Source organism: Anguilla rostrata, chromosome 18 (genome assembly GCF_018555375.3).
Source record: "Anguilla rostrata isolate EN2019 chromosome 18, ASM1855537v3, whole genome shotgun sequence".
In the NCBI taxonomy this organism is placed as follows: domain Eukaryota; kingdom Metazoa; phylum Chordata; class Actinopteri; order Anguilliformes; family Anguillidae; genus Anguilla; species Anguilla rostrata.
Window position 1 is genome coordinate 25,348,217 of NC_057950.1, and position 61,688 is coordinate 25,409,904.

General features: G+C 42.9%; 3 protein-coding genes across 3 annotated transcripts in view; 1 reads left to right on the forward strand and 2 right to left on the reverse strand.

Annotated features, from left to right (window-relative positions):
* si:dkey-192p21.6 (uncharacterized protein LOC565246 homolog) overlaps positions 1-27,376 on the reverse strand; it is a 46,672-nt gene extending 19,296 nt beyond the window's left edge. The window contains exons 1-12 of the mRNA XM_064318176.1: positions 27,226-27,376; positions 25,444-25,565; positions 23,836-23,954; positions 20,128-20,197; positions 19,644-19,713; positions 17,129-17,205; positions 7,812-7,888; positions 5,955-5,985; positions 4,692-4,723; positions 4,444-4,590; positions 1,103-1,215; positions 274-395 (exon numbers count right to left, since the gene is read on the reverse strand). Coding sequence (XP_064174246.1) covers positions 274-395; positions 1,103-1,215; positions 4,444-4,590; positions 4,692-4,723; positions 5,955-5,985; positions 7,812-7,888; positions 17,129-17,205; positions 19,644-19,713; positions 20,128-20,197; positions 23,836-23,954; positions 25,444-25,565; positions 27,226-27,306 — 1,061 coding nt within the window. The 5' untranslated portion in view covers positions 27,307-27,376. The remainder of the gene's footprint in view (positions 1-273; positions 396-1,102; positions 1,216-4,443; positions 4,591-4,691; positions 4,724-5,954; positions 5,986-7,811; positions 7,889-17,128; positions 17,206-19,643; positions 19,714-20,127; positions 20,198-23,835; positions 23,955-25,443; positions 25,566-27,225) is intronic.
* A 3,264-nt stretch (positions 27,377-30,640) lies between these two features.
* pcbd1 (pterin-4 alpha-carbinolamine dehydratase/dimerization cofactor of hepatocyte nuclear factor 1 alpha) lies at positions 30,641-33,925 on the forward strand. Its single transcript, XM_064316685.1, has 4 exons — positions 30,641-30,789; positions 32,497-32,628; positions 32,792-32,872; positions 33,103-33,925. The coding sequence occupies exons 1-4, from the start codon at positions 30,787-30,789 to the stop codon at positions 33,193-33,195; spliced, it is 309 nt and encodes a 102-aa protein (XP_064172755.1). The 5' UTR covers positions 30,641-30,786; the 3' UTR covers positions 33,196-33,925.
* A 1,104-nt stretch (positions 33,926-35,029) lies between these two features.
* sgpl1 (sphingosine-1-phosphate lyase 1) lies at positions 35,030-58,292 on the reverse strand. The gene is made up of 14 exons (XM_064316683.1): positions 58,107-58,292; positions 50,045-50,210; positions 48,825-48,892; positions 47,736-47,883; positions 47,147-47,226; positions 46,319-46,447; positions 45,891-45,979; positions 44,790-44,898; positions 42,719-42,817; positions 42,032-42,178; positions 41,168-41,406; positions 40,522-40,668; positions 39,938-40,058; positions 35,030-38,646 (listed from the first exon to the last, which is right to left on the reverse strand). The coding sequence occupies exons 1-14, from the start codon at positions 58,116-58,118 to the stop codon at positions 38,503-38,505; spliced, it is 1,698 nt and encodes a 565-aa protein (XP_064172753.1). The 5' UTR covers positions 58,119-58,292; the 3' UTR covers positions 35,030-38,502.
* Positions 58,293-61,688: the final 3,396 nt, after the last annotated feature.

Here is a 61,688-nt window from a genome sequence, read left to right on the forward strand (position 1 = left end):
GAGAGACTTCCTGGAAAACTAATTTGCTGCAAGTTGGAGTCTCTCTCCCCTCTGGACCAAATAAAGATCCTATGGCCCAGCAAAGTTATGAGACACTGGCTCGTGCAACCCTTCCATTGTCTATAGACTCTAATTCCCATTATCACTGTCATCATAACTGAGGCCTTAGTTTGCCTACATGGTTATAAAAGCTTTATTAATTACAGAACAAACTGTCAGTAATTACTTGTAACAGATTGTCAGTGTCGTGCGGAACAGGACAGCAGTACTTACGTGGGACAGCCGGGTACGGGCAGCAGGAAGGTGACACAGAGCCACACAGCTTCCAGGAGAAGGACGAAGACCCACTGCGGCCAGTACAGAACCACGTCCTGCAGGGGGTCCCACCAGCGAGGCTGTTCACACCGAGCACAACGGTCAAAACACACAGCTAGACCCACTGCAGCCAGTACAGAACAGCTTTAATGGACAACACACACAGCTAGACCCACTGCAGCCAGTACAGAACAGCTTTAATGGACAACACACACAGCTAGACCCACTGCAGCCAGTACAGAACAGCTTTAATGGACAACACACACAGCTATACCCACTGCAGCCAGTACAGAACAGCTTTAATGGACAACACACACAGCTAGACCCACTGCAGCCAGTACAGAACAGCTTTAATGGACAACGCACACAGCTAGACACACTGCAGCCAGTACAGAACAGCTTTAATGGACAACACACACAGCTAGACCCACTGCAGCCAGTACAGAACAGCTTTAATGGACAACACACACAGCTAGACACACTGCGGCCAGTACAGAACAGCTTTAATGGACAACACACACAGCTAGACACACTGCGGCCAGTACAGAACAGCTTTAATGGACAACACACACAGCTAGACACACTGCGGCCAGTACAGAACAGCTTTAATGGACAACACACACAGCTTTAGCGGTTTAGTGCTCCGTACAGGACGCACTGTGAGGTCACAGCGCTAGGATACGTTAATCACAGTCGGGGTGCGCTGTGCATTACGTGGCCATTGCAGGATGCATTGTGGGATACATATGTGCCCAGTGTTAGGGGTGTAGTGGAGGACCAAACACACCTCCTGCTGAGGGACATTTCTCCCAGGAGAGACTATCTGCATCAGGCCCAGGATGAGGTAGGTGAACCCCAGCCGCTGCAGAACTCCAGGGACTCGAGCCCAAGACCAGGAAACTGCAATAAACATATAAATACATAAATACATACATAAAAGTGACATGAATGGGCAGATATTATCCATAAGGACATGGGGGGGGGGTTTGTATTTCCCCATAAAAATTCACTGGTTTAAATTCACAGTCACGTGATTCTGTATATGGAGGGCCATAAATGTAATGTCATCAACCAGCTATTTTGATTTTATCGCCGTGTAATTTAATAAAGCAATCCTTATGATTGTTATATTGATCTAGAAAGCGCCGTGATGACCAAAAGATAAAAAAGGAAATTAAAAATAAGCTCTCTGGTTGCAAAGAAATAATAATAACTTTGGGAGGGAGGAGCAAGAAAGAAGTCGTGTCAGTCTGGATCAGGAATGCGTCTGTCAGTGGAGGATTCATTACCGGGTCCACGTTATCTCCAAGAAATAAGGAAGCGGGGGCAATTCAGGGAAACAGGAAGTGCCTTCCTGGGAGATTGATGGTAATCTGCACATTAGTTAATTGAAAACCTCTTCAAGGAACAGATTCCTGTGAATCGACACATACCCCGTCATTGATCCCAGCAAATCAAATAGAAAGGGGGAAATGCCCTTTTCCTCTTAAGTACTGGACGGTGGGGTGAGAACGTCTAACGAAGAAGAGCGTCGAGCGGACGATCACTCCTCGGACAGGAAGCTGGCTCTCCCCCCCGCCTGACACTCGTGGCAGTTTCCCCCCACACCTTTGCCTTATGGGCCATTAATCAGGAAGTGATCGATATACAATGTGAATAAGCTGATGAAAACATCATTTTATTCACTATTAGATCTTTACAAATAAAGACAGGCAATATAAAAGGTTATATAAAATATAGTGTTATTAATAATTTATTAAAAGGTGTTAATTATTATTATTATTATTAGTAGTAGTAGTAGTAGTAGTAGTAGTAGTGGCAGTAGCAGTAGTAGAGTCAGCAGCAGTAGTAGTAGTAGAGTCAGTAGTGAGAGCAGTAGTAGCAGTCAGTAGAGTAGCTAGTATACAGTGAGTAGAGTAGTAGTAAAGTAGTAGTAGTAGTAGTAGCAGTAGCAGTACCAGTAGTAGTAGTAGTGATGATGATGAATAAAGTAGTTGAGCTTTACAAATTAATTTTATATATTACATGGCATCCACATTACATTGATGGAATGCAACACGAAATATTGAACAATCCTTGATTTCAAACAAAATGTTCCCGTCTGCCTCAGACATAAGAGAAAGGCCGGTGTCTATTTTATTACACCGTTAGCACTGCAGACGCGCCGCGCATTATGGTAAAACAGCATCCTCCTCGCATTATCGCAGCGTCCATTATACCCCGGGCCATGTGCTGCGTAACACTATCCGCTGTTATTGCCCATTAACCGAGATTGTTTCTGATGAATCCAGCCGCCTTTAAAAGTCCCCTGATATGATGTTTGGTCCTGAAAGTATCATAATATTTTTGTTAACCCGATTACGACGGCATCATCCCGGTTCCATTATGAAAAAGCAAGCTGATGGGCGCGGGGTGCTTCTGTGCCCCCCTTAGGTCGGACACTGATAGCTGTACCTTCCCCCCACCCCGGTATGCCTTATCTGTGTCTGGGACGGCCTCACCCCTGTCTGTGTTCCTGAAGACATCGGCCTCCTCAGAGGGTAGCAGACTTAATTAACGGACCCGGCCGTCGTTCCAAACTCCGCTGAATGAATCATTCAAATTATGTTTGACCCAGCGCTCTTTCAGAGGAAGCATGACAGAGAGCCAGCGCAAAAATCATTTCACAGAGAAAAAGAAATGCAATATAAGTATAATGCGAATGTTGTGATGTCGCTGATATAAGGACACTGAGAAATTTTTTGCCTGGATCGGCACTAATATATCACTTTCACAGCAAATGCTCAAATAGTGAATTATTGAAATTACCTGGATACTTCATAGTATTATATAATCTAGTTATCTGAACTCAGCAGTAACGAGCAGTAGCGTGTACATTGCCCATGTATTGTGGAGCATCACGATTGCGTGGCAATACCTTGCATTTCAAAATGTTTTCAGTACTTTTCACTTCTGTGAGAGTTGATCTGGGGTAGCACCATACAGTTACAGTAAATAAAACAAGCTGTCCTAATATGCACTTTGCATGAGAGAGCAACAACAAAAAAAGCCTCACTTATTAATGAAGAACAATTTCCTCTCTGTCCACCTCCCCTAATAGGAAGCAGAGATAAACGAACAGCAGTGCGAGTCGATCGGAGAACCCAAGATAAAGCGCAGTCACCAGATTCAGATTATTCAGATCTGATAATGCCGCAGCGTAAATATTCAGAATCATCAGAATTCTGCACGAGCAGCCGAACTTGGGCTCTTTCATCCTGGCTGGAGCCACTTTCACATTATTTTGATGAGTCGGATTGATGTCATTCAGCTTAATGTACTCTCTTCTGTCTGTACGTGTTTTACATTTTTTATGTAAGATGACCATAATGAGCAACCTGTATTTAATAGCTACCGTATTTAGGGGAAACAGAATAAGAAAATTCCACTCGTTTAATGATGCTGTTATTGTAGGAACAGGAAATGTTTATATAACATACTATTAAAAATAATAAAGAGATGTAAATTAAAAATTTGCTGTACATGCTGCATATACAGTATTATTATTATAACTAAGCTGTGTACTTATATATAATGTATAATATTATTGTAGATAATTATAATGCCGTCATCAAAATCGAAAAGCTGACAATGCACATCAAATGTAGATGTATATATAGCTAATAAAGGTAAATAAAAGTTTAAAAAGCTAACCACATTTCACTAGTTTAAAATAGGATCTGCTTTGCTTGTAGCTTGTAACGTTCAGTGTCTGAAAGTGTCGAAGTGTGTAAAAGCACATTGCCAAATGGGCCAGGTAATTGTGAAACTAAAATATCAGTCTGTTTGTCTCCACCAAAATGAGCACTTGTCTCCCTCTTACTCTTCGGATTACGGGAAACAGGTCTATCAGACCCAGAGTAGCTGCCTGTGCCCTAAGGTAACAATTATTATTAACAAGGGAATCGCTCTACCATTTCACCTTGGTGGTACATTAGTGTTGTTTTTGAAAAGAATTTAGTGTGCATTTGTAACAATGCGTAGTCATTATAAAGTATTAAGTAAAATCCATATTAAATATTTTTAGCCCGACAGCATTGTATCCGTCCTACATGTGAGGGGGCGTAGTTACGGGAAGAGAGGACGCACGTAAGCCATCTCTGGGGCTGTAGTTGATGAAGCAGAATCCGATGAGGATGAGGACGGCGCTCCTCCAGGTCAGCTTCCGCAGCAGCTGCAGGGAAGTGGCTCCCTTCCTCCTGAGCGGCAAGGCACACACGAGTCCAATGAAGACAACTGGGACCACAGTGCATCAGATACCCTCTGAGGTCCCCAATAAACCAACCTGACACACCAATACCTTTGCCTTATGACACAACTGGAGCACACAACATAACAGCCTTCTGGGGTCCCCATTATGAACACAAACCTGGGGATGCACAGCACAACATATTAGATTACTGGAGTCCCCACAAGAATAAATTCTGAAGTGTACAGAATCATCTGCTCAAGTTGAAGCGAATCCCTCCAAACTCATTGGATGGCGCTCAATCCTACTGCAAGACATTGATCCCAGTCATACTTACAGTATAAGGCAACAAGTTTTTCAAAGCTAAAAACTGGAAAGTTCTTGACTGGGCAAGTCATTCACCTGATCTGCATATAATGAACATGCATGAACATGCATTTTGCATGCTGAAGAGAAAACTTAACACAACTAGCCCCTGAAACAAGCAGGTGCTGAAGATGGCTGCGGTACTGGCCTGGCTGAGCATCACCAGAGAAGATACTCATCACCTGGTGATGTCTATGGGTTACAGACTTTAAGCAGTCATTCCATGCAAAGGATATGTGACAAGGTACTAAACACAACTACTTTCATTTACATAACAGTACTATGTCCCAAACATTATGGTGCCCAGAAATTGAAATGCTATGTAAAAAGTGCTGTCATTTCTACATGATGAACAAAATAAAAGTGTTCAAAAATCCCCTTAAATAAAAGATGAGAGTACAGTGCCAAATCAAGAGTACAGTGCCAAATCAAGAAAAGCATATCTTTCTCTCAAACAAAATATGGAGCTCACTATATAGTCATATTCCTGCTTCGGAAATGCAGAGGTCCTGATATGACACTGTGTTCTGGGAAGATAGTTAATTAAGATCAAAGGTCTTAAATCACAGGAACAGCACATCCTATGGGTCCAGTGAGTCTGGAATATAATCACCGGCTGGCCCATTCAGGAACACCACTTTAATCTGTACTTTATTGTCTGCAAGGTCCACTCTGCAACCTTAATGAGCTGAGCTTCCTCCAAGATGAAACAATCTTCTGTGTGATCTGCAGTGAGTTCAAAGTTCACTGCAACAGCAGAGTCACTGACATTATGGAAAGAACAGATTAACCAATCACAGTAAAGGTGCCTACCAGGCCCTAACTGCCCCCACCAGCCCCTAACTGCCCCTACAGCCCCTAACCGACCCCACCAGCCTCTATCTGCCCGTACTAGCTCCTACCTGCCCTCACCAACCCTTAACTGCCACTACCAACCAATAACTGATGCATCACTGGCCACCCCTCTCAACATATCAGGGGAACATCTGCAGTGATGTATAGTATATAATATATGAATATTTAGCAGAAAATATTATTAACTCACCATGGCATGACAAAATCAGCAACCGTTAGACCTGAAAGACCAAAAATACAGCAATGAAGCTGATAAAAAGTCACATATTTATTGAACTGGATTAAAATGGAAATTAAGCACTATTACGATATTCGAGCAAAAGCACCTTCCCCTGGTTCAGTGGCTTTGCGCTTGACTGAGGCAGTGAAACCCTTGTCATTCCGCGTAAGTGGGCAGACCAGCCCCCCAGGAGGAAGGGCTGCAGTCTGCAGGATCTCCCCAGCCTTGCAACACATTGGAAAATCTTTACTTCACTTTCTGTCTTAACTTTCTTCAAATGTTAATTTTTGAAATGTGAGTATAATGAGAGTAGGCTATATATTTATTGTTGTTTACTGTTGGGCTATGGAACACAGATGTGAGATATCTCATTTTACTTGGAATTGAACAGCAAGTAAGCTATCTTTATAGGGTATTGTTGAATGTATATTCAAGTTTTAGTGGTTTTTAGCTGCCAATGTTTTTCTGTAATTCTGGGCATCTTTGCCCTATAGTTGTGCACATATTCCATTTAAACATTGATGACTGTGCCCATATCATATCCCTATAGATCAAAGCTCACTAGCAGAAAACTGGGTCATTACAAAGCGATAATGTAAAATAATGAATGTTGAATGGTATGTTTCTTCTTTCATTGTGTGTTTTATTATGAAAGCATGTTCATATGAGATTTCGATCTTTTTTTTTTTTTTTTGGACGGTGAATGATTTATAAAGCGCCGTGTAAGAGACAGCGTAGGCCATGCGGTAATATCAATATCCATCAGCTTTCCTCCCTGATCAATACAGCTGTGCTGATATGATGAAGAGGCTATTATAAAGCTTAAATTGAGTTCATCTTTAAATACTCTTGGAGATGCACTTTGTAATAGTCTCTATTAAAATTTAAAATGGCACCCTTCCTCATTTCTCCTTTTCTGGCAATCATTAATAAATATTGATCCTCTGCAGAGATCCCCGATAAGACTGGGAAATAGAGTGCCATTGGTCCTCCTTATTTAAAGCGGATGCATCCTGCACAGACAGGAAGTGGGACAACATGAGCAAGAAGTTGTTTTTCTTTCTTTTTAATCTAAAGCTTGATGACACTGAATAGGGCTGGAATGGTGTGAAGTGGCAGTCTGTGTGTTGACATGTGCAGTCGTTAATTTATAAGTTAACCGAAATCCCTTTCATATTTCAAATTCAAGGCTGCTCCTGTTATTGCTAGCCTCACGAGCAGCACATCCAGATTCTATGACACTGTATGAAAAACGCTACTGAGTGTGTAGCTAAATATTTTGAGTTCTGCAGATTACGGATAATAGCCTAGCCTTGTTGCAGGTCAGCGAGTGCAGTCAGTCTCTTCTGTAACAGCGATGTGAACTCCGTATTATCAGTGACATCGATATCAATGTGCGTTAATGGGCTGGATTTTGATGGGCAGCTAAATGCGTAGTAAATTCCTACAGCAAAATGTGCTTTTCCCCAGCGCAATAAAGCTACAAAACTTTTTATCCGTAGGGAAAGGTCTTCAATATTTATTTCAGTCCTCTAAAATGCAATGTAAAAAATTGCCTTAAACAGGAGTCAAACTGCTAGTTAGCCTAAGTGTGTTGCCCTGAGACCAGAGAACATGTGGAAATTTCTCACAACAAAACGACAATGATGCTTCCTAAGCAAAGTATTTACGGATTACAGCACCTACAGCACTGCAATTAAAACGTATTTACAGTTTACAGATCTACGGCATTGTATTTACAGATTGCAGATCTACAGAATTGTGATTCACATTCAGCCGTGATTCGCTGCACATGTACTGCGGGCCAGTTAATGGCCCAGGCCTCACCGTTCCATGGAGCGTGCTGAATGAACCAGTACTGTCCTCCTCCATAGTTGACAAACACCATGACAATCAGCGAAAGCCTGTGGAATAAGAACACAGACTGCATGAATGTGATCTGTTTGCACTGTACAGGGCATCTCACGTGGCATGGCATGCTTTACACATTATTCCTTTATTCAGCTGAATGCTTATTGCAGCACTTTGGCTTAAGCACACCGCTCAAGGACACAACTTCACTGTTCCCCCTCGCAGGATTCAAACCCGCAACTCCTACGGTCAGTAGTCCGGCTCCAGCGCCACCACAGCAAAGCGCTGCGCGTTAATATTTCATGCTGCACTATAGCTTCGTTCACCGCCGCCCACTTACGCAGAAATCTCCAGAAATGAGAGCGGACCGCATTGAATCCATCGCATCACACAGAACCCGTTCAGTACAGAGCTGTGGACTCTGTGTTCCGTGCTGCTGATTGCAGTATTGCGTTCTCCCAGGTGCATCAGGCCTGGCTTCGACATCATACATTGTTAAAGTTGATGTATCAGTGAGTAATCTGTAATGTAATTTTGATGTAATTTTATTTCAAAATTGCTGTTCTATTGAAGATTTAACGTGTCAATGTTTTCCCCGTTGTGTACCATCATCATAGCATGACTCTATGTGAAGTTAATGTACATTTAAAACTTAAAACATAAATACATTGCATGCATACTTACAGTGCAGTACGTAAGTATTTGAAGAGTGACACTATTTTTTTGTTGTTTTTGCTGTGTACTCCGGCACATTGGATTTGAAATGACATGAATGAATATGACGGCTTTTAAGTGACGCAGAGAAGATCACCAGCTTTAATTTGTGGGTATTTACATTCATATAGGGTGAGCCGTGTAGAAATTGCAGCAGAGCACTCCTTATGGGTATTGCATAAAAATGCAATTCCGGTCAGTATCGGGGAAAACCAATCTGAAACGAAATTGTTCCTTGACTTCTTAGCTGATGAGGCTAATCGCCTGGTAAGTAGCCATAAAAATAAAAGGAATAGCTAAAGGACGTTGTGAGCGGCAGTGTAGACTGACGCAATGGGGCTGCGGTGGCTGCCCTGTTTAATGCGGTGCTTTGGCTGCGCTGTCTGTCAGCCGTGGCACAGCTGGACACTGTGGTCATTTGCACTCGAGTTCCAATCCCATTTTCTCATTCATTCCTGAAATGCAATTAAATCCATATTACAGCCCATTACTACGGCCCCCCAGTCCACCGTTCTCCTGTTTATTCTTGTTGATATACTGCTAGCTTTGTGCTCTGAACCTCCACTCCCACCCCATAATCGCCATTACCCGGCCACTTTATTTCAGTTTGATTCTGTGTGTGTGCGTCTGTGTGTGTGTGTGTGTGTGTGTAGTATGTAGAGTGTGTGTGTGTGTGTGTGTGTGTGTGTGTAGTGTGTAGAGTGTCTGTGTGTGTGTATGCATGTATGAGTGTGTGTGTTAGTGTGTATGTGTGTGTGGGAGGGGGGTTCAGGTCCAGTCAGAGTTCAAAACCATGTCACCACTTCCTGACTCTCTAGTTGTGAAAGGTAATTCTGAAAGAGTTGTAGAATGTGACTCAACTACATGGAATGTGAGCTATAGTAACATGATTTTGAGGTATTTTTAAACAACCCAGCCCCCCCCATTTTACTTTTTCACCAATTGTGCCTCTGAAGGTACTGCCACACCACCCACACCTGTACACCAGAGCACTCCAGTTTAAGAGTGTGCACTCGTTACTCTCCACAGTCCACACAGTACTACAGGAGAGCTAGCACTGTTCACATGCAGGGCTTGTCTCTCATTGGTCACAAGCGATTGGCTGTGGGGACTTCCGTACTGCCAGGAGAAACTAACGCAGCAGTTACCCACAGAACCCTGAACCGAGGCGACTGTAATTTTGTTAAAGAATCGTACACGCTTATGCCTGTTAATGACCCGCCAAAGAACCACCATCAATGTTCAGGGATTGTTTATACTGTCTGATCTGTATAGAAGCAGAGAAGAAGTCACTTAATGCTGCTCTTCAGCTGATATTGGGGCAGATGAAGAAATGCTTGTCCAGCACCGAGCCTGTACAAAAAAAAGCCTATATATGGGTGCGTGGAGGCATGTGTGCACAGACAGAGACACGCTTTGAAGGTGACGGCTGCCCTCTGTGCATGTCGGCCATATTCAAATGGACTGCGTAATCCTTTAATGTCCGCGAGGCTCAGACGTTAGAAAAAGATCTGGGAATGATTATGCAACACTTCCAAAGTGCTCCATTACTCCACAGGATCAATACAAAGGCTTCAGAGAGTGAGTGAGGGTAAGCCTTACTGCTTACAGGGATATGTAACCTAGGAGACTGTCACAGGAAAAAAGAAAAAAGAAAAGAGAATAAAGTAAACAGAGCCATGCAATAATGTTCTCCCGCTGTTGGCGAATGTTATTCGCTTTATCAGGTATTCTAAAACAGTAGGTATAAGGCACAGCACATTTTATTCATTTACACATATTCCCTCAAATAGTTTGGGTTAGCGGCTATGCCCTGTGTTGGACATACACCCTTCTGATTCCAACTTAAATACCCATAGCACTATTGCTGGAGTAAACCTTCGTTTGAAATGTTTATAATAACATTGGCTTTGCACACGCAGCACAAAGTACAATTCTCACAGATGTTATGACAGTGTGAAAACCAGGATACAGCATTACCCGAGTAGAAAGCGTTGGTGATCTGCGGTTAGGATCTTACTCTAATACAGCAACACCAAAAAGAGGGTTCAAGTGTTTAAAACGGCAAAAAAAATCTTAACATTGGCCCTTAATAACCCAATGAATCCGCAACAAAACAGGTCAGTTTTCAGTCTTTAGCTATTAACACAAACACGTTACATTTATAAATCTAGTGGGGGGCTGGGGTGGGGGTGTGGGTGGGGGGGGTCATATATTTTGTCACATAGGAAATGATAACGCAGCTCTGGCCAATGCAATAACAGCCCTTTGAATCACTCAGGAAATGAGAGGCTGTCCTTTGAACGCGCTTATGCCGAACTGCTGAGTAAGGGAGCTGGGGCATAATTTATCACGCGAGCGCAAGTTAGTGCTAGCACGGGGGGGAGGTGATGGACTTCCGCATGGAACAAACAACCGTTGCGGGGGAAAACCTGAAATCCTGTGGAAGATGGCTTCCAACACGTCTGCGTTACGCTGAACACATCCACCGCGGGAATGTCAAAGACAACTGCATCCACCGCGGGAATGTCTGCATGGATGTCTGCTGGCTAACGGTGGCGTCCGTCGCTGGTCTGAAAAAAACCGTTATCTCCGCCGTGTTACGGCTGGAATTTCTAGAACGCGGAATACAATAATAGGACAGGGGATTTATGAACCAAAATAAAAAATGAAAGGTCTCCAGAAGTGTTTCTGGGATAAAGGCCGTATCTGTTCCCAGTTTTCCTGTTTTCTCCACCAAATTCAATTAAGCCAGACCATTACAGCTCCTCTTAGCCCTAACCTGCTGATACAAGATTTTAATCGCGCGCTATCATTTCAAAAGAGCTATTACACGAAAAACCACGTACACACACGCATGCATACACACACACACACGCACACACACACACATCCAGACCTCTCCAAATGCACCCATTAGTCTCCATAGCAACAAAGACAAAGGTTAAGTCATTTTCCAGATGAGGCCCTTTGCAAATTATTGCAATATACCAACTTATTGCCAATCTTTTTAATTAAAACCTTTCAGTGTCTGTCTCAGTTCATCTCTGGGAGCACTATCCTGTGCAGACTAAATTACAGATATTTAAACCCTTCCTTGGCCTTGTGAAAGGTCTGGATTAACCTATCTTTCCTAAGAGACAGAAATAGAGGTATTGCAGAACAATTAGGACAACATTAAAATTTGAATGAATATTCCATGATCGCCCTTTGAAAGGTGCATCAATGATGCGTCCATTTTGAGGTTGAGAAATTAAATCTACTGTGCTGTCAAAAACATGAACTCTGTAAAAAAATTTAAAAAAAAAACCCTTGTGGGGAATGCTGTGAAAACATGTTGAGATCCAACCCCTTGGCTTAAACATAAACCCACAGCAAAAACTATTTCCAGGTGATTTAGGACATATTGCATATTCCGTGGGATAATTCAACACAACTGAACTGTCTTTCATACAGGAAGTTATATTGTACAACAAAAGGAAGTATTTGCGTAATACAACACAGCAAGCCTGGAGGCTGACTTGAGAGATTCATTATTAAAAGGAAAAGAATAAAAAAATGTAATATTATGAAAGACACACCATTTTTTCACACGATCAAAACAGCATTTTGGCCATATTGTTGCAATCTGGTTTGGATAACTATGTACAATTATTCAATAAAAGTTTTTATTTTATTTTTTGAAGTTACGGAGAAGATACATTATTTTAATTGTGTTTACTGCTTGGTTTAGTGCCGTGAGTTATTGTGAATGCCAGGCTGAAAGTCGAAAAGCGTAAAAAAATTAATTCATAAGGAATAAGTCATACTTAAGATGATTTATTAAATGGAAGCGGTTGATTAAATAATGCTCTAATTAATATAGCAGGTTATGTGGAAGTTTATGAGCAAAGATGACATATGGTTATTTATAATACATTTTTCACATTGATTTTTATATCAAATGACTGGAAGGGGAAGCTTGGCTCTTGTTGCTTATTTCTCCAGAACAGACTCTGCTGAGCAGGCCATTCCTACCCATCTAATGTTTCATTTGTTTGATCAGTTTTTTTTTTTCACGTTTTAATTTTACTATATTAAACTGCTTAAAATAAACTCAATTCAGAATGACTTGCATAACCTCCATTTTTACATACATTTGTTTTTTTTTTTTTTGTTTTTTTACATAAATTAACATTTTACTTTAAAATTGCTGCGGTTAAAAAAACCAAAGACCCCATTTTTGAAACCAGCGGACTTACACCAGTCCTGGCAGGTGAAATTATAGATATACGAGAGAGCTGGACGCAGACATCCAGATGCTCCGTGATTAAAAACAAAATCCTTTTTAAAAAATTAAAATGCAAACAAACTCTTGCGTGATATATGCGGTGTCAGAAAGAAGCTTTCAGTTTCACTGGGAGGAAAATTACTGCTGTCGTCTCAAACTCACTCACACGGAAGCCAGACAACTTATGGGCCGGTTTTCAGATGAACTTTTGCTTGTTTATGATATTTTAATAAATAAAAGCGACAGGCTGGGATAGCGTTAGACTTGCGATGTCGTACCTGTGATACGAGCACTGCCAGGTGCAACATTGCTCATGGACACTAATTGAGGCGGGTGGAGTCATATTACCTGTTTATGTTTCTGTTTATGTCCTACCTCAGAAAGGTCATAACGCCCCCCAATCCAATCCAGAGTGATATCACCAAGACGTCACACCAAGGCCTATTTGTAATCAAACAGTGTAATGTTAAACTAGCAAACTACAGTTTGAGTGGTAATAACACCACTACTGCTAAACATATGTCTTTACACTGCTTTATCGATCCCGCAAAGAAAGAAAGAGAGAAAGAAAGAAAGAAAGAGAGAAAGAAAGAATATCTAAAGGGAGTCAGGGAAGCCATCTGAAGACGTGTTGGAAGATGGGCAGGGTTTCTGCTGTCCTTACTGTTGTGGGAAGCTCATTCCACCGTTTGAGGGTCTTGACCTGGAAGTGCAGACACACAGGGGGAGAGGCCAGGCACCCAGAGGCAGCAGAATGAAGACAGAGCAGAGCTGTCTCTTTAGCTACCTGATAGGCTAGCATCAGGGTTTTCAATTTGACGTGAGCTGACACATTTATGGTTTAATGGCCACTGGAAAGTCAATGGGAAATTAGCATGATGGCTGAGACTGGGCAAAGTTCATTGTTTAACCAAACTGTAAATCGGTGAACTGGTGCCAGACAATGACACATATTTTAGTTGCATTATTCAGGGGTAAAGAAAAACCGTGCGAAGTTAAGCTTCAGTTTGACTTTGAGATTTGGGACACAACATAAAGTTATGTTTGCTTTCTCATAGTGATCCACTGGTTTATATAGTTCACCTTTCGGTACAGTGCATTTAAAATGTATCACTCCTTTCACTGTCCGACTCTCAGTACACTGAAGGGCACGGTACCAGCCGCAGCTGCATTTAAAAGGAATTGGTTTTAATTCATGATCTTAAAAACCTTTGGGGGGCCCCTTCTCCCAAATTCTCTTCTGGGGGGTGTTTTAATGGCCTCCCTACTGCCCCTCAGGGACTTAATGGCGTTTCACTGAGGGGGGGGGGGGGTGCTTTATAACCACCCGCACCTGCTCCAGTGGTGCTACTTAGTCAATGACTCTGAGATAATAATTCATTTGAGACAAACAGTTTAATTAATTAATAATGGACGTTCAGGTCATCTATCATCGTTTACTACAATTAGGGAAAGACGTGAAAGGTCCCCTCAGAATATTCAATGCGTAAAATCAAACTGAATGTTTTTAGGACTGAGTGCACACATTGGTCTGCATGTGAACAGTCAAAGATGGAGGCTGAGGTGCTGGGCGTAGCTTGTATACTGAGCATATAAAAGGAACAGCTGTTTGACATTTCAGTATATTTGGGGACTGACCAAACCGAAGAGACCGAGAGCAAATAGCCTTGGCCTTTGTGTTGTAATTTTAAACTTCATTTTTGTCTACTTTGGAAAGCATTTTGTGCTCTATGCTTGTAAGGTCTTATATAAATAAAATGTGCTATTATTATTGTTAGCATTATTATTATTATTATTATTATTATTATTATTATTAAATGAACATTACCAATCAATATCAGCTGTGCATTTCTGTGAGGATCAGTCTCAGCTGTGCATGCATTCAGGAGAGGATGCTGCTGTCCGTGGTGCTGAAGACCTGCCATGCTTCAGGAGATAGCAAGAAGCTCCATTTCTGGCTAAAGAGGAGCAACAGAGGCACACCATCGCCCAGCCCCCCTGATACTAACAAATGGTCAAAGAGCAAAGGGGACTGGAGCCTCCTTACTCAGCACCCCGAGGCCTGTACTACAATGCTGGCAAGGGAAGAACGTTTTATTTTCCCTTGTTTTTTGCCCGTCAGTCCATACGGTTTGGTCTCATACAAGGATTACCGAACCCTACTGGTGGCCTGGTGCCAGTACCTCGTGGCTTGGGCACCACACTCCGGGTGCATCTGTCTACAAGGCAGCTAAAGCCTGTTACTCAGACAAGCGGCAGAGAGATCTGACTCAGCTGAAGTGGCAACCAAGACTTGTTGTCTTTCATTGGCTGATGGCGATGCTGAACACAGCCTGCAGCAGGTAGACATTTTCGCAAAGGAGCCTGAAACCAGTTACCGTGACTACGTGCAGAGCGAGATTTACAGAGGAGAGAGAGGAGCAGGTGTACCTCGCATTCAAGTACTGCGTCAGGAAAAATAATTTGGGGAAAATAGAGTGATGAAAAATTGAGACAAAATGCTACATTTATCAAATTTCCAAAGTATTTTCATGGGGAATTTTGATTTTTCTAATTCATAGTTGGCTGCAATAGCCAAAACCTAGTTTGAACATTAAAGTGTATTAATTAGCTGTTATTAGCTGTAATTCGAGCATAATTCCAGCTCACATTCACAGAAATGACAAGTGCAGGACTGAACTTCCTTCTTACATATCTTTAAAGACAAAAATATCAGAGTTAGAAGACATGGACATAAAGCATGAAAATATATGACATAATCAGGTTTGCAAAGATGGGATACTATTGTATACATAATCTGGTGTTGGACGCAGATTGCAACCCGATGTTGAAACAGACTCAGTGTCTCTCAACTGCATAGTCTGCAAACAATTATTAAAGCAGCGAGGACATGCATGTCATATGAAACCCCGAGCAGAAAGCAAGCCCGCGGTGTCACTCATTATATATTTTCCATGCTGACGTCCAAACGGACAGAGACCTGCGCAATACCCCATGCTTTCTTGTCTTATCTCCCGCTCCATATTTTGCCTCAAAGACCAGATTTATTGCCCTCCAAATGCATTCTGATAAATAGTTGGTTTTATTGCATCAATTACCAGAGCGAACGGGAGGTCAAGCGCGCGCTTGCTTCCTGTGCTGGAGAGAAGGAGCCCAGCCTCCCCAGCCCCCTCCCCCCCTCCCCACCCCACCCCCCCGAAGCCACAATTAAGTGTCGCCAGGGACGCGAGATTAAATCACAACTCTCCTGTTCAACAGGAATCCATTGTTCCAAATCAGAGAGGGAGGGAGATATTCGAAGCGCTGCCCCGAGCGATCGGCGGATAACGGCGGGCTCTAACGAGCGCGTAACCAGACAGTGACCCCCCCATCAGCATTCATCATCCGCGCTGTCAGCAGCGTGTCGCCCCCATCTCGCGCACGCCGATAATTTAATGCGAAAAATCAATTAGCCCGCATATGCGGCCACCGCGGAGGCAATTTACAAATCCGGTCCGAAAAAATTTCTGCGTCGAAAGTAGCGATTCAGCACAAAGGAAGTGATCTAAGTGATCACTTAAAACGCATCAGCCCTCTGCGTCTCCGTTCATGTTGCCGGAACTGACTTTTTTTATTCCATTGCAGGTCTGTGCGTACATTCTCCACAAACTGCAGTGAAACAGTAAAGCTGTATCACAATTCTGAACAAGACTTACATTATACATTTACATGGTATAGATCACGTCTCACACCATGCTGACCCCGAGGGTTACTTGATGTGAGTGGCTGCTGGCTCTGTCCAATGGTCTATTTTGATCCATTACAGCAAAATGTTTTGAGGATCGTTCATTACAAATTGACTTAATTTACATCATGTGCACCAATTTTTGAAGGTAAACTTTTAAAAGAAGAGAAATTTAACAGTAGGAAGCCACCTGTGTTTTAACAGCACACTGAGTTCTGAGGCACCTGCTTGTCTCACAGAGATGCGAGCCGCTCACACTAAGCTAACAAATATAAGCCACTCATACAATGCTACTGACTGGGAAACAGTGGCGCTATGCTAACAACAGTGAGCCACTGGCATCATACTGAGGGTTCACGAAGTAACAAGGTGTCTGTTTATGCTATGCTAACAATTGAGAGCCTCTCATAGCTGAGACAGCCCCTCCTGATACACTAATGAGTTTCTACTGGAGCACCTTGCAGACGTGTCTTCTGTGGGTGGGTCCTGATTGTCAGAGAGGAACAGTCTTAATGTTTCGATGCCTCAGCACTTGTAACTTGCAATTTGACAAACTTGTATTTGACGGTGCAGTGCAGCACTTACCCTCTGAATGTGTCCAAAGACCTCAGCCGTGAAGATGCAGGTTTCATCTGTTCAACGTCCCTGCTGCAGCTTGCATCCTAAGTTCAAACCGAAAGGAAGAAAATTTCATTTTGAAAAGAAAACAGCATTAAAATCCTTCATTGGCAATTGAATTACATTTTATACTCACACTTCATTTTACTTGCTCTTGCATGTTTGTCACATATACAAGCTTAAGTGAAATAAAATAAACATTTGTCAACAGGCAGCAGAAATCCTTAATATTGAGAATGTGAATTTATATAAGTGTAACCACACGTTATTGATATCATCTTAAAAACCTCTCTCAGTTTCAGTTAGTGTTCATTTTAGATGCCAACAAAAAGAATTTGGCAAGTTAGCTATGGATATGACCATCGAAATCGTGACTAGTGGCATATAAACAGTCAGATGTTTTGGGTTTGAATAATGAATACCTGTCAGGCTTCTCAGTAATAGATCACAGTGTAATTTTTCAAGGTTGAAAACCATGATGTGAGGTCGTGACTGAAATGATGGAAAGAATGTGCTTTGGACATACAGTAACACAAAGGGTTGAGAACTGAGAGAGAGAGAGGGCGAGAGAGAGATCAAGAGGGAGAGAGGGAGAGAGGGAGAGAGAGAGATGGAGAGGGAGAGAGAGAGATGGAGAGGGAGAGCGCTCCACTAACCCAAATGACATTACGGTTTTAAACAAAGCCACAATTATTGGCTGCTGCCTCAAGGCTCTGTTTACACATTTCAGAGCTTTTTTCCCCCCCCCGGTTATGAATACATTCTTTCTTCTAGAAGACATAAGGGGTCACGTCAAAATTGTCTCATTTTTTTAAAAAGAAAAAAATGTATGTCTTTGTTTAATGTATACAGTTCAAGGATTTAGATTTTCCTGTGGACACAATTCCTCCTTGAGAAAATAAAACACGTTGTTATGTATGTTTCCTATAAAGCATATACCATGCATTCTTTTGGGTAAATTTGAAATGAGAAAATAAGAAGGTTGATTCTCTGCCAGTTTTGGTCTGGACAAGGATGCACAGTCCCTGCTTGTGAGACCTTATGAGGAAGACCTGTGGGCCTTCGCAGATTGAATTTCCTCTCCAGAACAGGAAGAGGACAGTCCTAATTTCGCGTGATGGATCTGCCTGCCACGATGGGACCATATGGGAGACAGACGCCTTCTCCTTCGCCACAGAACAGAGGGAACAGCTATTCATATTTATCACAAATCGCCGCTTTAATGGAAATGACAGGGAGATGGCTGCTCGTGGCCCAATCACTCTTAAGTTAACAACAACAACACCGATAGCAACAAAAACATCCATACGACTTTACCTGTGAATAATACGCCACTAGATTAGTTTTAGACAAATACATTTAGTATTCAAACCTTACCTGAATAAAAACTAGTATTCAACATAAACAGATCTACAGGGTATACTATATGGCATTATATGAATACATTATGTTGCAAATGTTTCAACAAATGCAGAATTGCATTATTGCAAAAAAATTGCATTATTTTGCTTTTCACGATAATACATATGTATGTCAGACCATGTGTTTGTGTGCATGTTTGCATATCACAGTAGCACTCCATTGTATTTTAAAGTACTTTATTTTGAAAATCAAAAAATATTAGAAATATAATCACTCCACATGATATTGCCATGAGTTATAGGTAATAGTTTCCTATCTGGTTGCATGTCATATTAAGTATTAAGATTACAAATATAATCATACTCTAGTAAGTATTGATCGACATAAAAGGGCAACTTGTGCCTGCTATGACAAATTGTTAAAGCACACAGTTTGTGTAATGGTATGGAAATGAGTTGGCATGGACATTTAAAGTGGGAGGGCACAATGATTCAAACATAAATCTTAAATTTGTTAAGTTGCAAAATCCTGCTCCACATTTCAACGGTATTTCAAAGTGACTAGATGTCATATGATACACAGACAGTTTTTGTAACCTAAATGAATGTTTACATTATGCACAATTTATACAGTTGTACATTGTACACCATTCATGACGAATACACAGGGAGAATGTATACGTGTTCATGAAGGGAGATGTGACATGAACAAAAAATGTGCCTTAATGAGTTCATTGGAGGTCAGAGGTCATTCACATAACATGAAGCATATTACTGCAGCATGTACTGTAGAACTGAAGGGAATGGAGGGTCAGGTGGTCAAACACTAACACGGTGGCCACCTCTGAAATTCGTGGCCAACCAGGTTTCACAAACCAGTCAGCTGACTTAACAGGAATGTGCAGTAAGAGAAGCAGAAAGGCCATCAACAAAAGAACGTCCGCATTCGGAGGGATTCACTTTCACAGGAAAACAGTCCTCGCTATAAGCTTAGACCTTCTGCATTTTAATTTGCAATAATGCACCATAATGGCTAAATGCATCCTCTCCAGCCATGGCTACATTTGTTCAGTTAATTTATTGGTGTTGCTCATTTTCAGCTGTATAAAATGAGTACTTACACAGTCCAGTGAAGACTCTCCTGCTCTTCTGCAACACAGGAGGCTGATGCATTTCGATTTCTTCAGCCATCTGCATGGAAATATACGATTAATAGTTATTAATCGGATAAGTCTGGCTAGAGCTCATGCAGCATCGTAATAACTTGTTTTCAGTCCTATGATGAATCACTTGGAAACCAATCCAGTTTAATAATTATGTTTCATTACCTTTCCTAGGCACAGAGCTGTATTTTCATGATTTATGCAGATGATGCATCCACATTTTGAAAAATGTACTGTATTCCATGTTGACACACACACACACACATACACACATGCATGCGCATGCTTGCACACACACACATACACACACACATTTTTTACCCCCACTTTTTCCCCATCCCTAGTTATATTATGCCCTTGTGGCTGAAGTTGTGTGTCTCGCACCCAAACCAGCTCTTTACCCGGTATGTGTCGGTGATGTAGAGCAGAATGCCAAACTTGCCTGTAGAGATAGGGCGTAGAGACATAGAGGACAGCCAATAGGAACAGGACAACCGCTGCGGCCAGAAGGGCTGCCATTGGGACAGGAAGAGGAAACGTTTCATTAAAAATTAAACGCCCTTTTCAGCCAAAGTAAACACAGCTGTACAAATGAAAGAGGTACCCCCCTCCCAAAACGCGTTCGTCGCGTATTGAGTACAGCGAATCGATTAAGAGAACTTCTCGTTTTCAAAGTCTGCTTCCCACTACACAGATATGCTCAGCAGCTAAATTAATCTGAGGTTAGAGGAACTGTGTTTTTGTTGGCCGACCACTTGCAGACCAAGGTCGACCGCGTTCGAGGACAGACAGTGAATGTGACAGGGACCCAAAATTGAGTTTGCGTGATGTGTCCCCTCTTCTTTTCCTCTTCACTCTGGAGCTTGTGTATCACACAACGGGCAGTGCATGCTGGGAAACAGTGAGCTATCTCAGTACTGCATGACCTCTGTCCGTCTGAGTTTCTCAGCATGCTGACACTTGTGGGGATCTTTGACTGGGGAATTCACCACTTGCAGGGCGCAGGTCATACAACAAAATGTATGAAGGTTGTTGCATCAACAGGACAGTTACAACTGGTCATTCCAACTTTGGGGAGCTTTAAAAATGTGAATAAAAATCTGTTTTTATACCATGTGTGTCATAAAATCAGAAGTGATACCCAGACTGGAATACCCAAACTAGAAGGCCATGCACAATTATCCTGAATATCTTTGCAATGTTTCATCAAGCAGTTTATGTTTCAGAACTTAAATATCAGTGCTAAAATAATTAGTCATGAAGCACTGATCAACCATGTCCAGAGTGAGCGAGGACTGGAGTCAGGGAAGCACAGCAAAGATCACAAACGGAGCAAATGGGTTTTAAAGCAATAATGGCTGTTCATACGAGCGTGCGCCGGTGTGATAGATTATGAGGGAAAACACAGTGAGGGTGAGCGCAAAGGCTTCACCATGGAGACAGCATGCACCTGCGCACCTGTACCATTAAACCATTTTATTTACGGCATCTGGGCCATTTTCAGAAGACTGGGCTGTTACCCAGAGAAATGGGGTCGGTGCTTTATTATTCAAAAACATACAAAAAAAAATACAAAGGTGTTCTGTTTGGATTATTATGAGTTCTTACATTATTTCAGCCAACAGCAGTTGGTCAATCTTTCATCAAGTAGTAAGCTTTTCACACATCCAGGTGTTTCAATACTTTTATTTCCCATAGCTAGTTTGCTTCAATAACCAACCATAGCTGCATATGATTCCCAGAATTCACTGGGAAAAGTGCCCAAGTTGGCAGCTGAGTTTATGGAATATATTGCTTGTTTTACATGGGTAAAATGTTTATGTATGCAACGTACCAGAGCATACCTCAAAGAAGGGAATTCCTCCAGTAATGGCCATCAACCAATAGCCTCAACCAATCCTGTTTCAGATCCACCCGTCGCCCTATCAACATTGCGGACCATCTCCAAATAACACTACAAACTGCGCCCTCGCCCCAATCACATAACAGACCCCTGTTCCTCACAGCCAATCACAGTGGAGCGCGTGAGCACTCCTCACACTCCGGCGGGCTCAGCCCCGCAGAACGGACACGTCTGGAGTAATGGCCAGCCCCGGTCCTAAAAGGCTGACCCGTGGCATAATCTGTGCAGCTTTAAGTACAGCCACATTATGGGAAATCTGCTCTCAGCGAGCCGGCCATTACCTCCGATTCCCCACGGCCCCTTAATGTATCTCCCGCAGTCCCCGCCCCAGCAGCAAAACAAACAGAAAGCTTTTATTTTAGCTGTTTTCGGGACAAAAACCCGCTAATCTGGTCGATATTCGGGCCTCCTCCGGGACGCCCGTCAGCCAGGCTTTGGCACGGCTGTGGGGCGGCGGAGACGCCGCCTGCGTCTGATTCGATTAGGAGCAGGACAGGATCAAAGCTCGCTTAAGCAGGATGCACCTCCACAAAGAGAGGAGCACTGTCTGTTCTGTATGTGTATTATTATTATTATTATTATTATTATTATTATTATTATTATTATTAGTAGTAGTAGTAGTAGTAGTAGTAGTAGTAGTAGTCATAGTAGTAGTAATAGTAGTAGTAGTAGTAGTAGAAGTACCTGACTGCATAATAGTTGAAGCAGCAGCAGTTGTAGCAGTAATAGTAGAAGTAATAGTACAAGTAGCAGTAGTAATAGTATAGTACTGTAGTAGTAGCAGTACCAGAAGCTGTAGTAATAATTGTTCAAGTAGTGGTAGAAGTAATAGAAGCAGCAGCAGCAGTAGCTATAGTAGTAGTAGTAGTACCTGACTGCATAATAGTTTAAAGACAGTCAAATGAAATTCATTGAGGACAGATCTGCTCAATCAAAACAGTTAAATAGTTTAAATTAAATAAAAATATGTGCTATTTGAGTGTGAGTGTCAGTTAGTATGTTGTTTTTGTATTTTCATTTGTTTGCGTAAAAAGCCCTACTACAGTGCTAACAGCTGCCAGGTTAGCAACAATAATTAATTATTTGCTTATAATCTGACAACGGCAGAGGAACTCATTTTCAACCCTCTGAAACTCACAAAACCTTATTAGTTTGTATGCATTCGTAGATGAATCAAAGTTCTATGGAAATTTTAAATTATTATCCACTCAAAAATAAATACACCAACTGAACCTGCAGTGACTTACATCTTAAGTGCTTTGGCTGTGTCCCAAATGGGATTGGACAGGAGTGTAATGGTTCCTCTCAATGAATGAGTCAAGGTTCGGGTATTGTCAGGCCCTAGATCTTCCCATTTCCCCCCTAAAGTGGAACCGTTTCCTGTTCCTGTCAGCTCCACTGCTCTGCTGCACACCCTCAATGCATCATGGGACACCATGATTAATCAGTTCCTGTAGTTTACTAAGCTTACAGGTATAATTCCTCACTTTTACGGATTACATTTACTGGAACAGACACAAGCATAGGCACGCATACACACACACACACATATATATATATATATATATATACAACAATATATGATTAAGCTGTATGTGTCAGTGCGTGTGCTGTTATCTGTTTCACCAGCACTGACACCAAGGCTGTTTATCACACATTGAACATTACAGCAGGATGCACATCTCTGATGCAAATGGTCCTGTGTTTTTGTTTAGGGAAAATAATAATAATTGTCCAGTCAGCAGAGGAGGGAAAACGCTGATATCCGAGCCTGAGGATGAATCTGTAAAGCTGATATCCAGCAGCCCTGTAGGCTGGTCGGATTGGCTACTTTAGCCGTTGGTAATTTCATATCTCAGTGTGTGGAGCCACATTTCTGGAGTAACAAGAATTCGACGCAACTTCCCTGTGTACTGTGAAAGGGCCCATTTCAGAATCTTCCTGCATTAAGTATTTATTACGTCTGAAAATTACACCTCTAATGAGTTGAGTATGAGTTTTATTTGTCAGCATTTTTCTAAATGGAGACGTGTCTTTCTTGTGCTTGTGTGAACAGCAAAGTGTTTAGTATAGTGACTTATTCACTGTTTTAATGTCTTTCAGTTTGACCTGGTTTACTTTATGAGAAGCGTAACACAGCATTTCACAGATGCTCAGTCTCAACCTCTGTGTGACACCAAGGTAAAACCAGTTGGGGATTTATGGCTTTTATATAATTAAAACTAAACTAAACAAAACTGAACTTACGTAAGTAGCTGTTGATCGGTTCCTTGTCCAGAGTCCGAACACAGGTGATGTTGTCAGGGTAACCAGAAGGCTGGACCCACACAGAATAATGTCCGGATTCGCCATACAGTTGACTCCACCTGCGGTAGTACAGCACATACAGCAAACAATAAAATGACAAGCAGAGATCTGCTCATAACTTTGTGAAGTGATTCGCCTCACGGCTATGCTTCACGCTCACCTTCATGTGAACCCTCAGAATCATCCCCGGGGGCCTGACACCAGCTATAGTCCTGTTCATTAATCTACGGGAAGCCTGGGGGTGGGGTTGGGGGGGGGGGACGATGTGCAGCTGTGTGATGCTTAAAAGTGACTTCCTGTTTTCGGAACACAACATCCCTCTTCAAGGGCTTTTAGCATCTAACACATCACCGCTGTCTCCTATGCTCGGGTTGTGGCCTTAGCACCCTTCAAAGCACAGCAGCGACATCTAGAGGCAGAGAGCCGCATGTGCACCTCACGGCACTCAAGTTTCATCTCCCCAAAAGGTGCATTAGGAGACCTTATTGATCGCCCAGTGAAAAGACATATAACGCTATCACTTAGAGGGTCTTTTTAAGGTGGGGAGAGGAGAGTGAGGGAGGGGGGCGAGGGTTAGATCAATGGGGGGGCTCAGACCGGAGAGGGACCTCCACATTGATCTAGCGAGGCCATCCCCCTCGATCCCGTGGACGAGGAGAACAATCTTGTCTCGTGAAATCCGATGCCTTCCAGTTCGTTTAAAGATGACCCCAAATGAAATCCGCGTGCCCTAATGCCTCGCTCGCTCCGATTGTTTATAAATACTGAAACGGATTCTTCCTCCAGAGATTGAGCGCACAGAGGGCTTGCAGGCCTGTTGCTGTGAGCTTTTAACGGGCCTTTTTATCATTATTGGAGTGTCAGCTCTTATTAACCCCGCAAGAAAACGAAATCGATATCCCGGCTCGGTCGAGTATCTTTCTGGAACAAAGCAGGTCACGATAACCCCCCAACCCCTCCCTCCCACCCTCACCCCATATCCAACCCCCCCACCCCCCCCCGCCCCCCACCCACGCCCAACATGCAATAAATAGTCGGGGAAATTCAAAATGCCATCACTCTCTGTCTGTACCATAACTCCCCACATCTCAAATCTTCTGCACATTGCCTCAGAAATGGAGCAAATGACTCACAAACTTTCACTCACTCACAGTGCCTACTCACAGTTTAATCAGATAAAATACTAATTCAATTAATTACATCCTTTATTTCATTTTCTATTATGTCTGATGATTTCCCATTTGTAATGAAAACTTAGTGATGAAAAACAACTCACCAAGTTATACTATTTTTTTCTTGTCTTGTATTAAAGAAATGGTGTCCAATGCAATATTCTAATTGGTCAGCCTTGAAGCCCAGCATTTTCCACAAGAGAAATTGCATAATGGCATAATGTCAAGATGCAGATTCTGTGCAGAAGTACACATTTAAAAAATGGGTTCTTGTGCTCACTTATTTGATTTCATTTCATTTTAGAACTGTTTATGTTCCTCTTTGACCTTGGACACTAAGTGTTAAAAACAGTAATAGCTGCAGTCTATACGTCACCTGCAGGGGGTGCTGTTCCCAGGGTCAGCCTCCACAATCAGAGTCAAGGTGAAACGGGTGCTCACAGAAAGGGACGCGTTGCTGGGGCCGTCTGGAAGGATGAGCAGGGGCTGATACAGGCACTGGGAGAGAAACGCAACAGCTTCTGGAAAGTTCTGTGATCTTCTCCTACCCCTCCCTCACATTCTCCCCATTCAGCAACCCACTGAACCTGCATGCAGGTCTGCATAGTTACAATAACCCACACGCATATTCCCACTATTAAAATAACCCAAGAGCACTGGCCATTCATCACCACATAAATATGTCAATTAATCACATGACCCCACAAGCTTTTCATTTACAAATACTGCAAAAGAGGGAACTCGTTCATTTATAGTCATTTTTATTGTAGCTTTGAGAGAAAGTCATTAGAATTCACAGCATTCAATAACGTTGATTTGTACTGTATTTTTTTCTTGCGGGCTTCAAGAAAGCCGGCATTTCAGGCATCCGATTGGCCGGATGCACAAAAGGCTGCCCGGAGCGAACGAAGAGGTGAGATGGAGTGACCGTATATGGGCTTTCCTTCATAATGGCACGCTGCGGATTGGGGTTACTTAAGAGCGAGTGTCAGGAGAATCCAGCAAAGTGGTTAAAAGGGCCGCTTTGTTACAAATGATATCAGCAGTAAGTCAATATGTCAGTGTAAAGGGGGAGGCGTGTGTGCATTAAGCTGGACTGGTGGCTCGGTGGCTGGCTCGGCTTTACCACAAACACACCAGCCCCGAGGGACCGCGTGTCGCACTCATACAGAATCTGGCGCATTCAGTATTTTATATAAATGCAGGCCTTCAGTAGCTATACTGCAGGTATACCTCTAAATCTCAGAGATTAGATGTCTCTGGTAGATGTGAGCTCTCCTAAAATAGAGATTTATAAGTTAAGATTTCTCTATTGTTTTAGTTTTGTTTTACTTATATTGACTTGATTGAGAATATTTGTGTTAAGTTCAGGCACAGTTTAATTATCTGCTATTACTACATTACATTACAGACATTTAGCAGACGCTCTTATCTTGAGTGACTTACACAACTTTTGCATAGCATTTACATTGCATTCATTCACACAGCTGGATATATACTGAAGCAATGCAGGTTAAGTACCTTGCTCAAAGGTACAATGGCAGTGTCCTACCCAGGAACTGAACTTGTGACCTTTTAGGTTACAAGACCAGTCCTTACCAATTATTCTACTCCGCCACCCAAGAATAGCAAACACATTCAGGGTAAACATGCATGTTTACATACAGCATGCATCATTTAAACATAATTGCCCTCTCTGTGTAAATGAGCAGCAAAGAGATGGGTTCCTGTGATTTACATTACAGCGAAGTATAGGGTTTTAGTGTAGGATAAGAGAGTAGGTCGGACACATTGACAGAAATTGTTCAATGAATATTCTCTCCCCTATATTCCTCTGATTTGAATCCTTTCCCATTGATGGCGGGATTCGGTCGATTGGATGGCGGTGTACATATCAGGAGCGGCTTTTCCTGTCCTTTGAGTGGAAATAGATAGGGGCATGCCCGACAGGAGACAGGAAACGTATTTATTTTCCTACTCAACCCGGCACGAACGGCACACACAGGACCCATTCTCAAGCAGACGAAATAATCGTTAGAACGGATGACTGGACGCCGCGAGACTCGCGAAAGACTCGCCAGAGATTCGGTGTTCTTCGTCTCACAATCCGCCGCAGCGCTGGCTTCGGAAACGTAATTAAAAAACGGACGTTTAATACCTTATAGCAGTGATCGGAGATGTAGGAAACTCTGATGCCAGACTGCAGGTCGTTGTGCACTGTGAGCAATGCCTCATCCATTTTTAAAGCCCGCACTATGAATAAAAAATCATAAGTGCATTATTAGAGATGAATTCTGATATTCAAATATAATTACATTAGACAAGTAATCTGGTAAACTGCCAATAACAGTTCTGAATGTTTTTAACTGGAACTGTCTGCAAGTTACAGTAAATGTGAAATACTGACAAGCCAACATCGCATAACCCACACAATGATTATATAACCAAGAAACCAAAAGTAAACAAATTTCAACTCACACAGTGGACACAATTCATGAATGAGCACAAATTGCTTGGTTAATGTTAAAACAAAGGTAGATTGCGTACCTATAAATCTTCACCTTTAAAACTTCAGCAGTTTCTTAAACAAATCTTACTGCTGATATTATAGCATCATTATGACCAACAAAAATCTTAATTAAAACGAATATCATCCTAGACAAAAGACTAGAGACTAAACAAAGATTTCTCTGTTTTGCACAAATCCCATTGAAAAATGAAATCTTGATATAAGTGATCTGCATCCATGTACTGAGGTTATTGGATTTACAGTAAAACAATAGTAAAATGGTGGCCTTGAGTTACAGATTTTAAAGAGAATATACTCTGGATTATTGTCCGGGTGAGCCACCAAACTACTTCTGTCTCCAGTAGACTTTACACTATAATTTCAGCGTAAATCATAATAACTTCTGTCATATTAATAGTTCATGTTCCTTTTAATGTAAATGCAAAAGACTGTACACAACTATGATTTCTATCTGTAGTGCAATCTGTCATAATGTTTCTTGCCAGTGTGACAACTTTCCTTTCTTTCCAAAAGTGGTAAATCACTTACTGAAGTAAACAGAACAGCTATGCTGTTTGTATATATGGTTCTTGTCCGGGTTTGTAGCCATAAAGAATACATATAAACATTGGAGAAAAAAACAGTTGTAAAGTTGTAAAATACTTGCCAGTCTGTGGATTTCCTTCAAGCCTCCTTGCAAAAAGAAGTAGGAGCAAGACATGTTTGATGACTACGGACTCCATTCTCAATGTGAAAACAATTACCATGCAATCAGTCTTTATGATGCATATTTCAGTGATCAAAGGTCAAAGGTGAGAAGGAAGCCAGGAATTTCCTTGTGTTTATTGTGTCTGTGTGACATTCTGCATTGAGCTAATATGAGTATACAGTATGTGTGAAAATGACTACACACGTAGTACTGTACATGTATTATATCATGAGAACAGACTGCATTCTTAGAAACAAAATAATATTATATGAACCTTAAACAAGTTTGCTCCATTTAATTAGATCGTTTTCCTCTCTAAAGCCATAATGTATATCGTATCTGACATTTTGATGGTACAAGGTTAGTCAAATAAAATAATGCATATTTTTACATAGATAAAAATATAGAAAGGTTTAGAATAACTCAATATTATACAAATATAATAAAAAATATATACAGTGACCTCAAAGAAATTTAAAATTGTGGAGCACATAGCCAAATCAAGAAAAAAAAAAGTCTTTGCTTCTAACATTATAGACCGCACTGTATATGATATTCAATATGAGTTATGAAAGGTATAAGCAAATAAATCATCAAAATCTGTACTTTTTAAATTACATTAAATTTAGATTTATTCTAAGAGTCTTGCTGGTCAGTCTTCAACACAGCATCACAATTCACAATATTAACGCTACAAAGTTATTCCAAGTAATTACATTCTTGTTGTAAGTGTAGCATATGTCTCTTAGCTGATCATGTTAGTACAGCAAACGACTAAAAAATCAAGTGCAGACACCAGCATTTTTAACTGCCAGCTGACCTCCGCCACCAAACCCCCTCAAAGTTTTTTTTTACCTCCTAAAAACTGGCAATTCATTTTATTTCATTTTTGTCCCCTGTAGGGGACATTCTTAAGCTCAAGAACCATTTTTTGTACTTGACTGAAACTTACACCACAAGGGACATTCAATAAAATATTTTAAAAATATTTTCACTGCAACATGTTTTTTGTTATTCAAGAAACATCTTACTGTCAGGTACCAGGAGGATATGACATTGTTCTGTTCTTTCACCATTGAATTTCTCTCCAATTAACAATTATAAGGTACATATGATATGACAATTGTAATGCAGCACTATTCAGGTTAGTTTTGGCCTGTCCATGAAACTTGGACAGAGTGCGTGGTCATGCTCTTCTCTCCCTACCCCTCTCCCTCCCCCAAACTACCCCAGTGGCTTTACAGTAACCATGTGTTAGGGCTTAGCTAAACCATGGAATGGTACATACTTGCTCCTGATCTATTTGCTTGGAGATATGTCTGTTATGGTCCCTATTTCTTGGGCATTACAATTGTACAATGAAAGTGCAACTAATGATATACTTTTGTGAAATTTCAAAAATATATTACCACAGGGAGACTCCTGTGTCTCCAAACAGATTTTCACTTCACATTTTTCTATACTGTAATTTGTGGATATATTTCAAGCAGTTGGGTGCATAAAGATAACTCACAGAAGTTCCTTTCATGTCTATTAAACATGATTGAAGAAACAGAATGTGGATGCAATGCCACAGATTACAGATTTCACTGGTGAAACATCTGTCATACTGGTGCCAAAACACACAAACAGCGAGAGAGACCGAGAGAGAGAGTGAGTGAGAGAGAGAGACCGAGAGAGATTGAGAGAGATAGACAGAGTGAGAGAGAGAGAGAGAGAGAGAGAAACTCATTGCCCTGTGCAGAATGCTGACCTCTGGACTGTGGGGGTCATGGCTCAGGGGTCAGGGCTGATCCATTGGAATGCTTCTGCTGTGCCTGCTCTTAATGTAGCCCTGATGATTTCATTGGCCGGTTTCATCCATTACCTGAGGGCCTGAGGGCTGTATGAACTGATTAATTTCCTGGTACACTAAACATAACATGGCTGAGCAGTCACAGTTAATCATGACATAGAAACAAGTTACGCCTCTAAATGTAATGAACTAAAGAGGGGCAGAGCCTGTCAAGCATGCTGCAATCATGGTGGTGGGGGGGTTGTAAAAACAAAATACAGGGTTTAATTCTGATTGTTGATCTTGCTTTTTGTTGCACGCTCTTTCATTCCTTTGGAAAAACAAACTCTGCGTGGTATCAGCAAAATTTTGTATTAAGACATAATAAAAGAATCACAAAGAGGCAACTTTCACGTTTGCAACAACCTTCGTCGGACACAGTAGTTGTCTGCAGACTTCACTTCTGACCGAGTGAAACCTGGTTGCTACAGGTTACAGAAGGCAGAGGCATCCACGCATAACCTGCAGGACACCACACCGCCAGGGCTGCCGGCCGGATTGCCTGCAACGTTCTCCTCTGTCAGACAGCATTTTTAATAAGGCTTCTGCCCGGCCAGCTATCGGGGCCTCATAATCAAAGCAAACAGCCAGCCAGCCAGAGCTAATTCATTCTGGCTGCAGCAGAGACGGACTTGCGGAGAGAACGGTCGGTGAATAACCTCGCAGCATGGTAAGAGCACCTCTCCCCCGCTCCTGTCACACGTTTCTCAGCTTAGCGGCAGCACACGCAGGGAGCGCTCCTGTTTCTCTCTTACATGTAGGTAGAGGCGTAACTGCCACCACACCTGCGTTATGTAAGACGTACCTGTTGCCTCTGGCAGTCTTAAGCATTGAGAACTGCCATAGACTGTTTGTAACTGGACACAGAGTCTCTTTGTGCTGTAACTTGGCCCGATACACCTTCAATAATAATTTTATTTATTTACTAAAAATTTTTGCGCAACAGGGCCTATTGTGATGTGGTTCATTCATTTAAAATGTATAGTTCAGACCATGGGTTAACTTAGACTGCATTTCCACACGTCTTTCTGACATATATCCTTCTACTGTCTGCTTTAAAATCTGCTCTAAAATGTCTTAACTGTCTTAAATAAGCTGTCTTTCTATGCCCAAGCCAGGAAATAAATGAATCAATTAAATTAAATATTTCACAGCCTATAACCCAGGAGACAAATGTCCATATATATATAAGCAACAAGAGAGAATTATTGATTTGGTTAAAGATAATTACGCGCTGTGTAAGATTCAAACATTTCCTTCATTGTCGATATTTTACTTGTCAGTACAGCGTTTGTATTTTGTTTGTTACTGTGAGTCGTGTGCAAGCTGTCTGCTTCAGGGCCCAAATCAAATTGTCTCTCAGCATTATTCTCAAATCACTCATGCGTGACCTGGGATTGAGGAGGCCAGTCTGTTGCTATGATACGTGCGTGATGTCATACCCCTTTATCAGCAGTGCTTATTGGAAAGAGATTGCCCCTCTCTTTGACAACTGTTAGCTTTTTGTCAATGTTTAAGTCCTGTATTGGTGGGTGTAAAGACCAAGGTGCAGATTGACATTTTCTCTCTCTTTTCAACTTTACTGATCTATCTTTTTTCCATTTAATGAAAGGTAAAGGCATTTTTATGATGGACTTAATTTTCAGCCTGAAAATATCTTTATTCCATTGTTATTTACTGTATTATATTGTTAATATACTATTACATTAACATTAGCTTTTAGAATAAAAATCAAAACCATTGTTTTAGGAGAGAGCTATGCCACTCATGCCATGTAATGGTCAGAATTTGGAAGTTGAGGGGGGTGGAGAATTTTTTTTCTGGAATTACATTGAAGTAATCATGTCACTGGTTCCACTCTTCAGTAAAATCAGGAATGCAGCACATAACTGGCTCCAGATTTGTCTTCTTCCAGCCAATCACAATGCTCGTTTTTGATACTACCCCTTTCAGATGTGCAAGATGTCAGCCAGCAGAAACAAGCTGAGCTGAATGATGTTGCTGGGCAGACATTTACAAATAAACCAATCATCATTTCAAAAGCAACTCCTTGTCCACTACTGTAGTACTTGTACTTAACCATTCATTTCATTACAGAGTTGCAAAATCCAAGAATGTACAATTCTTTAGCTTTTCTCAAAATAAAAAGGGAATAATTTTAACCAGTTGCTTCATATGCAAACAATAATTGTAATATAATAAGACAAAGTACAGCCTTTGTTGTTGTTGTTGTTGTTGTTGTTATTAGCAGCAGCATTATTCTTAGCATTAGCATTATTTTCACTTGGCTGAGAGCACCCGTGTCCAGCTGAGAGAGACTGAGAGATGGCTGATCGTTCTGACCATTTTTCTCCCTGTGTGTGCTTCTTCTTCCCAGGCTGGCAAAATCCAGGGTTTGAGCGAGGAGGAGAGGGAGCACTTCCTCCCCCTTCTACGCAACGCCCAGTGGGTGGAGGTGGTGGGAAGGGACGCCATCTACAAGGAGTTCATCTTCAAAGACTTCAACCAGGTGGGGGCGGGGCCAGATTATATTTATTTACACTAGGTGCTGGCTGCCTGGTTACTGAAGATTCAGTCATTCTGGTAGCCATCCAGAGAGGACACCTGATTTTACTGACCTCGCCTAAGACGGGATGTGAAAGTGGCATTTGATTGGCTGTGGTTTCTCCCAGGCGTTCGGCTTCATGTCCAGGGTGGCTCTGCAAGCGGAGAAGATGGACCATCACCCCGAGTGGTTTAACGTCTATAACAAGGTAACACAATTCCCCAACAAAGTATCCCTAACACAAAGTTCCGAGCACTGTTTGCCCTACACAGCATATTAAACGAACCCATCGCCCCAAGCAGTAACACAGCTACAGCAGGTACTTTGCGTTCAATTCGCAGGTTAATGCTTTAAGCGCGTTACCTAAATGATTTCATTAAGGGAATTTGATACCTGGTTTTCTGTTCTCACCTGTGTGGTCCTGCGGGTCTCCCCCAGGTGCAGATCACCCTGAGCACACATGACTGCGGGGGCCTGTCTCAGCGGGACATCACCCTGGCGACCTTCATCGACCAGGCCTCGGTGCTCTGAGACGGGCCGCGCTGACCCCGCCCCCCTCGGATGTTGATGATGTCGTCGTTTCGGTGTGACAGTTTGTGCAAGTGAGCCTTTAACCTTAAACCATTCGGAAGCTCTCAGATAAGGAAAAATGTCCCAGCCACCAAACCTAAACAAGGCAGACATGGCAACCTAGAGCTCTTTTTGTTTACAACACAAAAAAGGAGAGGAATTTATCAAGAGCCCCCCCATTTTGCTGTGGCCTGTGTTTTCACCAATAGCAAGAGCACCCCCCCCCCTCCCCTACATGTATTAATTAGACATGACCGGAAGCCGGTTAAAGCAAGGCTCTCCTACTCTGGGAACTGCAGCCGTGCGGTCTCCCTTTCAAACTTTTCAAATGAACCGTGTGATTATCCCTAGGGCACAGCGGCAGTTAATCTGGCTTTGGAGGGTCCACACAGGGGGCCAAAGGTCTTATACATTCCACAGGTGCTGCCGTGCTCACTGTACACCTACGATGCCTGTCTGTTCACGGTCCGTCTTAATTCACCCGACTTGACCGAACACGGTCCTGTTCGGGTCCAGACAGGTCAGGACCGCGTACTGCATTTCTTTTTCCTGAGGCAGAGGGCCTTGTCTTTTTTTTATCACGCTAAAAAAAACAAGGACTCGATTTCCTCTGGACATACTGTGCCTTTCCTTATCCTCTGTGACTGTTGACTTGTACTTTTGATTCAAAATAAAATAAGTACAGCACGTGTTCTGTGTCTATACTTAAAATCTGCACAATTGCTTAAAAGTACTTCCTGTTTTGGCCCCATGAGCAAATACAGGGCTAGTCAATAGCTATGCCAGACTTGTCTGGTCCTCTACATGCCCTTTACCCTTTTCACCAAGAGAAAAAAGGCAATTCACCTCTGCTCACACAGTAAGCACAGAGGACGGAGTGTAGCACAGTGGGTAAGGAACTGGGCTTGTAACCGAAAGGTCGCAGGTTCGATTCCTGGGTAGGACACCCATTGTACCCTTGAGCAAGGTACTTAACCTGCATTGCTTCAGTACATATCCAGCTGTATAAATGGATACTATGTAAAAGTTGTGTAAGTCGCTCTGGATAAGAGCGTCTGCTAAATGCCTGTAATGTAATGTAATGTAATGTTGCTGTACGTTTTATTTTAATTAATCGTAATCTTAAAATATGGAATGCGTTCGAATATTAAATCTCCTGCTGCTCCGCTCGAAATCCACAAATGAATACAGGTTCTCTTACCACAAAAACCTCAGTCTGTCCTGTAACTATGGAAACAGTTTTAGCAGAAGGAAGTAGGAAAGGAACTGGCACGAGGATTTTTCCAGTACAGTCAATGCACAATGCGTAGTCTAAAAATATAAAAACATTATGAAAACACAGCTCCATCCCATTTCTTTCACCCGGTGGTGCCCAGCATTGTTTGGTGGCTTGTTTACATGTTCATTTAGCCGGTCACTGGTGTTTCCTTCAGGGTTACCCACAATGCTGACCTTCTCTAATATCTCCCAGAAGTCCCAGCGCTGTGGGGGGCTCAGCACGGCTCCCTTAAACCGTGACCATCATTCATACAGAAACAATGGCCACATGAGCGCACGCACCGTTCTGCCAGCACCGCGCTGCTCTGCTTCCTGCACCGACATTATTTTGGGACGTATCGCTCACGACTTAAATCAGATGACCAGCGAAGCTATTTTTATGAACTGTAACAATGCCGCCCACCGCCGCCCCTAACCCCCCTCTCCCCCGCCATTCAAGCAGCTTCGGGCCAGAGCAAGAACACTTGACACAATAATAAACTAAACCTGGCTTACAGCACATGAACAGAAACGCTGCTTTTTCATTTAAAATGATTTATTTTATTTCCAGGAACGACAACTGATACAAAACAGGGCGGTCATGTAAACTCCACCCACCTCATTGGATAGGATATTTCATACTGTGTTGCTAGGTTGAGTCACCTGAGAAAAGGCTACATTACGTGTGTGCGTGTGAGGGCCTCACCCAGAAGGCATAGAGGTGAATGCTGCCGGACTCAACGTTAAATGACTGTGCCATTAAAAAAAAAAAAGAAAAAAGAAAAAAACAATCAATGACAAACCAAATCACAGATCTCCAAAAAAAAAAAAACTCATTTCCTGCAGTGGTAAAATAACACATGTATAAGTGGACAAGCGGGGGGAGGGGCGTTCAGAAATGGTTATGAACTGGGATCGTTTTGAATGAGTAGAGGGCCAGTTTACAAATTGAATATTAAAGCAGAAAGTAAATCATAACGTCGATGAATACATTAATAATAAAGCATTAACGTGATATTGTGGGATATATCACTTTTACGCTGCTTCTATTTAACACTGAACCCTCAAAATTGGAAAGTTAAGTCACATTCCGCACACAGTATCAAGGGAATGAAATGGTCCAACAACAATAAAGAAAAGTATTCTTATTCACACTGACCCCGACATGTTCAAATTGCTAGAATTAAAATTAAACAATAAAACACACACAAACTGAAAAGCAAGGTAACTCATTGAAATATCCGACACAATTAGTGATTAACTTAAAAAAGTATAGCTCAAACAGGTGAAAAACTGCATTAGCATGTTTGGGGCTACACAGCTGTGCATATTTAGTTGCACTTGGAGGGGTCTCACCGGCTGTCCTTTCCAGCCAATCATCAGCCAGATCGGACTCGCCACGTGACACACAACAACAGAACTGAGCGAGGGCGCTCATTCCGCAACAGCGATTAACTTGAAAAATATGCTTTATGAAATTGTTATGGAAATGGATTAAAAAGCAAGAATTATTGTGGTGACTCAGGAATACGAGGGCGTTACTCTGCAAACCGTTTGCATCGTTTCCGTCCAAACCTCACTTAATCCACCGTTCCATGAAACACCATTGCATTGTAATATGGACATACAGTGAGGTAGATAGGAGTAGCAAAAAAAAAAAAAACAAATAAAAATTAAAAACACTCAGATTTAGCAAAAAATATTCACAACATATAACCGTAGGGGCAAGTGAATAAAACAGAAAGTGTCTGGGGCAACAGAAAGTGGCAACTTCATTTTACGCACTGACTTGCAGCTGAACCGTTATACTGTGGGTTTTGTTTAACATTTGGGGACAGACGCACTTCTTCTATGACAACGTAACTGTGGATAAATTCAGCTCAGCTGTCCGTAAACAGGAAAAGTGAACAGGGGGGTTAATGTGGGTTTCAGGGGCAATGGACTATGTTCTCTTACGGAGACAGCAGGCCACACAGTTGGGCTGTCTGAAATAGACTCTGGATATTCCACAAAGCATATCAAGCCTTCTCAGAACATTTAACCCGTTTCAAAATGATCCCCTGGAATACAGACTTCCACCCCAAAAATGAACCTTTGTGTTCCTGTACAGTCAAATATCTTAGCACATTCATAATGTTCGCACGACAAATCAATTTTCCTTTTCAATCACAACCTGACTATCCTATCCCATTAAGAACAGAGAGAGACTGAATTTTAATTTGCTGATAAATTACACCAGTGTCCACATGCATTATGCGAGAACCTGCCATTCTGCTGAACAAGAGAACTCATTCCACACTCAGAGAGTCATCTCATCACCTCCACTATATGCTTAAGCAATTAAACATATATATATTATTATACTAATTTATATGTATATACCTTCAATTTTTTTTTTTTTAAACGCTTAGAGTGCACTTAGTGTATTAAACAAGATTATTGTTTATGGTTATTATCATTATTTTTTAAATCAAAATGGCTTCCGAGGGCCAAAAAAATTACAGTCCAACGTCACGCCTCTCCAGCCAACTGTCTCAATCATACATCTCATTTTGTGCAAAGTGGCTTCGTGCGTCACGTTTTCCGTTAAACAGAATTCAAAAGGCACTTCTTTAGAAACGGTCCGCATCATAGCGTGTGGCGTGGAAAGCGAAGGAAGTCAAACTTAACACACGACTGCGTTTCCACAGCCCGCGAATGAAGAGTGAGAAGACTAACGATAATCTGCTCAATAATCCGCTAATTCCCTGATTTTATCAGTCCCGTGCTGACTTGTTACCATGATTTAACATCGAGGACCCTGTTTCAGACTCGCGATCCGGATTGCTTAAGGGTTTAAGGGCCAGTGGTATGGCAGCACAGCTCTATATTTACAATCAACTAACTTTCTTATTCTTCATTTTTTATTTTTATAAAAGTTCAACAAGCTTTCTTTGCCTTTTTTTAACGCTATTTTTACCCAATACATTATTTGGATCGTCTATGCAAAAAATGCTCCATTTAGAACTCTTTTTATACTCATTGGATCACGCCATGTCTTTGATACTCATTTGTATCACGTCATGTCAGTTTATCTGTTTATGGCATCATTGCCAACTCGCCCAATCAGATTCTGAGGAAGAAACCATTGCAGTTGCTCAGCTCCCGGTTTAAAGTGCGTTAACTCTGCAGTGGAGCGTGGAAGTTTTGGTTAGTTTGTTCTTGTGGTCAGGTGACTCGGAGGCCTTTCGCCTGCACTCGTTCAACATTAGCACGCGGCAGACAAAATGGTTTCAGAACCAGAACCTCTCATCATTTCCCTTGTGTTACTAATGTGACAGGTTAGAACAGGCTAGGCTGCTGGGACTGATCTGGGCTTCGGGTTTATACTAAAGTGAAATGGAAACGGCAATATGGACTGACGCTGAACGCGGAACACTCCGACTGGTCAGCACTGAGATCTCCATTGAGCAGCGCGTGGATCTCAAGAGCAGGATTTTTGGCTCTGTACTGAAAAAGCTAGTGGTCATTTCCCAGAGCATTCTAATTCATTATTATCATCACCCAATAGGACTGTGATTTGCAAGTCACAGGGTAGTACCTTTAATCTCAAACGCCTAACACTTTCTGGGTAGGCTGGCTGAGGACAACAGTCAATGCTTACGGGAGCCAATCGCATCCGGAGCTGAACGTAAACCACGGAAAGAGGCGGGCCTTGAGCCAAGCTCAGCCAATCCCAATTTTTCTCCCAAAGTTAAAACCCCGAGTGCATGAAATAAACTGAACCAAAACCCTCCCTCCCCCCCCCACGTTTGAGGAAGGATGGTTCCACCCTCGTTAGGTCGTTTACAATCCTTACGTCCGTCTCTCCAGAGAAGCCGGACAGTCGTCTCTAACCAAACAAAGAACAGTGATTTGTGCTTTTCGACAGGAAATTAGAAAACAAGAATTTCAAAAAAAGGGACAAGATAAGGCAACGAAGGGGAAATGAACACTGGAGGTACTGGAGGAGGGGGGGGGCCTGTCACACGCTCAGTGGTGCTTGGACGTCCCATTCATGTGGTTCTTCTCCGGGACAGGGGCGTCGGTGTTGTACAGGCAGTCCAGGAACCCCCGCGAGATCTCCGTCACCATGGAGCGGTCGGGGATGGACTGGGCCATGCCGTAGATGGCGCCCTGAGGGAGGGGAGAGAGATGCATTGTGGGATTTCTTCGACTGCTCGGGAGATAATGGAGAGAGGAGGTGAACGGTGTCATTTCAGAGCAAAGTCTATACCAGGGCTGCCCAACCCTGTTCCTGGAGATCAACCATCCTGAGGGTTTTCATTCCAACCTCCTATCCTAAAGAAGCACTCCTCATTCAACAGCTAGAGATCTCCTTGAGCTGCCGATCGGTAGAATCAGGTGTGTCAAATCAGGGTTGAAATGAAAACTTACAGGATGCTAGATCTCCAGGAACAGGGTTGGGTAGCCCTGATCTACACTGATGATGTAGGAGTCACTACAGGGATAGGAACATCTTGAAGTCTGCAGATGATTCGGTCATCATAGGCTTGTTACAAGATGAGGAAATGAGCATGGGACTGTGGTCGAGGACTTTGTACAGTGATGTGATGCTGCATTTTACATATTTAATGCCTGTAAAACTACAGATATGCCAACTGGCTTCAGGAGAAATTCAAATCCACTCTCAGACATATACTAAGGGTTATGGAATTGATTTTGCGGACAGTTATATGTACCTGGGGAATGTCATTGACTATAAACTCAATTTGGATGTGAACTTGGATTGCATTTCTATTACAGGGCAGCAAAGACTCTACTTTCTGAGGACGCTCAATACCTTTACTGTAAACCAAACTTTGATGACATAGTTTCATAGAACATTTGAATCTATCTAGTTTTCCATGGTAGCCTGGTTTGGTGATTTAGGGATAAATAGAAAAAAATACCTACTTACCAGTGGCCAGTAAGATCACTGGTATACAACAGAAAGCCTTCCATAAAGCCAAGTCCATTCTAGACAGCCCTGATCACCCTCTAGTTATTGAATATGAGGCTTTATCCTCTGGGTGTAGGGTCAGTCAGCTACGGGCTAAGTGCAATAGGCTCAAGAACTCCTTTCTTCCTCAAGCAATAAAAATGCTCAACAGGCACAGAAGGATTTCCTTATTTGCACGTATGCACATTTTTAGCATTATTTATTGTTTGTACTATAAGTTTATAGGTTTGTTTTTGCGTTCGTATTTTGTAGTGTTTTTGTGATATGGCTGCAACGAGAATTTCCCATCAGTGACAATAAAGATCGAACTTGGAAGTTGAATCGGGACGTGAGAGATCAAATGTGAGTAAACGAGGGCGAACACAAAAAGATGGTTGAGTATTGGGGGCTGGAAGTCTGGGTAGGTGAACGAGGTAAGGGTGAGAGGACGGAGGTGTGCGAGAAACAGGATGTGATGTCACTCACCATGCCAGTGGTTTTCTCCTTTGGGTTCTTCATGATGACGGCCACCAGGTCCGTGACGTCGCCGACGAACTGCTCGGCCACGCCCGGCTGCGTGTGCAGCAGGGTCACGCAGATGTGGATGCTGCGTGGAGACAGACAGCTGAGCCAAACAGCGCCCCCCTGTGGCCACCGGAGCTAACCACGGCCGGGAGCTCCGAGCCACCTTCTGCTAGCCTGCGCTAATCCAAAGCCTTCATACCAAGCCAAGAAAGTAAGACTATCCGAACCAAAACATCATGGCCTGAAATCTATCCCGACACTAAATATAATTTTATGCTTCAGAACTTACTTTAACCACAAAAAACTAACATAATTATCTAACATTATTAATGTGACATGAATAAAATTTGTAGTGAATTCTACAATTCAAGGACAAGCAAATATTTCATCAAAAAATGTTCTGGGTAACAAAATGTTTATGAAACAAATAGGCAAGATTACTTCAGGTCACATTATAAAGGAGCACAGTCAAAACAAAGAGGAACGTTTGGGCAATGTGTCTGTGCTATTCTCCACAAATCTTTATAAAGCTGCAGAAAGCTCACCTGGAAGGGAACTGTAACGAGTTCAGGTTCCAGCCTTTGGCGGTGAGCGCGTTGGACAACCTGAAGATGTCGAAGACGCTGGACCCCAGGGCCACCACGGAGACCTCAGGCTGCCCAAACACCAACAGCCCGTCCACTTTACGGCACCTGAGGGCGAACGAGAAACGCTCGACTTCACCACACTGACCAGCACAGGGTGTGAGCTCACCATTCAGAAATGATATACCAAATCAACTCAGGTTCATTCTAAATGAACTGTAAAGCACCGGTCATAGATGCAGGCACAAAAGGAGCTACCTTGTACAGAACCCAATGGTCTTTATAAGACACAAGCTACTCCTGTCACAGTGGGAGAACATCTTTGTCCTGTACCATAACTAAGGCTGAGGTGATCTAGCCTTTCTAAAAACTACAGAACTTTACAAGATAACATACTGGACAAATAATTTATTCCACTTGAGACTGTCTCCTTCGGAACGGTTACATTTCAGTCCCTGTAGTATGCCAAGGGGGAAACCAAACTACAGATCCCATGAGACACCTCAGTCTAGCCACAGGCACTGTTGTGGAGGGGGGTTGGTGTAAAAACCCCGCCCAGTTCTCTCCAGAGGTCAGGGGGCTGGGCAGGGCGACTTTGGGCGCGTACCCGGCCTCGATTAAGCGTGCGGTCTGGATGATCTTCCGGGTGGCCTCCACGTAGCCGTTCTCGCCCATGTGCATCATGGTGGCCCAGCAGGCGGCGATGATGCCCCCGGGGCGGGACCCCGCTACCGAGGGGGAGGCGTAGATGCCCCCCTGCCAGTCCGGCGCCACAAAGTACTGGTAGTGCCGGTACTTCTGGTCCGAGTACAGGATCACCGAGGAGCCCTTCGGGGCAAAGCCATACTGACAGGGGAGAGAGAGCCACAGTGAGTACGAGTCAGTGTGGGTCATATGCAGGGCAAACGGTCAGTCAGTGTGGAACAACAGTTAGTCAGTGTGGAACAACAGTCAGTCAGTGTGGAACAACAGTCAGTCAGTGTGGAACAACAGTCAGTCAATGAGAAGGAGCAGTCAGAAAATGCTAATTGTAGTCAGTAATTGAAAGCAAGGACGTGCAGCAGTGAGCCAACTGCATTCAGTAGACTGTCGTAAGCAGCAGTCAACATGAACAGCAATCAATCAATGTGAACAGCAGTCAGTCAATGTGAACAGCAATCAATCAATGTGAACAGTAGTTTAGATTTAGACAAACTCTGACTGCACCGGTCAGGGAATCGATCACCCTTCAGGGTAAAAGAACTGCGCAACTCAAATATTTTAGAAAGACCTCAAACATTTTATCCACTGTAATATACAATGGCTAACACTTCACCTATTACACACATGCATATAGCTGAATATTTAACATAGCAATTCAGAAGAACACCTTTCCTCAAGCAAATACCAGCAATGCCCCACCTGGGAATTACTCTTGTGGTTTTTTTAGCAAACAGCCAAGCTCCTTCCACCGGCCTCCAGAGGGACCCACCTTGTGCGTGTCTGCGGAGATGCTGGTCACGCCCTCGACCCGGAAGTCAAAGGGGGCGAGCGGGAAGCCGGCCTTGTCCATGAAGACGATGAGGAACCCCCCCAAACAGGCGTCCACGTGCATGGGAATGTTGTACCTCACAGCCAACTGTGAGCATCAGGAGACACAGGGGTCAGAGGTCAAGCGTTCTGAGAACTCCAATGCCCCAAACATAATCCTAAATCATTTGTTTCTGTGAAACTGAAGAGCAGTCACACAGTAAAATGTTCAGGGTTAAATTAACTCTTATACACATGGTCCCTTATTGGACACATATAAACTCTGTTACTGTTGAATTAACACTGGACATCTTACTGTGCAGTTTGGAGAATGGTATATATTTTCAAGGAATTGGCAGTTAATTTGTTTTGCTACTAGCAAATTACACAGTTAAGCACACTTGGTGTTGGTAATATGTATGTGAGATAGTATTTAAGCTGTACTTTGCTCTACATGCACATTGTGTCTTTTAACATCATGTAAGACCGGACAGAAAAGTGTTTCTGCCAATCAAATAAAATATTAAAAACTGCAATGCATATTATAGGCTATCTACGTGTGGGAAACGCACATCGTTAAAGTTCTTCTGCTTTATGAAATATGTCTGTCGTGAAGCTGAGCTGGATCGGCGGGGCCCACGCTCGTTACCTGAGCCACTTCCTGTATGGGATCGATGACTCCATGAGGGAACTGCGGGGCGGAGCACACCAACATGGCCGTGTTCCTGGAGATCGCCCTCCTCATGGCCTGCGCGCAAACGAGAGCATCTTAAAACCCGCAACCGCTCCTTCTGTGGTTGAACTCCTCCCCCAAATCAGGGAAAGGACACGCCCTTAACGCTTCCATTACCCCCCCGCCCCCCCCCCCCTTTAGCCCCATGTGCTGGTGCAGCTCTGGGACAGCGAGTTATTGGCTTCTCTCTAAGACTCACAGCTGATTGGAGGAGACAAGATCTCTCGCAAGGCAACTAAATCACGTTAGAACATCAAAACTCTGTCAAGAACAGATGTAATGGAACTTAATGGACCAAAATGGAACACAGCACCAGAGGATGGAACTGGACGCGACGGAACGTAACTCAATCACCGTGAACGTATTTAAGAGAATGTACCCGATCGGAGCAATGCGATCTAATCTGCATGCGTCTGAACGTATCTAAATTTAACAGCGTAACCGAATCAGAAATACGTATGTGACTGTAATAGAAACACAATGGGACAGGAGTCATTGAGAAAGGAGCCATTTCTCTTCCTTAGCGGTGTCAGGGATGAGGTCATTCGTTATGACCCGTTTTAAAGCATCTGACTTAATCCCAGGAGGCAAGTTAACCTCCAGGCGTCTTACGGGCAGTGTAGCCTAGACCGACCTATTTTTTTATTTTTTATTTTTTTTTCGCCGTTCGATAGGCTAGCGGCCCCCTCTAGTGTGCAGTTAATCAAGGGCCCTGCGTTGATCTTTTTAAAAATATGCGCTCAAATCGACCCAGGGCCTTCACGCTAACCGCCATCATTTACACTCTGGCTGCCAAAAACCGACCAGGGACGACCCAACTAGGCAGCCACTTCTGTAAGGGTCCCATTTTAACTCAGGGGAAGAAAGGGAGAAAGAAAGAACGTCTCTACCGTCCAATCAAACAGGTCTTGTATGGATTGTATTTAGTGTGTACCACACATGCAAACAAATTACATATCCATTCTGTCAAGTGTAAAATGACATAATTGGAAGGATCATAACTGAAATCTGATTGGATGGAGGATGTCCTCCTTGTGTCAATCACAAGAGTATCCTCCCAGTGTCCTTCTTGCCTATCAATACAAAGCATTTACACAGACTTTACATGTAATATTAAGATTGCATTGGGTGTCAATGCAGCTGTAGAGGTGCTTACGTGTGTAATATTTGACATTTGGATGATGGTGTTCTGATATTTACTTTTACACGCCTAGGTATGGCACAAATATGCATACCATGCAGGGAGTTCACATTGCATCATTTTATGTCACTCATTTCAGCAATACTATTAGTAGGTGGGCTCCGAAAATATCGAAGACTAATATAGGTTCCAATAAATGTAAATTTCACATTTGCAGTTTAATATTTCTAATCCTTACAAGGGCAATGATTCAGAGTCTTTCAAAAAAAAAAAAAAAAAAAACTTTCTATGATAAATTTGTTGGCCCTTTTGGGATTTGTTGTGGCTTTCATGAGCTGTGGTCAGCACATCGAGAGCTAGCCACAGGATCGCTTCTGACGGGTAAGCAGTCCTATGACCAGCGGATGATTTGCAGTCTTCCTTTAATGGGCCTATATGTCTAAGTGAGCCATGACAACATACTCAGCAAAATATGCGACTCGACACATTTCCTGTCTCCAGGTCAGGTATAGATCATCTGTGTCTCTCAACTGTCTCCGCCCTGCCCCCCCCCCCCGCCCTGCCCTGCCCTGCCCCGCTGTCACCCCTCACCCCTCACCCCAGGGCCCTAACCGCCTACACAGTCATTTCCCAAGGGACACCATGAAACTGCCTCTAAACACAATTCAAAACCAACAGAATCCGCAAACAGAGAGGAGACGCGAAGGAGCCAAACAAAGACAGGTACAACGTCAGAGCGACCGAAGTGCCCCTGACGCCAGGAGGATAAGCTAATTTAGCGCAGAGGGAAGGTGGGCGGAGCGCTGGGGACTCGCTGGGAGGCGACCGACGCGCTCGGATACAGACCTTGACGTCGACCTTCATGGTTTCCTTCACCAGGGGTATGTGGACGAGCTTCATGCCGAAGTAGTGCGCCGCCTTGTCGAACGCGGCGTGCACGCTCACGGGCGCCAGGCTAGCGGGGGAGAGAGAGCAGAGCGCTCACGAAGGTTGCTCCTGACAACAATTCAACCTAACGCTATCAAACCAGCCATCTTTCAGAGTAATTATATTGGAGTTACTACAGTACTGTGTAATCCACGTGTAAATAATATGAAAAAGCATCTAAATAACATAAAACTTATACAGTACTGGCACAAATTATTGAAGCATTACATTTCTAAACAGATTTGGACAATTAATGCAATATTCTGCAACAATTTCTCTTTTTGTCATACTAAATGTAATATCTAATAACTGTAATATCAATACAAAACAAAAAAAAAAAAAAAATTCAAAAAAATTTATAATCATTCCACCTTAGTTCATACCTACACAATTGAGCAGTCTAAAGCATCTTAACTGTTGGACATTTTATAATCAACTTGAACAAGCATTTCTTTGTCCAGTATCTTTCTACATAAAATGACATTATTCTGCAAGAACTTTGTTTGCTTTTACTTTATTTCATTACTGTTAGTCCCGATGTATATTGTGGTCAGAAGACGCTGCTCTGAGGTTTACTGAGCTGGGCGTGTGTTTGTGTGTGCGTGTGTGTCTGTCTGTGTGTCTGTGTATGTGTGCGTGTGTCTGTCTGTGTGTCTGTCTGTGTATGTGTGCGTGTGTCTGTCTGTGTGTCTGTCTGTGTATGTGTATGTGTGTGTCTGCCTGTGTGTGTGTGTGTGTGTGTGTGTGTGCGTGTGTGTGTGCGTGTATGTGTGTGTGTGTGCGTGTATGTGTGTGTGTGTATGTGTATGTGTGTGCGTGTGTGTGTGTATGTGTGTGTGTGTGCGCGCGTGTGTGTATGTGTGTGCGTGTGTGTGTGTGTATGTGTGTGCATGTGTGTGTGTGTGTGTGTGTGTGTGTGTGTGTGTGTGTGTGTGTGTGTGTGTGTGTGTGTGTGTGTGGGGTGTGTGTATGTGTGTGTGTGTGTGTGTGTGCGTGTGTGTGTGTCTGCGTGACACTCACATCTCTGGGTGTTTGACGCCCCTCTCGTACGCCATGTCTCTGTACGCTTTGCAGGCCATCAGGATGCTCTCCGTCCCCCCCGATGTGACCTGGGCGGAAAAATCTAAACATTCATCGTTCGGTCCGCGCACACGCTCAGAAGCCCAGAACATTCAGGCTGCAGAATGCCTTGTGTTTTGTGGAAACAGAGGAGATATGCATGCCCTTCCTTCTCAGTAAGATATCTGATATCTGTGATTTGAGTAGATATCATTTTTTCAGGGAACTTCAGCTCACAGAAAAATTGAGAGGCACTGACACTAATACTAACAAAGATTAAGATCTTCCAGTGGAATGACGTACAGGCATGTCTATGTAACGGTTTCTATAGAAACCTGACCAGGTGCGCACGACAACATCGCACTGAGGCCCCGGCAGGAGAGACTGACCGTTCCGCAGGACCGGGGTCCCCCGTGAAAGAGCGTGCAGCTCATCCGCACCACCTCCGCCTCCATTTTCCGCACGCCCGGAAAAACATCGGGGTGCAGCGGGTTGCTCCAGGCGAAGTCGCCATACACCTGAAAAACAAAAAGAGCGAAGTGAACATCCAGCGTCCACCAAACATGCTCCTACACTATTGTTTTATGATTCCCCCCCCATTTCACAGTTTTCCCTGAGGCCAGGCCAGTTAATATTTCCCACACTGCAGGCCACAGTGCTACAGGTGAGATGGCACCAATTTAAAAACAGAACCGGGAACCGCCAACACCTGTTTTTGGAAAAACCTAAAGCTGTGCAAATCCTGAAGGACGTAAGACCACCATAAGCCCAGCTAAAGGCATAAACCAGGCTCGAACCTCAAGTCTGGACTGTATGGACCAGCCTCTGCTTGGTAAAGTACCTTTATAAGGTGAGCATTAAATAGTAACTCATTAAGGATCATGATTATTACATGCACTTACTCTGACATGAACTCTGCTGAGGATTTTGGTTGAAGGAACCCCGCTCAGAGATATCAGTGTGAGTCAGTGTTCAGATAGGGTACCAGTGTGAGTCAGTGCTCACATAGGGTACCAGTGTGAGTCAGTGCTCAGATAGGGTACCAGTGTGAGTCAGTGCTCAGATACGGTACCAGTGTGAGTCAGTGTGCAGATACGGTACCAGTGTGAGTCAGTGCTCAGATACGGTACCAGTGTGAGTCAGTGCTCAGATACGGTACCAGTGTGAGTCAGTGTGCAGATACGGTACCAGTGTGAGTCAGTGCTCAGATACGGTACCTTCACCAGGAGATTCGTCAGCTTGGAGTCCCCGCTGTAGACAGCCCCCGACACCTTGCCCTTTTCCCACTGGACCTCACCTGAGGGGGAGAGCTATGCTTGACTAGGTCTCCAGGCAACAGCACCAGGACATAAACAACAACAACATGAAACCATGAAACAATGGAACAGGTCTGACTTGAACGCAGCCCTCCGTCTTTTTAGTTGCCACGGTACCAACATTTTCAACATTCTGAGGTGAACTTTTCACAAACAGGCACCAGCCGCTCCGGTAACATCGGGCAACGTGCGCGGTCTGCTGTATCACAGACTCGGCAGCACACTTGGACTCAAGGTCAAGGTTTGACAGCAGGACTGCAGCAGTATGTAGATAAGGCAGAGAAAATCCAGCTTAAATCGGCCGCTCGCCTTTCAGCTGAACTGTATTACGCGAGTAATTCTGGCCTGGAGTTACGCTAAGCTGCGGGCTAACCGGCTGTTTTTAGAGCCGAGAGCCGCAGAGAAGGAACCCCGCATTCTGGCGGGACCCCGCTCGGAGCACGAGCTCGGAACGTGCGCGTGTGTGTGTGTGTGCCGCGCGGACGCTCACCCAGGCTGTCGTACTGCTTGATGGCGCCCAGGACCTGCGTCTGAGTCAGACCGTGAGCGGGCAGGGATTTGATGTAGGACATGCCCTCCTTCAGCGTGCACAGGCTCACCGACATGTCATCCAGGGCCTTGTTCAACTGAGCCTGGATCTGTAGAGAGAAAAGAACCTGAACACAAGAGCACCTGAACACACAAGCACCTGAGCACAAGCAGCACCCGAGCACAATTAGACAAACACTGCTTTACCCTTTCTCTTCCATACATTATTTGACTAAACTATCCGCAACCAAAACAATATTTATTATACATACATTATACAATATAGATCTATCCATATATTCTGGATTCAATTAGTATTAGTATTACTTTATATCAAATGAATCCAAAAAAATTTCTCCACAGTTTAATGAAATTTCCAATCACCACACGGAACTTGCCAGATCCTGAACTGGTATCTAAGTTTAGTACAAGTTTTAAATATAACAATATTTATTATACATACAATATAGATCTATCCATATATTCAATCATATTTTCGCTTCACTTTATATTAAATGAATCCAATATTTATTTTTCTCCACAGTTTGATGACATCACCAATCACCAAAAGGAACTGGCCACATCCTGAACCGGTTGCTAAGTTTAGTACAAGTTTTAAACAGAGGCTTTCATTTTTCTCCACCATGCTTGGCTGCAGTATGTCAGTCACGCCTGACATTCTCCTCTATTACTGGACAATTTTCTGCTCATGGAAAAAATATTTGAGAGCCAGGGGAAAGAGAGGGAGGGAGAGAAAGAAAGAAAAAGAGAGAGAGAGAAAAAAGAGAGAGAAAGAATGAGAGAGTGAGAATGACAGAAAGAGTGAGAGAGAAAAAAGAGAGAGAATGAGAGAGAGAGAGAATGAGAGAGAGAGTGGGTGAGTGTGCACAGAGGTGAAGGGTACTCTGAGGCAATGGCCTGCAGTAATCCCTGGCTGTCTGAAGGGCCAGACAAAAGCAGTCTGCTCCAATCATGCTCATCCTGGAATGACTCACTGAAGCTGGGGGAGACAGGGGCTTTTGTGCTGCAATCAGAAATAACAGTTACTTACTGTAGCCCCGACGAACGGGATTCTTCTTATCAACCGAAAGCACTGCTTCTTTATCCTGGACGTCAGACCTGGAAGACAGAAATAAAGTTAAAACCTAGCCATTTCTCACTCTCATAGGGTGGCTTGTACCTCTTAAAGAGACAGTACGTATATTTTCAGGGGGTTTTTAAAAATTATTTCAGTTTTAATGTACGTTTCTGAATGGCACAGATGGTCACGTGCATGATGAATGATATTTCAGATAATTACAGAAGTTTGTGACGACCAGAAAGCTAAAATGGCTGCAGGGGGAATCATACACTAAAACTGAAATGCCATAAAGTGGCCCAGAAGGTAGACTGTCACTTTAATTTAAATTTTTACACAAGATGCCAACCATCACCCAATCCCCCACCCACACACCATCCAACAAAAGGATTGCAAGCTCAGCACTAAGGAGCTTGTGTTAGGTGTTCATATTTCAGCCTCTTTAAAAAAACAAAACAAAAGCAGTGGCAGCCTAACTGGATATCAGGTTAGCAGGCCAGTCCCAGTTTTAACTGTATTCTCAACTGTAAGTGCGCAAATGACTCCCACAGCCTGGACTCCCTCCTACCCTGCAGGCCCTTCTCTGGTCCCATGGTAAAAAGAAAAGTATTATTAACTATTCAGCAGCTGATCATTCAAGGAAAAGATTGAGACGCAGCCAAAACGTTCTCTCGGTTTCGTCCTTCCAATCACCTTGGGTGTTCTTCTGAGCCAACTTTTTAAATATGAATATACGAAATAATATTTACATAGAATCAAGCTACAAACCTCTAAAATCAGATCATGCCACCTTCCATTTGTTTTTTAATTGCCAGAGCTAATGTACACCAACTTGTACACCAACCAACTCACTCATTTAATCAGTGCATAGATGCACTCACAATCTTATCGCAATGTCAGTCTGTGTATTAGTTTATGGTCTGTGCACTAAGTCACTAACTCACAGAGAATCATCATCATTACTTTAAAAATGAACATTTAAACAATTAAAATCTAATTAATGTGCTTGCCTTCAAATCTGTCATAATATGGATTATGAACATTAGGTGTAAATTTCAAAATCAAACATGTTATTTTGTTTAAAAAAGGAAATATATGCCTCATTCTTCTGAACACTACCTGCCCGCATCACCGTGTTCAGTGTTAAGTGCCTGTGCGTGTTAGTCCCTGTCAGAGTCACGCTGCACACTCACTCTCCCTCTGAAAGAGCAGCTCTTTGAACCAGACGGCCAGGACGGTGGACGCGACCGAGCCAGCGATGATCTGCCAGGCCTCCAGGTCCTGGCAGCTGGAGTTCACCAGCTGCCGAACGTGCTCCAGGTAAATCTTCAGCATCTCCCCGTACACCCCCAGGGCCGTCTGCGGAAGAGAAGAAAACGCGAGTCAGGAGAGCATCCAAAACCACATATGAGCTACAGACCTCGCGCACAAGGGAAGTCAAAAGTATGCAGGCTTCAACGTTATATTTGCCACAGGCTGACCGCAAGTCTGATGAGCACAGACTCGGTTTCCTGTTGAAGTGCTTCCTGTGCAAGAGAAGTAGCTTATGCCCTAAACTTTTACCTACTCCAAACAGCTGATGCTCTTTGGGCCAGAGTGACATCAGCTTTCCATTTTAAGCAAATGTTCCAACAGTCAGTGCAGAAATGAAACCGAATCTGAGGTTCATTAAGGACACTGCTTAGTTACAATTAAGAAACTGGACCAAAACCAAGCCTTGGGGAACACCAGTGGTTCGGCAAGTGGCATCAAACCACAACCATTTTCAGAGCAACATGCTCTATTCTGTCTGTAAGATGAGATAGAAATCTTTTAAGGGAAGTGCTTGAGAAATCAGACATCAATTTAGATCATGCTTCAAAATGCATTTAGGTGATAGAGAATGATGATTACTGGGAAGTTACATCAGTGGGTAAGGAACTGGGCTTGTAACCGGAAGGTCGCAGGTTCGATGCCCGGGTAAGGACACTGCCGTTGTACCCTTGAGCAAGGTACTTAACCGCAATTGCTTCAGTATATATCCAGCTATATAAATGGATACAATGTAAAATGCTATGTAAAAGTTGTGTAAGTCGCTCTGGATAAGAGCGTCTGCTAAATGCCTGTAATGTAATAATGTAACATCAACAGTTCGTCGGGCATAAGCTGTGTCATTCTGTGGTGTCACAGAGTTCAGTTCCCTGTCCTCAACCTAGTCAGTGAAGTTCAATTAATGAACTTCACCCACGAAAAAACAGGTGAGAAATATTGGCAATTTCACAAACTAACACAACGGCAAAACAAGGACCCACATAAATTATTCAAAGACCATTTTGGTCAATATTGTTTCATTAGAAGTGATATCACAAATTCTGACACACAAATGTATTATTTTGGACAGGAAGTAAGTCACAGTGGAATACCGCAGAAAGGGAGAACTAAGCAAGTGCATGGACAGAAAAAACGTTTTTTGTGCCCACAGAAACAGTGCCAACACGCCTGCAAATTTCAGTTCTGCAAATTGCTAACGCACGTGTCTCTGCAGTTGGTAGCTGTCTCTGTCTGTTGTCTGACGCAGGGTGTTTTCTCAGATTTATACGTTGGTAGCAGATTCTGGAGGACGACACTCTTCCTCGTTTTCTCAGTAGCCAGTTAACCACGCAGTGTATACACAATAGCTGCCCGCTGCAGAAGATTGCTTCTGCAATATCTGCGTCTTTTCCACGCAGAGCTCCAGGAGCACAATCCTCCATATCTCCAGGTATTGGCATTTAGGCCAGACCATGTTGAAGGAAAATTAGGACAACTGTTGAGGAGGAAAAGCTATGGAAAGATCCTTCCCCCTAGCAATGAACATAGGAAGGCAACAACGATGCTAGTCACACGTAGGCTAACTTACTAAAACCTTTCCTGCCACAGAGATTCGTCGATTATCTTTTTTTAATGGAGTAACTGATGAAGGGGAGACCAATGCACTTGCCGTTGGACGTGGACCCATGACACTGTTGCTGATGGAGGTATCGTGATTTTAAAATATCAGACGCGGCTGACAGGTTTGTGATAGGGGACCCTATGCAATGCAAGCAATGAAACGAACGCCTCACCTCAGGAGATAGCAGCAGAGAATTTCAGGCACAGTAGACAAACCCCTGCTGGTAACAAAAAAAGAGCCTTTGCAACTCCTGTTAACAGACACCCAGCCTCACCCTCCCCACTCATTATCTTTATTGAGATGGGTAATCTCCAGCCAATGGGAGTCCACATCTGGTATATCTGCAAACATGCTGAGGCATGATTGGCTGTCTTTGTTCTGCTGGGACTAAACTGGCCCAGGGTCATCTGGCTTCCCGTACCACTTCCGAACCTAAAAGAGTTCTATAGAAAAAATAGAAATACTTATGTTGTTTCTTAGCTTAAAATAACATGTAGGCTTTCTCTTATGTTATGTTATGAGTAGGTACTGTAACTGAAACAGGTCATTACAGTCTTCCACGAGAGACAGAAAACCTCCTCAAATATGCTACATTCGTACAGTACAGGATGTTTTCGGTGCTTGTGACAGCTTGAATCCACAATGATAACGTCATTCTTTCAGTTTTTAGCAGAAAATTTGGAATCAAGTACGTGGAAGGCCTATATTTTATGTAGCACACAATTTGAACACAATTCTAGTGTTATGCTGGCCACTCAGAATCGATTTCTTTTTTTTTTTTTTTTTTTTTTAAGTTGGCTTAGTTGTCGTGTACCAGCTACTAATAAAGCTAGAACACAGAGTTTGTTGTTTCCACTCATAGTTTGATTGCAGAAGCTGTGAATTTCTGAGTCGAGCAATCTCAGGACGCCGGCGCCCGGTCACTAGAGAGCTTGTGCGAAGGGGTTAAAAGCATTTGGTCTATTAAAGCTGATAGGCGAGTCGGTACACAGACATGATACTGAACACAGTCAACAGATATCACATCCAACAACAGACCTGCAACGTCTGAGCTATGGTGGGCACTAACACCCAAATGTGCCCGAATCTGAACACGAGTCACTGAAAGGGTACATGTACCCACATGCTATATGCACTCACATAAACTCCACCGTCAGCGTTTCGTATTGAGTCACCACTCACGGTAAACAGCTCATTCATTTCATAAGAGAAGCTGTAAAATAAATTAGCCTACCTTATCCCTACCATCTTTCATCATGCTTTTACAACCACTAGACATACGTTGATGATAACGGACAAACTGATGCTTGGACCGCTTCTGCAATTGCTAAACATATGCTAAAGGTCAATGTGTCTAGAGCTTAAATAACATGCCTGTTTTTAATAAATGACAAAAGGTGAATGGTATTTTAATGGGAGACAAATGACCGTACAAAACTACTGAAATTAAACCCTAGGCTACTTTCACAAGAACTTTGGTCCGAGGCCAGCGAGCAGTTGAGGAAGGAGTCTACAAGTTTCTTCAAGGCTGCCTCTCATGACAGTCTGTGGCAGCATGAAGGAAGATATTAACACATACAATGTATTTCATTTTCCTATGGCTTATATCAGGAAGCGAGCATAATCGGCTGCGTTCTTTCCCCCCATTTCGTCTGGCACAGAGCCCCAGAGCAGGTCTGGTAAGCTGTGAACCAGGGTTGCCAGAGGGGGACAAGTCACAGGGAAACATTCCACCCAACCAGAGGACCGGAGCAGCACCGAGCGGACTGCCAAACTGCTGCGCTTTTGGGAGGAACAAAGAGGTCATCGCCAGTGCTCAATTAGTGCCAGATGCTCCCGGAACGGCATCCGGGACCTCACAGTTCTCTGAGACACTTTGATCCCCGATCCCCAATCCCCCCCCCCATCCCCCCCACCCCCCCCACACAGGCACTTTCTGTTCCGGCACCTCCCGATTTGTTAATTGAGAGCTGGTCGTCGCCATGGCGAGGCCTCTCCGACAGGTTCGACAGGGTCAGACAGGAGGAACTGGGTTTGGAGCCCTGGCACCCGACACGCGACCCGCCACGGTGACGCTCCGCTGGGCGTGCCTGAAACACGCCTGCCTGGGGCCGCCGAGGGGTGGGGCGGGGGCGAGGAGGGGGGGGGGGGGGGGAGGGTGGCAGAAACAGCCCCCATCTCCAGCTATCCACCTGCCGGGTCGACGTTTGGTGAGACCGCCGGCCGAGGGGAAACTTCACCGGTTTCGTCGGCACCCTCGGACCGAGGCCGACGGATCAGCGCCGTGTCTAACTGGTCGTCGGCCATAAACGCTCCAGATTAAACGCCGCTATCTTTCCGCGGGCCAAAGGGGAAGGAGACGGCAAACGTGTCGAAACACACACACACACCGCCGAAGCGGCTCCTCGCTCTTCGCATAAACCTGCTTATATCAAATGAAATCCTGGCTGGTTGCTGAAGAGGGAGGAGGAATGTGAGATGTACACACCACCTGTACCCAGACCAGCATAACTCAGACCCAGACCAGCATAACTCAAACCCTGACCAGCATAACTCACACCCAGACCAGCATAACTCACACCCAGACCAGCATAACTCACACCCAGACCAGCATAACTCACACCCAGACCAGCATAACTCAGACCCAGACCAGCATAACTCAAACCCTGACCAGCATAACTCAGACCCAGACCAGCATAACTCAGACCCTGACCAGCATAACTCAAACCCAGACCAGCATAACTCAACCCTGACCAGCATAACTCAGACCTGCACCCAGCATAACTCAAACCCTGACCAGCATAACTCAAACCCTGACCAGCATAACTCAGACCCTGACCAGCATAACTCAAACCCTGATCAGCATAACTCAGACCCTGACCAGCATAACTCAAACCCTGACCAGCATAACTCATACCCTGACCAGCATAACTCAAACCCTGACCAGCATAACTCAAACCCTGACCAGCATAACTCAGACCCTGACCAGCATAACTCAGACCCTGACCAGCATAACTCAGACCCTGACCAGCATAACTCAAACCCTGACCAGCATAAGTCACACCCTGACCAGCATAACTCACACCCTGAGCAGCATAACTCACACCCTGACCAGCATAACTCAGACCCTGACCAGCATAACTCAGACCCTGACCAGCTTAACTCAGACTCTGACCATAGCTTAGACGCTGGGTGAAAGTACTACCTCTCCTCCCTTTAATTCCAGTTCCCTTTTCCAAAAAAAAAAAAAAAAAAAACTTCTTGCGTCAGCCCAAAATTTTTTTGGCTTGATTAAATCACACAAACGACAGAGAAAAAAAGAAAAGAAAAAACAAGAACAGCGGGTTCTGTGTTGGATGGGACAGGCAGACCCCCTCTTATAAATCAAGTCAAAAAAAAAAGGGGGGGGGGGGGGGGAGTGATACCAAAGCTAGCAGGATGGGAGTTTAATTCCTAGTCCCCTGATTGCAGATCTCAAATGGAGGAGGGGAGTGGGGAGGGGGGGTGGACAGGGAGAGAGGCAAGAAAACTCTTTAGAGTTTTGAGGCGCGGCTGAAAATCTTATTTTCCTCCGGCAACAATGGCGGCGCGGGCGGGCGGTGCACACGGGGACGCCGCCATTGTCCCCCGGGGACGCCGGTTCTCATGGAAATGCAGCGAGTGGGAGGACCGGCTCGGGCAGGGGCCTGCGGAACAATGTCCCGACGAACGCGGACCGCGGGGGAGTCGTTCTCACAGGTGCACAACGAGCACTCCGTGTTTTCGGATCCCCCCCCCCCCCCCCTCGCCCACCCCCTCCTCACAAGACTCCATTGTGTTTCCTAACATCGTCTGACCACAATATTCCGACTGCCTGAAGCTGGAGAGTGGAGTGTACGCCCCGCCTGCTGTTTTCATGCGAAGACGTGCCTGGAACGAGATTAAAGAAGCACAAACGGGCCCTACATAAGCCTGCCTGTATAAACGAAATGGATTCCGCCCCCATATTAGACCCTGGGGACTCCTTGCAAAGGATCAAGATGCAATGCGGGCTAGCTATTGCACGATAACGCACAGAGGGCAGAACATAATCCAGTAAATGTTATTAAGAAATGGGCTACGCTATTAGAGACAACTCCATTCTTCTCAAAACAATCTGTAATTTAAGCCTATGTACAGCACCCCACAGAACGTTCTATACTCTATGCATATTCTAAATAATATATTTTAAAACTCAAAACCTCAACACTGTAGCAAACACACACATTTGCAGATGCAAGGCGTGTAAAAGGACAAGCCGCATACACAAAATCACCACATTTGTTTATTTTCTGTGGGTTGCATGCAGAAGTAAACAAATGACTGGAAATCACCAAGGATAAAGCCAATATATTTTCACAGAAATATTAAGGAGACGTGATAGGCTAGCGCCAGTACTCGTGCCACATCGTCCTTTCCTATCAGCGTAGTCAGAGTCACACTGGAAGTGGGCCCATTGACCCTACAAAGGGCCTTGGATGTGACTGTGTTACTCTCACAATGTCTTAACTGTAAAATGTCATGTCAATCATAAACACACTATAAAAGAAAAGGTACAGTCCGTCATTGTGCAAAGTAGTATAACGTTAAGGGACACTCTTCTCCACCTGAATTTAGACTAATAATGAGAACAGGATGAAGGATTTCATTTCCTTGTAAAACCTCTACAAAGTCTTTTTTTTCCTATCAGGTATGTCAGTTGTTTTCAGACTAGCATCCAGTTCACATCCAGACCTAAATCTGGGCCAGGACAAGGGCCAGTTTACTGACCTGGTGTCTTAACTGAGGCCTGCCAAACAAGAGCAGTGAGACTTGCTGTCTGACACTGTGCGTTCACACCTGGCTGCACAATTAAACATAAAACCACACAAACTGTCATTATCGCTGTCGTCTAACAGCCTTTGGACACATAATCACACTAACCAAGCCCTCCCAGTAATCCAGTGTACTGTCACCTGATAACCCTCAATTAAACACCGTAGATATAATAATACTTAGCAGAGACAGATCCCTCGCAATTTATTCAAAGTAAGTTCCCGACCCCTCCACCCGCAAATAAAACTTAAGTTTCTCTAGTTCTCTTTTTTTTTTTGCTTGTTCTTGATCAACTAATTTTAACTATTCAGCACTTAAATCGCTGAAAGCACAACTAAAACCCTTGCAGCCATGGCTTCAAAAGCTGCTGCTATATGACAATATAGCGTTTCCTGTGAATTACCACTGTTATTAAAGAAGCCGTGACTGGCAGACTGAAGAAATGCATCATCTTTTGCGTCATACAGTAAAGTTATTCCCCTTTCACCTAAAAGATACTGGTCTGTTATCACGTGTCATCAGGAGATAACAGGTAACAGGTATTGCTGCATATTGCTTACAGATAAATCGTGCACTAAGAAACCTCTATCCTCAAATGAACATCACCATGTTTGGAAAGGCATTGCTTAAATCCAAACTACGCATTTGTTTAACTGACCACAGTTCTACTAATTTTTGTAGGTTAGTTGATCACAAAGACAGTATTTGACCGTGATACAGAACTTTATTACCAAAAAAATGAACCCAGAAATGACAGGAGCCTGTATACGCTTAGTCCGTATATACTCTTTCGTACTCGTTTCGCGGAAGCTTTTATCAAGAGCTGTGCACAACGCAAGATAATATAAGTGCATTCACCTGATTTATACAACAGTCCCAGGCCAGCGACTGTATGCATTACTAATGCACTCATTCACGTCATCTATGCTATGCATTAGTTTATGCAGCAAATAAGACATTGGTTATTATTATTATCATCATCATCATTATTATTATTAGTAGTAGTAGTATTATTATTATTATTATTAATATCAACAACCATGTAAACTGCTTCAACTACATTCTTAATTTCATTCCGTGTCAATAGCTTGTATTGCATTGTGTAGGGTGCAAAGTCAGTGCAAGTTTTTGTGGAAGTAATATTCAGTGTCATAAACACCGCTGCATGTTACCGAAAATGCCAAACTTAACGTCTTCATTTCTCATTTCATCGAAAAACATATTGGTTTACGCAATGCGAGACATGTTAAATAAGATCACTCAATCAGCTGCATGCAATGTTCTTTGCCATAATTTAGCATCGAGTCCGACTATCTACATAGTGGACTGCTCAAACCGTTTGATTAACAAAGTAACCGCTTTCAGTTGACCTGGCAACATCCACGGCAATATTACGAAACGGCGCATTTTCACCCCGAGTCTTTGTCCGTAGAGTCAGCTAGCAAACTGCTAACGAACCACGAGCTTTCGAAAAGGGAAAATGTACTGCAGTTGACATTAACTTCACTTACCAAATAGTCCATGTTGTTTGCTGTAGACAAAGCCAATATAGCCCCTTTCGTCACCTTATTCTTTTTGTATACTAAGCAAATTCGCCGCTTGATATCTCTGCCTGATTTACTCTATCACCGGCAGCTTATTACAGCTCTACTCTACTGACTCGACCTTACTCCAGGAAGTAGGCTAACAAGAAGATCAACCTTCTTGTTTCTATTCGTCACATGGAGGACGAAAAGGTTTGTCACGTGACATGCAGGCTGTCACATTGCGACAATAAGCAGCCATGTTGTGTGGGGTCAGCAGCAAGACAAAGAAAAGAGTAAAAAAGCAATGAAATCTGAACGTAAACTTAATGAAATTTATAGAATCCTTGAAAGCTATTCTTAATGTACTGAATAGTCTGAATGTAAAATATTGCCACGACTTAATTGTCTTCAGATATATGATCTCCGTACAGATATTTATCCTCACCCCTGATACATAATAAAATACAATGTTATATTTTTATTTAAACTTCATCCACATGTAGTAAAGTTGCTTGCAGTAGGTAATCAAAGACAATAAAAAACAGCAAGTTTTTAAACATCATTTGGCATCATTTTTAAATAACTCATTTTAAATGCAGACGGCTTTAGGAATTACTTTTATTGTTTTATTATGTAATATTGAAATTTCTTTCCCTATCCTTGTGTGATGATCATGGTCCACTGAGAAAATATTGAATGAAGGTTGAAATAAACCGGGGATAATGGAACAGTTATCAAAACTTACGCAAAGAAAATTCAGTATGGGTCGCAGCCCGGAAACTGAAATCTATTTCGGACTGGGAAAATAAATTAGAGCCCTAAGAAATAAATATACATGTCTGATAATCTGAGCATTACAGTGAATGCATAATGTTTCGGACAAATACATATTTTTTATTGATTTGCCTCTGTACTCCATAATATTTGGTTTGTAATTGAACAATTCACATGTGGTTAATATGCACATTTTTAGCTTTCATGTATATACATTTTTTACGAATATACATTTTGGTTTTGCCATGTACAAATTACATAACTTTTTTATAATTGCAGGGCGTCATAATGTTTTGGAAAAATGGCGGCACAGGTGTTTTTGATTAGTCAGTCTGTTATTGGCGTTTTGTCAACAGGAGGACCAGAGTTGTGCCAATGAAAGTCAAGGAAGGCATTAATCATGCTGAGTAATAAGAAAAATTAAACAGTCAGTGACACAGGCCAAACCTGAATCAACTGTTTGGAACATTATTAAGAAAAAAGAGAACACTCGTGAGCTCAGAAATCACGAGCCAACGGATCATTCTAAATTTAACTGCACCTATATAGGTGAAAAGTGACTGAACTGAGGTTACTGATATGCCTCTATGACCCTGGAATGGATTAGTTCCGCAACTGCAACACCTTTGAGAGAAGAAACCAGTTAAAGTGTCATTTTGTGGAGAAAAATGTTAATGTTTCTGAAATTCTTTTCCACTTGTAATTTTATATTTTAGTCTTAGTATTGCCTTTACACTGTTTAAAATGCTGCTATGTGCTGTGCAAACTGTACTGCTGCTTATCTTGTCTAGATTCTTGCAAAAAAGCTTTTAATCTCAATGAGTCTAACCTGCTCGAATGACGGTTAACTGAAACCATATATAATTGAGATGTTGCTGAGACCTGCTGCAAGGAGATACATACATACATGCAATTACCATTTTCTCCATCAGAGGGAGCCAGGACTTTTGTTTTATTATTTCCACGAAAGCAATAATTATGTCAATCAAACCCTTGCTGACACACCTGAGCATTTAAAATGTCTCACTGTAACAAATTTCCATCGTGTGGGTCTGCGGGTGTAACAGTGTGTCCTTTAGTGCTGATTTCTCCTCAGTAGCAATGAATAGATTAAGCGTATGTTCACTGTTCATTTAAAGAGAAATACTGAATTGCACAGGTTTAAAAAAAAAAAAAAATCTGCCTATTTACTGGACAGGTGAAATAGCCTGACATCCAAAGGTTAAACCATTACATTGAACATTTGAAATAAAACCCATAGCCCTCAATTATGGTTATCTAGGACTCCCTAAATGCTGTTTTAAATCCCATCTGATAGAATATATTTTATCCATCTCATAGTCTAGTTAATTTTTCAATGAGCACTTCACATTGCAGGTCAAGGTCAATTCATCCACAGTTCAATTAGTCAATTATGGCTCCTTGTTGGTTTCCTCCTATGAAGAACAGAATGGGTTTCCGATTGGCTGAATCCCCTGAGCTAGCACTGCCTACGTCCTGCTAACAGCACCCACTAAAGGTATTATTGAGGAATGCATTTCCCTCACCTGCAGTATTACTTAAATGGGTACAAGTAGTACAATGGCAGGCTTAATTGATGGTTCCAAATGAGCACTGCCCCATGCTGTTATTGGCTGGCATATTATTATTATTATTATTATTATTATTATTATTATTATTATCATTATTAATAATAATAATAATAATAATAATAATAATAATATTTTTATTATCCAGTTTCACAGCAGTCATTTCCATTTACATACTTATAACATACATATAATATTGAACAATGCTTAAATATTCTACTGTGTTAATTGTTGACAGTAGTTTTGATAGGCTCTGCAAGTTTCACATTTTGTTATAAGGGCATCATAAGTGACCTTTTCCAGTCCATATAATAAAATTGGAAAGGGAGCAGCCATAAGATTATTAGATTCATACTAATTATCATTATAGTCATTATTCAATCTGCAAGAAAGAATTTGTACAATTCATGTAGTATATTTTATCAACACAGTTTTGCGATTATTTGTCTAATATGTTGTTGCATAATTGGACTTTTGTTTCAAGCAAGGACTATAGGAGTAATGTGGGTTTAATAATAATCACAGTTTCATTATTTATACTTAAGGAGAAGTGCTGAACAGGTGATATTGTGTTGGATGTACTCAGAACTTCACCAATTCAGCCTCAGACATAATGATCCATCATGCTCTTGTGATGCAGTTTGGATGGAACACAACCCAGAAACAGTCCTGGCACTACAGAACCAGAGTTGCCTGCACCTGATGCAACTTATAGAGCTGAAGTCAAACTACTACAAAACCAGGGGAAACACAGCAAAACAGCAGTGGGGGCTAGGGGCTCTCCAAGGTGCTACAGCTCAGGTGAAATGGACGCTGTCCATGGTACTAGAACACTTACATTTACTGCCAAACAGGAACGCTTTTAACAGGATGCTGTCTTCGCTGTTAGTCACTGCTTTGAGAACATGATGCTAAGTACATGGCCGCTGCATTTAAATGATCAAAACGTGCCCCTCACAATGAGAAGTGAAAGACTGAGGTTACTCTGTGATCAAGTTTGTGTCTTCATTGCCCCAATTGTGGGCGTGACGTCTTTTCGAAGGTATGGTTCACTTTCTAGGGTTGAGAGTACTGTCAATTGGCCCTGACAGTTTTTGTGGGCACAAAAAGTTATTTTAGATATTTACAGAAGTGTGCATGTGTGTGTGTGTGTGTGTGTGTGTGTGTGTGTGTGTGTGTGTGTGTGTGTGCGCGTGTGCATGTG

What these genes read in the sequence shown, in the direction of transcription:
- pcbd1 (XM_064316685.1), top strand. An exon ending in TCTTCAAAGACTTCAACCAG is followed by an intron (nt 32,629 to 32,791) that starts GTGGGGGCGGGG and finishes GGTTTCTCCCAG; the next exon opens with GCGTTCGGCTTCATGTCCAG. An exon ending in GGTTTAACGTCTATAACAAG is followed by an intron (nt 32,873 to 33,102) that starts GTAACACAATTC and finishes GGTCTCCCCCAG; the next exon opens with GTGCAGATCACCCTGAGCAC.
- sgpl1 (XM_064316683.1), bottom strand. An exon ending in GCTGCTCTTTCAGAGGGAGA is followed by an intron (nt 48,893 to 50,044) that starts GTGAGTGTGCAG and finishes TCTGTCTTCCAG; the next exon opens with GTCTGACGTCCAGGATAAAG. An exon ending in GCACGCTTAATCGAGGCCGG is followed by an intron (nt 40,669 to 41,167) that starts GTACGCGCCCAA and finishes GTTCGCCCTCAG; the next exon opens with GTGCCGTAAAGTGGACGGGC.